This window comes from Rhinopithecus bieti, unplaced genomic scaffold, assembly GCF_001698545.2.
Source record: "Rhinopithecus bieti isolate Rb0 unplaced genomic scaffold, ASM169854v2 scaffold_30846, whole genome shotgun sequence".
Taxonomy (NCBI): Eukaryota; Metazoa; Chordata; class Mammalia; order Primates; family Cercopithecidae; genus Rhinopithecus; species Rhinopithecus bieti.
Window position 1 is genome coordinate 4,349,677 of NW_016814438.1, and position 72,089 is coordinate 4,421,765.

A 72,089-nucleotide genomic window follows, 5' to 3' on the forward strand; every position below is an offset into this window, starting at 1 on the left:
TTGCAGTGACTGGTACCAATTTTTTCTTTCCATATATAGTGCTTCCTTCAGGAGCTCTTGTAAGGTAGGCCTGGTGGTGACAAAATCTCAGCATTTGCTTGTCTGTAAAAGATTTTATTTCTCCTTCGCTTATGAAGCTTAGTTTGGCTGGATATCAAATTCTGGTTTGAAAATTCTTTTCTTTAAGAATGTTGAATATTGGCCCCCACTCTCTTCTGGCTTATAGGGTGTTTGCAGAGAGATCCACTGTTAGTCTGATGGGCTTCCCTTTGTGGGAAACTTGTTCTTTCTCTCTGGTTGCTCTGAACATGTTTTCCTTCATTTCAACCTTGGTGAATATGACGATTATGTGTCTTGGGGTTGCTCTTCTCAAGGATTATCTTCACGGGGTTCTCTGTGTTTCCTGAATTTGAATGTTGGCCTGTCTTGCTAGGTTGAGGAAGTTCTCCTGGATTATATCCTGAAGAGTGTCTTCCAACTTGGTTCCATTCTCCCCAATACTTTCACGTACACCAATCAAATGTAGGTTTGGTCTTTTCACATAGTGCTGTATTTCTTGGAGGCTTTGTTCATTCCTTTTCATTGTCTTTCTCTAATCTTGTCTTCATGCTTGATTTCATTAAGTTGATCTTCAATCTCTGATATCCTTTCTTCTGCTTGATGGATTTAGCTATTGACACTTGTGAATGCTTCATGAAGTTCTTGTGCTCTGCTTGTTAGCTCCATTAGGTAATTTGTGTTTTCTCCAAACTGGTTATTCTAGTTAGCAGTTCCTCTAACCTTTTTCAAGGCTCTTAGCTTCCTTGCTCCTTAAAACATGCTCCTTTAGCTTGGAGGAGTTTGTTATCACCCACCTTCTGAAGCCTACTTCTGTCAAATCATCAAATTCATTATCTGTCCAGTTTTGTTCCCTTGCAGGAGAGGAGTTGTGATCCTTCAGAGGAAAAGATGCATTCTGGTTGTTGGAATTTTCAGCCTCTTGGGGCTGGATTTTCCTCGTCTTCATGGATTTATCTACCTTTGGTCTTTGATGTTGATGACTTCAGATGGGATTTTTGTGTAGATGTCCTTTTTGTTGATGTTGATGCTATTCTTTTCTGTTTGTTAGTTTTCTTTCTAACAGTCAGTCCCTTCTGTTGCAGGTCTGCTGGAGTGAACCCCACCAAGCTCAAGCGTTACAGGTCAACTTCAGACTGCTGTTCTGGCAGTGAGAATTTCAAGCCAGTGGATCTTAGCTGGCTGGGTTCCATGCAAATGGGATCCACTGAGCTAGACCACTTGGCTCCCTGGCTTCAGACTGCTTTCCAGGGGAGTGAACGGTTCTGTCTTGCTGGCATTCCAGGTGCCACTGGGGTATGAAAAAAAAAGAATTCTGCAGCTAGCTCAGTGTCTGCCCAAACGGCCACCCAGTTTTGCCCTTGAAACCCAGGGCCCTGTTGGTGTAGGCACCCGAGGATATCTACTGGTCTGTAGGTTGTGAAGACCATGGAAAAAGTGTAGTATCTGGGCCAGAATGTACTGTTTCTTATAGCAGAGTCCCTCACAACTTCCCCTGGATAAGGGAGGGAGTTCCCCGACCCCTTGCACTTCCTGGGTGAGGTGATGCCCCACCCTCCTTCAGCTCACTCTCCATGTGCTGCACCCTCTAACCATTCCCAATGAGATGAGATGGGTACTTCAACTGGAAATGCAGAAATCACTCACCTTCGGCATTGATCTCGCTGGGAGCTGTAGACTGGACCTCTTCCTATTCAGCCATCTTGCCAGCCACTCTGGAGAAATTATTCTTAAACTGTGCATCTGACAAAGATCTAATATCCAGAATCTGTAAGGAACTTAAATCAACATGTGAAAAAAACAACCCCATTAAAAAATGGACATAAAACAAGAACAGACACTTCTCAAAAGAAGACATACATGCAGCCAACTAATATAGAAAAAATTTTCCAAATCACTAATCATGAGCAAAACATAAATCAAAACCACAATGAGATACTATCTCACACCAGTCAGAATGGCTACTATTAAAAAGTAAAAACTAATAGATGCTAATGGGGCTATGGAGAAAAGAAGATGTTTATACACTGTTGGTGGGAATGTAAAATTAATTTAGTCACTGTGGAAAATAGTTTTGAGGTTTCTTAAAGAACATAAAACAGAACTACCAGTTGATCCAGCACTCCCATTGCTGGGTATATGCTCAAAGGAAAAGAAATCTTTCTGGGAAAAAGTCACATGCACTCATGTGTTCATTACAGATGTATTCACAATAGCAAAGACATGGATTTAACCTAAATGCCCATCAACAGTGAACTGGAAAGAGAAAATGTGGTATAGATACACCATGGAATATTATGCAGCCACAAAAAAGAAAGAAATCCTGTTCTTTGCAACAACGTAGATGCAGCTGAAGGCCATTAAGTGAATCAACACAGAAACAGAAAACCAAATACTGCATCTTCTAATTTATTAGTGGGAACTAAACATTGAGTATACATGGTCATAAATATGGGAACAATAGATACTGGGGATTACTAGAAGGAAGAGAGAGGGATAGCAAAGTTTGAAAAACTATGTCCTGGGTGCTATGCTATCTGCGTGACAGCATGATTCATATACCAAAACTTAGCAACACCCAATTTACCCATGTAATAATCCTCCACATGTACTCCCTGAGCCAAAAACAGAAAACAACAACAATAAAAAATCCTGAAAATAGAAGAAAACATGAAAGATAAAATACATTAAATTTAAAAAATACTTAAAAATCGGTATTAACAAGACAACCTAATTTTAAAGAAATGAAGAAAATATTTCATCAAACACTTTGCCAATGAAGATATACAAATATAAAATAAGACATAAAAAGATGCTCAATATCATTAATAATCACATAGATGCAAATTAAAATCACAATGGAATATCAGTACATATCCATTTAAATGACTAAAATTAAAATGACTAAGAAGTGTTGGAAATGAAGAGGAAAAACTGAGACTCTTACACAAAGCTGGTATTGGTAATGTAAAAGTGTATCATCTCTTGGAAAAAACAGTAGAGTTTTTCTTAATTATACACATAAAATATAACAATAATTCTAGAATTAACTATATACCCCGGAATAGCAAAACTATGCTCATACAAAACCTGTATACATTTGGTAGTTGTATCAGTTTCCTAAGGCTGCATGGTAAATTAAAAACTTGGTGTTTTAAAACAACAGACATTTATTATATTACATTCTAACCTTGAAATCAAGGTGTCAGCAAAGCTGAAGGCTCTAGGGAAGAATCCTTCCCTGCTTCTTTCTAGCTTCTGGTGGTTGTCAGCAATCCCTGACTTTCCTTTGGTTTCAGCTGCATCTTTCCAATTTTTGCCTTTGCTTTCACACAACCATTTTCCCTCTGAGTATGTGTGTCAGTGTTTCTGCCTCTCCTCCTTTTATAACGACACCAGTCACATTGGATTTAGGGCCATCCTAACCCAGTATGACCCCCTATTAACTTATCACATCCATAAAGACTTTATTTTCAAATAAGTCACATTCTGAAGTTCTAGATGGGTGTGAGATTTTGTGGGACACTATTTGACACACTGCAGTTTACCATCTGTCCCTCAGATTCTCATTCATCCCACATGCAAGATATATTCAACCCAGTCCTATGTCCTCCAAAGTATGGATCCATTCTAGTATTAATGGTAAGTTCCAAATTTTCTTTAAATATCAACTCAAAAAGTTTTGATGTAATCACCTCAATTATCAGAATCAGAAATGAGTGAAACTCAGGATATGGTCCATTATTTGGCAAAATTGCTCTTCATTCACAGACCTTAAAACTAGAAAACAAGTATCTGCTTCCAAAATACAATGGTAGGGAAGGCATAGGATAGACACTGACATCGTGAAAAGGAGAGGATGGAAGGAATAAAGGGTCATTTGTCCCAAGCAAGTTCAAAACTCAGCAAAGCAAATTCTTTTAGGCCTCAAGGCCTGAGAACAACTTTCTGTGGCCCATGCTCTGCCCTTGAGAGCCACACTTTCTCTTTGATCTGATAGTTACTTTGCATACTGTGACTGAGTGAATGTGTGTACTTCCACATATGCATATGCCAGGTCTGAATTTTTCACTCTGATGCAACTTGGGTGACCAAAACTGTGATGTTATTGTTTTGTAACTGAACCAACTAGGTTTAACTCTTCCTTTTGGTAAATAGCAAATTTCTTGGTATATTTACATCCAGGTAAATTGAGTCATTTGCAGACATTTCTTTGTTTTCTTTAGGAAAATAGTCTAATTGAAGGATTTCCTCTTTGTTTTTACTTTCCTTACTTTCTGCCTGTCTCCAGTGAGTGATCTAAATGCTGGGCTGGGTAGCGGCAGTGGGTATATGCATTGTCGTAGCATTAACTAGATCAAGGTATCTGGCCCATCATTGTCCTTTGCTCTCTGTGGGTGTTTTCAGCATGAGTCTTAGGGCATTTGACTGCATACACCTACACCTGCTGAGGTATCTTGTTTTCACCGTGGTCATTGGTCAACAGGCCCATATTCTGCCTCTTCAGCTTTTGTGCTTCTCCCTGGGGCATAGGAAATAAACATTTTATACAACCCTGTGAGGACTTAAATTTTGCTGGTGCTCTTAGGCCCGTCTGCCTAGGTATTCCACTCAGATTTTTTTTTTTTTATTTTATTGTGCACAACCATACCAGACAGTTAACTTCTCTACAGGGCTTCTAATCTAGGAAGTAAGGCAAGAAATACCTTTCTTATGGTGCCCTCCAAAACTTATCTGGGAATTCCATCATCTCCTACTGCTAGGGTATCTGGTCTACACTTCAAAGTTGAAGGCCGTGAATTATTTCTCCATAATCTGTAAGTCATTTACTATATTGCTCCATTTTCTGTTTACATGATAAAAAATACTCCTCCAATGATGAAATGATTTTATTTCCTCATTCCATGTAAAGAAAACTATTATAATCCTCATGATTTTCTCAGTTATCATTTTAGTTTAAACTTTCTGCCTTTGAATTTGAATTCAAGAAAAGTCCTTTGTCTCTCAACATCTTAGCCTTGTGAAAACCTTTGCTTTCAAGGTTGTTGCATCTCGAATGAATTTTAAAGCCTGTTTTGGAACTTAATGCTAACATTTTGACTCTGTGTTCTAAGTAATATATGTCCTCCCTCAGAGGGCAGTGAAAAACCACTTTTCACTTTCTGCCTAAATGGTGTTAAAAGGGTGGTACAAAGAAACATTGGTGTATCTGGAATGTGAGAAAGCCTGCTTGGTAACATTTAAAAATCTTCATTCTTATTTAATAATATCCCTTTCTTTTGTTATTACTTCCATCCATATGTGCATCTGTCTATGGACATCTGTGTTTATACATACACACAAACACATATGCATATGCACATATTCACAGGTACACACATACATATCATGTAGAATATTATATTTTTGTTTATTCTCTTTATCATTTTCATGTTAGAAGATATTATCTATGTCATGTTTTTTCCTGATGGCTAAATGCTCAGGCATCTTCATAGCTATCCTTCATTAATTTGCTTGACATGCTATTGGGCTCTCTCTGGATGCCAGAATTGTAGCAGACACTGGAGAAGATATAATCTCTGCTCACAAAAGAACCATAGGATAGAGGGAGGGAGTGATTGGCAAGCATTTTAGTCAGGGTTCCACATAGAAAACACTATACACACACACGTATATGCATTTATGTATGTGTATATATACATTCATATGTTTATATACATATATACACATATAGACATGTATATATGTCCTTCATGTATACATCCTTCATTATACAGATAAATATATCTCTCATACATAGATGTGTGTATATATACCTACACACATGTGTATATATGTATGTGTATATACACATACATATTCCTCTGTATTTATGGGAATTGGCTTACACATTTGTAGGCGTAGGTTAGTCTGAAATCTGCAGGGTAGGCTAGCATGTTGGAGACCCAGGACGGAGACTCAGGAAAGAGTTGACGCTGTGACTCAGGTTAAAAGGCAGTCTAGAGGTAGAATTCGTAGAATTCCTTCTTCCTTAGGGACCTCAGTCTTTTTCTCTTAAAGCCTTCAACTGGTTTAATGGTGCCTACCCACATTATTAGAGATAATTTACTCAAAGTCTACTAATTTAAATGTTATTCAAATCTAAAAAAATGGCCCGGCGCGGTGGCTCAAGCCTGTAATCCCAGCACTTTGGGAGGCCGAGACGGGCGGATCACGAGGTCAGGAGATCAAGACCATCCTGGCTAACAGGGTGAAACCCCGTCTCTACTAAAAAATACAAAAAATTAGCCGGGCGAGGTGGCGGGCGCCTGTAGTCCCAGCTACTCGGGAGGCTGAGGCAGGAGAATGGCGTGAACCCGGGAGGCGGAGCTTGCAGTGAGCTGAGATCCGGCCACAGCACTCCAGCCTGGGCAGCAGAGCGAGACTCCGTCTCAAAAAAAAAAAAAAAAAAAAAAAAAAAAAAAAAAAAATCTAAAACGATAACCCTCGCAGCAACATCTAGACTGATGTTTGACCAAAAACTGGGTACTGGAGCCTAGCCAAGTTGACACATAAAATTAGCCATCAGAGAAAGTAAACAAAAAATTAAAGTGTGATAACTCATAAATTCTTAGAGAGTTGTGAATATATTTTTTTCACGGGAAGGATCTTCTGTTAAAAGGCGGAAACTTCATGATATGCAGCTTAGTCCATTCAGGCTGCTCTAAAAACTGCCATAAATTTCCTGGCTTGCAAATGGCTGAAACTTAATCTCTTATAGTTCTAGAGGCTAAGCAATCCAAGATCAAGGCACCAGCAGATTCAGTGTCTAGTGAGGGTCTGTTTTTGCTTCATAGATGTCACCTTCTTACCGCATCCTTACATGGTGAAATAGCTCTCTGAGATCTCTTTTATAAGGGCATTACTCTTATTAATGAGGGCAGAGCTCTTGTGACCTAATCATCTCTCAAAGACTCCGTTCTCTAATACTATTACATTGGGAATATCTGGTTCAACATATGAATTTTGAGGGCCTACAAACATTCAGAGCATAGAAGCATGCTCTTATATCAATGCCAGAAATTAGGAAAAGAAATCCTTAAGCATTTATATCCTGTTACATTTGTATTCTTCATTTTTTTGGTTTCCTTTTTGAAATATTTTTAAATACCACCAGATATAACTGAAAAAATATTTATGACAGTGGCAAAGTAAAATATCTAAATCAAGACAATATGCATTTTATTGTTTATTAATCAAAGTTGCACTGAGCTTATCAAAGATTTAAAGAGAAAACAAGTGAATGAAAAATGTACTGCTAACAATGAAATGTTTTTAGTCCTGAAATCTTAAAAGGCATTTAGTCAGGTATTCCATTTCCCCTAGTGGCTGGCTAGATATTTGAGACAAATAAAATTCTGGGTACCAGAATATCTGGTACATGGACTTGTACCAGACCACGGCCTGTTAAGAACCAGGCTGCACACCAGGAGGTGAGCGGCAAGTGAGTGAGCACCACTGCCTGAGCTCTACCTCCTGTCAGATCAGTGGGGTATTAGATTCTCATAGGAGCACGAACACTATTGTGAACTGCGCATGAGAGAGATCTAGATTGCATAGTCCATATGAGAATCTAATGCCTGATGATCTCAGGTGGGACAATTTCATCCCAAGACCATCCCGCACGAAAGTCCGTCGAAAAATTGTCTTCAACGAAACCAGTCCCTGGTGCCAAAAAGACTGGGGACTGCTGATGTATAGAAAACATTTTCTTCAAAACTCCAAAATGCTAATACAAGCAAAGTTTAAGGTTTAAAGTTTTCCACATGACACAGATTACCTAATGCAAGGAGTAAGTTACTTACAGGACATCCCTAAGTCACAGATTAAAGTGGATTATTTTACTGGAGTTTCAAACTTTGACGGCCTAGGGCTTTGTTCTATGGCTGGAAAAAGCACAGCACAGCTACATACACTGTCTTCACTGCATCTCAGATACCAAATATCTCAATGGTAAAAGCAGTTCTGTTTAAGTCAGGGACCATTCAAGACATAAATCATACTGTTTTAACACATAAATTTAATATAAAAATTGTTATTGTTAACTAGGTAGAGAGAACAGAAAAAGCAAAAGGGACATAAATATCACAATGGTAGGTGGTAGGACATAAATATCGACCAGTCCTATTCCTGAACGAAAAATGAATGAGAATGGAATCTTAGAGACTTGAAAAAGAGGAATCACAAAGGTGTGATGAAGACCACTGGGAAGGAGTAATGTATGGCTGGTGCTGTTATCTCTGAGGAGAGTAGTTCTGATAGTATAGAAAATCCGCAATGTGGACTAAACAGCTGCTGTCACCAGGGTCAAGAACAAAGCTGATGCTATGATTACACCAATAGGAACAGGAAGAAACAAGTCTGCTTTTTCTGTCTATCTCCCTCTGGCATGTCCTATTGGCAGAGCCAGTTGACAAAGAGGAAATGTGTGTTGCACAGTCTAAGCTACAGAGTGTAGACATACCTCCCCAGTCTCTCACCGTTTCGTGGACAAACCTTAGTTTGGTAGTTTCACACTTGCACATTTTTGGTAGGAATATAAAGTAGTACAGTCATTCCAGAAAAAGTATGAAGGTTCCTAAAAAAAAATATAGAGCTACTATATGTTCCAGCAATCTCACTATTGGGTATATATCCAAAGGAAATGAAGCCAGTATATTGAAGAGATATCTACACTTCTGTGTTTAGTGCATTGTTTTTCACAATAGCCATGATATGAAATCAACCTAAGTGTCCACTAACAGATGAATGGATAAAGAAAATGTGATGTATATATACAATGAAATACTATTCCACCATAAAAAACAAAATATCCCGTTATTTGTGACAATATGGATGAACCTCAATGATATTATGCTAGGCTCAGGAAGACAAATACCTCACGATCTCACTCAAGTGTGAAATCTAAAAGTGTTGATCTCATAGAAGGAGAAAGAAGAATGGTGGTCACCAGGAGTAGTGGTGATGGTGATGAAGGGGGTTGGGAAGATGTTACTCAAAGACTACAAAATTTCAATTTGCTAGGAGGAATAATTTCAAGAGATCTGAGGTAGAACATGGTGTCTAAGAGAATAGATTTTAAGTTTTAAGTGTTCTCATTGCATGAAATAATGCATATGTTAATTAGCTTACTTTAGCCATCACACAATGTAATATATATTTCAGAAAACTATATATTTCAAATATCATGTTTTACTTGATAAATACATATAATTTTATCTATAAAGTTAAAAAGATAAAATAAATTATATATATAGATATATCAGGAGGAATGATAAATACAGTTAAAGTATTCTAAGTCCTTTGTATTTTCGTGGGTAAAAATAAAGATATCAATTAATATTAGATTTTCATAAATTAAAATGCATTTTAAAAGTAACCATGGAAATATTAGAAGTAGAACACATAGCCTCTAAATTGGTAGAGGGGAAATAATTGGAATTGCCAAAAGTAATCAATTTAATAGAAGAAAATATGAGAGAGAAAAAGGGACATAGAGTTGGCATGACAAACAGAAAGCACATAATAAGATCCTGGGTTTAAATCCACATATATAAGTAATTTCATTTAATATAAATGAAGAAAGCAATCTAATTTAAAGGAAAACATTGCCAGGTTGGATAAAACAATGACAAAATTCAGCTACATGTTGTTCACAAGAGCCACATCTAAAATATAAGGATATAGAAGTTTTGAAAGAAAGGATAGAAAAGATTTGCCAAGAAATCCTGACAAAAGATGGCACAACTACTGATTTGTTCAGACTACAAAAGAATCTACGTGCCCAGTCCTAGATGTGAAAAAAGACTTTCAAATGTGATACATAGAAAACTTTTACTTGATCTTGCCTGGGCTGCAACCTGGGGTTCTGCCAACTTGCGCTTCCAGCAACACAAGGCCAAGTCACGGTCTCTGACTTCTGCTTATCACCACTTTGTATAGCCTGAGGAAGAATTGATATGAATCTGGACTTTTGATACTAAATCAAGACATACATTCGCATGGGTAAAGATAGAAAATCTTACTTCAACCTGGGCAACCTTTCCATTTCCTGAATCCCGAAGACAGTACTTCTATTTTTAAAACAATAATCAGAGGAAGCAGAAATTATCTACAGTTGAAAGCTCTGAAAATACAGTAAATTTTGGGAAGGTAAATGGTTTATTCACAAAGCTAGTTTTATTTTTCTGTGATTTTATCCTCAATTTCTTTGTTTTCTGCTTAACAATTTGGAGGCCACTAAATCCAGAAAATAAAATAACTTCAATTATAATGTTGACAGTTTCTCTTTTCAAGTTCTTTCCTATTCTTTATAACCTAGAAAAGATAGACATTAGATTTATCCAGTTTCAACATATTATATCTCTTTTGAATTTGAAAGTAATAAAAAGCATTCAGATATTAATTGAAATTGCTGTCTGAATAAGCTACTCCTAAGTTGTATGAATTTCATTATCTGTCAGTTCTCAAACATGTAAAATGAGCAAGGGAAACATTTTTCCAACAATACTTCAAAATTTCTGAAAAAATTAGATTGTCTATTATCATACAGACACAGAGGAGATATAAGGGGAAAGTAGACTTTACTCTTTCTTTTTTATTACTTCTATTTTTCTATTTTATGTTGAAAATATCCCCAGACACCTACTGTTACTCTTTCTGTCACTATAAACTTGCTTCAATTATCTCGATTTTTATTATTTTTCTTTTGAGATGGGGTCTTACTGTGTTGCTCAGGCTTGACTTGAACTTCAGGGCATAAGTGATCTTCTCACCTCAGCTTCCTGAGTAGCGGGGACTACAGGCATGCATCACAACATCTATCTCTAGACATTTTTAAAAATGGAATCTTATAGTGTGAACTTGTCTTTGGCTTCTTTCATAAAGGATATTTTGAGATTCATCTATGTTATATGTACCAATATTCCCTATTATTTTGTGTTATTCAAAATGTCGTATACATGATATCATGCAGTAAAAAAATAAAAAAGAAAGAATATGTACCATATATTTTAAGTTATACAGTAATTGAAAAGTGGAGGAAAACTGGTCCTAATGGTATGATTTTGTTGTTAATAATTCTATAAGCCAATGGTTATATTCTTTCCAGTGTGGTAGGGGCAAAGTTCTATTAGCATACATGTAGATAGCAAATAGAGTCTACTCATAAATATTTCTTTCTGAAATGTAAATAGGGTCATATATCTACCTGCTTGAAATTTTCAACAGCACAACAATGAATAGAGAGAGGAAAAAAAAAAAAACTTTTTACAGGTGGAAGGTATCCAAGTTACCCTGAGTTACCAGCAGTGTATCCATACAGGTCTGTAGCAACATCAATTCTTGAGTCCTCAGAATAAAGAATTCAACTGAGGGCCATAAGGCTGAAGAGACTGAGGCGAGTTTCAGAGCAAGAGTGGAAGTTTATTTTTAAAAGGCTTTAGAACAGGAAAGAAAGGAAAAGTTGCTTGAAGAGACACAAGTGGGCACCTGAATGTCAAAGACAGAGTTTAACTCTGATCCTAGGACTTTATAGACTCTCCTCTTTCCCATGATTCTCCCTTAGACTGGGTTTCATACATGTGCAGTGTCCTCCTTACCCTTGGAAACTGAGCACACGCAGCATGTCTACGAAATTGTACACATGCCCATCTGAAGCTTTTTCTAGTGGATGTCCCTGGAAGTCACACTTCACTACTTTTCCTCTTAGAGCACATGCCCAGGAAGTTTCTTCTCCCTGGTCTCTGCATTCAGTTAACACTTGAATGTCAATAGCTGTGGATCATCAAGAAAGTGTCTCTCCCGAGTGCCCTGGTGCCAGCTGCCAAGTTATCATTGTTAGAAACGCAGTGTCATAATTGCGGAACCACACTCATGCCTATCTTACTACCTGTAACAAATTCATGAACATAAAATACCTAAACAATTGGCCTTTTCTTACCCCTTCAGGCCTGGTTTCCATCCCTATTTTTAAGAACCACATTATGGTCTGTACCTCTTTTGCTTATAGGGCCCTCTATTTGGAATGTTTATTCCTTTATCCACTTTCTTTGCTGTAGAATCTTTTAGGGGCTGCTGGTCTCAGCTGTACTGTGAACATTTATTTTTCCTCTTCTCTCTTCATAATTGTTCCTTCATTGTGGTTGTCTTAATCAAGCCTTTTATTGTGTTGCTTTTTAAATTACAGGGGAAAGAAAATGTCGACAGGGATTATATTTATTATTTAAAAAATTCTAACAACTTCCCTTAAATAAATATTACTCATGTTTTATACATCAAGTACGTAAGAGTTATACAAATGTAAGAAATTTGCTGGTGGTCTTTTATGATTGAAAAGTGATTGAAATTGGGGAGAAATTGAAATGTGTACAATTTCAAACAGTAGCTTTTTCAGGTAGTAATTTTAATGAGCCATCTGAATTTCTGCTGTTTATTTCACTTACATAATGAATACATTTTGTATCCTTGTGGAAATTTGGATCAATCTGACTCCAGAAAGCTTTGCCAGAGGTCATACTATGAGCCTGGAGGCTTCTAGAGAATTTCAAATAAGTTAAGATGCCATTCACTATGAAGTAGAGAAAAATTCCACATTTAGGAACTAGTATCTCAGCTTTACCACCATTGACCTTGGACAAATAACTTCATTTCATCATTTGTAAAATGCATAGATTTGACCTGATTAGTGTCATTCTTTTTTTAAAGTCTCTTTTTGTTTTGCTAAATACAAAACATTCCTTGTCATTCTTGGGGATGCTCTGATTGCTCTTAGACCAACCTCATTCCTCTGTTACTGGTGAGTAAATCACCTCTGAAGCTGCATTGGACACTGGGCTGAGCCCACTTTCATTTTATTGGCTCTATAAATACATAAAAAATCAGGCTATGAGAAAAGTAAACACAATTTCGGTTTCTAAGGCTGAAAGAGACATGTAGTCATATGTTTTGGTTGGGGAAATAGGGTTTGTATACCTATTATTTATATTCAATCTGAATATTATGAAGAGTCTTTTGGGATTTCTTAGTAAATGGGGCCCTGTGTGATGGTTTCCCAACGGAGACAAGCACGGTCCTGAATGCAGGCACTGGCTGTGTGCTTGACTCTTAAGCAGCTTTGTTGGTCTTGCAGAGGTTCCACACTGCTCATCATGTATCCTCCATTCAACTGATCAGCAGAATAGACTTCTTGGCTTTTGTGCAAAACACTGAAAGATTGAATCCTCATGTCAGTAATTTCTGGTTGCTTGGAAACAATTCTTCTTTGGTCACTGTGAAGGAATTTAGGTCAGCAGTGAATTAATCCCTTACAAATTAGAGAAATATTGCCTATCATAAATTCTAAATTGGCCTGTTGAAGATGGGAACTATAACACTGATTCCACCTTTTTTAATGAATGTGAAACAAATTGAAAGGCAACGTTCCAAATAAATTCTCTGAAAATGAACAATGTTATTTTATATCAAGAAATCCCTATTTTTATCAAGAAAGATCCAGTGATTCTTATGACCCACAACCAAATAGGATTTTTTACCACTTCACAGTAGTAGCATATAGCAATGAGGAGACAGAGAGAATAAAATGAAATGCGTCCCTGGGAGGTACCCTAATTCTAAGAGAATGCAGATGGTATTTTATATCCTTCAGTCTGATAAGAACCGCAGAAATAACCATTTGAGAAACCTCACAGTAATTTATTTCAAGTGATGAATTTTGGAAGGAGATAAGGAGGAAGAAGATTCCCAAGCTCTTTTCATATTGTACCCAGGCATTAAGATAGTACAGTATGTTGATAAAGAACTGTGCCTGTTCCAGGGTGAAATCAATTGGGCATGTTCAAGGTTAAGATCACTTTCTCTCTCTTTTCAGGAGGTAGATAACCAAGACAGCGAAAGTAGAGAAAAATACGCAGATAAAATGCCCTAGTTCATCTTCCTTGACCCAAAAAATAAAGGCATGCCCACACACACATCACACACACACACACACACACACACAGACACACACACACACATCTCTGTCAGATGTTTTAAGCTGTTGCTTTAAAGTTTATGGCTAAGCATAGTGGGGTATCTAATCCCAGTTAGGGTCTTAGCTATTGTGTCTTCAGGGTAGTTTTTTTTTTTTTTTTTTGAGACGGAGTCTCGCTCTGTCACCCGGGCTGGAGTGCAGTGGCCGGATCTCAGCTCACTGCAAGCTCCGCCTCCCGGGTTCACGCCATTCTCCTGCCTCAGCCTCCGGAGTAGCTGGGACTACAGGCGCCTGCCACCTCGCCCGGCTAGCTTTTTTGTATTTTTTAGTAGAGACGGGGTTTCACCATGTTAGCCAGGATGGTCTCGAACTCCTGACCTCGTGATCCGCCCGCCTCGGCCTCCCAAAGTGCTGGGATTACAGGCTTGAGCCACCGCGCCCGGCCTTCTTCAGGGTATTAAAGCCACTTTCATACTATATTTTATTTCAGCTGGAGTTTTTAAAAATTTAGATAGAGTTTAGCTTTATTGAGAGTAGATCTTAAATACTCTTTATGCTGAGTTCTATTAGCTTGGGTTAATCATATGATCGCAGTGGCTGGCACAAAATTAACCAACCCTAAATATTAGTATAGCTTAGTTAAACTTTTGTTTATTGCTAAAGATTTATCACTGCTGTTTCCCATGGGAGTGTGGTTGAACAAAGTGTTTTGAGCTGCATTTGTGCTTGCTTGATGCTTGCTCCTTTTCATTCGGTTAATCTAGAGGGCATTTTTATGCGGACGGGGATGCTTGCATGTATAATCTCACTAAGAGTCAATAGAAAGGCCAGGACCAAACTTACTTGTTTATGGGGTTGTGCAGACCCATCTAGACATTTTCAGTGTCTTGCTTTGAATAATTGACTACACCCCCAACTGTTATGGGCCTGGAGCAAGGAGGGTAGTACTCCCAAGTAGGATGATGATTTCACAGAGGTTGGTAGATTAACGGACTAAAACTTGGTAGGGGATATCCATGTTGATGAGGATTATCTTGGCTATAATGTGCTACGTCCGATTAACAATTTTATATACTATGTGATACTAAGGACTTTTAGTACGAGTCAATATCCATGTTAGCTAGGTTTGTTATGTGGGTGATCATCATGAATGTATTATAGTTGATCAAGAGATTTTCAGTATATGCTTATATGAATGTGGATTAAGTTTTTAATGTACTTTTATATGTAAATGTACTATGTACAATCAAGCAATTACAATACAATATTCACAGGGACTAGCAGTAATGCACGAAGTACATAAAAGCACTAATGTATTAGTGCTAGTTGGTTAATACTGACATGGTAAAGTGTGTGCTGAAGAAAGTACAGGGAATAGTTTAATCAGAATTTCAGCTTTGGGTGTTGATGGTTTAATCAGGAATGCTTTTTCCCTTTGTCCTGGGAAGGGATTCTTCATTTCCGGTTTACAAGACCAGAGTATTGAATTATACTACAAGGGTAGTTTCATTAAGTAGGGCAGTAAGTGGTATAGGGTGAGGATGGTAGAGAAGTTCATAATGGATGTTGTCTGTCAAATGATAATAAAAGATTATTCGATGGGCTATCCTCCAATTCATGTGAGTGTAACAGGTCAGTCACTAAGATCTAGAATAGGCATTGAATTAATGGACGGAATATTGTGCTTTGTTGTTGAGACATGTCGAGTACAGAGATAACTGTTAAGATGAGAATGGAAGATATAAGGGCTAGTACACCTCCTAGTTTTTAGGGATGGATCGTAAGATTGCATATGCAAACAAAAAGTATCACTTTGGCTTAATGTGGGGTGGGGTATTGAGAGGGCTGGCTAAACTAATTATCTGGGTCACTCAGGAGATCAGGCGAAAATAGTACTAAAGTTATTAAGAGGAAGAGGAGAAAAATTAAGCCTAGAATATCTTTGCTTGTATAATAGGGGTGGAAAGTGATTTTGTCAGGGTCTGATGAGATGTGTGAAGGATTGTTAGATCCTGTTTCATGTAAGAATAAAAGCTGAATAGTTGCTGGAGCTGTGATGATGAAGGGTAAAATGAAATGGAAGGCGAAAAATCATGTAAGAGTGACTTTGTCAACTGAGAATCCAACTCAAATTCATTGTACTAGGTCAGTTCCAATATATGGGATGGCTGATAGTAGGTTTGTAATTACTGTAGCACTTCAGAATGATATTTGGCCTCATGGGAGTGTGTAGCCTATGAATGCGGTTCTATATTTGTGAGTAGGAGGATAATGCCTACGTTTCAGATTTCTAGGAATATAAATGACCTGTAGTATAAGCCTCGGCAAACATGTAGGAAGAAGTAGATGAAGAATATTGAAGCACTGTTAGCATGAAAATAGTGGACTATTCAGTCATAATTTACATCTCGGATAATATGAGCGACTGAAGAGAAGGCAGTTGAGGTGTTTGATGTATAGTGTATGGCCAGGAATAGTCCTGTAATGATTAGGAGAATTAAGCAAGCACCAAGAAGTGATCCAAAGCTTCATCATGTAGAGATGTTCGATGGTGTGGGAAGATCAATAAATGAGTAGCTGATCATTTGTATTAGCAGATGCGGTTTGCATATTTTGGTCATTAGTGTTCTTATAGTTGAAGTACAATGATGGTTTTTCATACCATTAGTTATAGTTATAGTCCATGTAGGAATAATGGCATAGCTTTATTTTTATGAAGTCTTCTTTTGATTATAAGGTTTGTGGGTTTTTCTTCAAAACTTTCTCCTATTTATGGGGATCTAGGGTTAATTATTAGTGGTGCTGAGGGTTGTGGTATTGTGTTACATTTTGGTGGGGCTTTTGTGGGGCTAATAGTTTTTTAAATTTATTTGGGTGGTATAATGGTTGTTTTTGGCTATACTGTGGCAATGGCTATTAAGGACTATGCTGAAATGTGAGGATTAAGTGTTGACATTTGAGGGGCTTTATTATTAGGATTATTAATAGAGCTGGTGTTAATTTGGTGAATAATTGAATATGGTAGGGTGGTAATACATATGATCTATAGGATCTCTCTCTCTCTTCATTGCTATATACTACTAATACAAGGTGGTAAAAAATTCTCTCTATATATATTATTCTCCTTTTGCCACTGTAAAAGAGTTTGGTCTAGATAGATTGTGTGTGTGTGTGTGTGTGTGTGTGTGTGTAGAGAGAGAGAGAGAGAGAGAGAGATCCTATATCCTATAGACTTTATTTTTCTGAAGAACCCTTAATTAAACATAAAATATTCTGTAGTTAAATATCCAGGGGGCTTATAACAATGCAGATATGGGGGACTCACTTTATTTCTGGGATGGAAGCTAAGAATCTATATTTTTACCAGGTACCCCTCCCAAATGATTCTAATACATACAAAGTTTGAAGACCACTGTGCTAGAACAATAACAGCATTGTGTAGAGCTCATTCTATATGAATCAAGTATTAGGTTTATTTTCCTTTATAAGCTTATGCCATCCTTAGATTAATTTTATGAGGTAGGCAATGTTAATAGACCTTTAAATCACCTGAAGATATTTAGGTAGATAAGCTAACACCTTCAACCTAATTAGGATTTTCCAACTGTTCAAATCAAGACCTTCTACATAACTACTAAATGTCAGAGCTTCCTGGAACTTCTATAAGGCATACAAATTGGTAGTCTTGTGGAAATCTCACAAGACCTTGCTCAAAACTTTTAAACTTTTACCTAGTCGGAGCTGGTTCCACTCCAGAAAGACTCCTGAAGGATTTAAACCTTTTATTGCTCAATGTAAATGATACTTTTCTTTCTTTTTTCTTTTTTTTGGAGGGGGGGGGGAACAGAGTCTCGCTCTGTCGCCCAGGCTGGAGTGCAGTGGCAGATCTCGCAGCTCACTGGAAGCTCGCGCGCTCCGGGTTTAGCGGCATTCTCGCTGGCCTCAAGCCTCCGGGTAGCTGGACTCACAGCGCACGCCCTCATCCGCGCCGGCTAGTTTTTGTATTTTTTTTTTTAAGTAGATGACGGGGTTATCACGTGTTAAAGCCAGGATCGTGCTCAGATCTCATAGACCTCGTGATCGGCTCGTCTTGGCCTCCAAGGTGCTGGGATTACAGGTTTGAGCACCGCGCCCGGCCGTAAATGATACTTTTCAATGTATTTATTGTACCATTTTTTTCTTGCAGTTAGAAGAATCCCAATGGATCAACTGAAACAATCCTATAGTTTTATAGATTAAGGAAAGACTTAGAAAGGTTTATACTCATTTAAATCATTTAAACAGTATCGTTTGTTTAAAATATTGATAAAATGATACTAACTTAATTTTTTCCTTGAAACAGTTTAACATACATTCTTATGAACTTGCTTCCTGCATTGAAGCTGCCTTATCTGAAAACTTGGTAGTGTGTCATTTTCTATTTATGAACCTTAATAAATGGTGTAAAACTTAGGATAAATAAAGACTTTACAAGTTAGTTCACATATTTCTCAATTGGAAAACTTCACTGATTATTATTATTTTTATGCAGAAATAGAGACTAGTCTGCTTAGGGACACTTTAAATGTTCTGTCTGCATCAACTCTGAAAAATTCCAGTAGTATCTTTTAATGGCTGTGATAATCACAGTGTTTCATCTCATTCCACACAAGAGGAAATTATTATGAAGTAATTGATCATCTCAAATGCAGTCAAGGCAAAAAGATTAACTATTAATCAAGAATCTTAGTGATTAGATGGGCTCAAAGGAACCGAGTGATTGCTACATCCATTTGAAGTGTGAGAATTGATTCTAGAAAAATCAGAGCACCCCAGGATTGGTTCTAAAAGCGTCCTTTGGGCACAGTTGGCCTTGTTTAAAACTAGGAAAGATACAAAATCTTTTATCCCAGACTATTTCTCAAACTTTGCATTTGTCAGAATCACCTGAAGGTCTTGTTAAAATACAGATAGCTGGGAGCTGCATTTCAGAGTTTTTTACTCAGTAGATCTGGGATAAGGCTTGATAATTCACTTTTCTAATAAATTCCTAGCTGGTGATGCTGCTACTAGCTTGGGAACCACAGTTTGGGAACTACTGCCCTAGTAAACACGCTGCCCTAAAAGAAAAGGAAAACAATTCATAATTTTTATATTCCTCAAACTGATATGCCATATTTTAAAACAAATGAATGAACACGATGACAATAATTAACACTATTGAGATTTACTTGGCATTTATTCTTGGTCCTGTGCAATAGGTCATTTGATTATCTCAAGAATTCTCCTAGGTAAGTATTTTTATTACCTCCATTTCAAAGGTGAGAAAACTGAACAGAAGAGTGGTTAAGTAAATACCCTGAAGTTACATGAATCATCAAAGACAGAGCTAAAATTTGGATCCAGGAACTCTGACTCCACAGCAAAGGCTTGACACATGATCTATACATACACTTCTCAAATAGAAATTTTTAATCATGTCAATAAAACAAGCGTTAGGGTCAGATATACTTGAATGAAACCTAAACTTCACAACACTTTTACAAACTGTAAGTGACAGACATACTTTTTTTTTTTAATTTGTATTTTCTTTATCAGTCAAATGGAGCTAATAACACTTATTTTTGTAGGAATGTTAAAAAATAAAATCAAATAATGTATATAAACAGTTAGATAAAGGTATAGCATGTATGAGTGGTCTACAAATTGGAACCATTATTTGCTCATATCAACCGTAACTCCAGACACATCAAGAATTAACTTCCCAATTTATGATTTACTATTCATACATCCATTCGATTTTCACATGTTAAATAATTATTATCAAACAAACACTGATATTTTTCAAGAGATAAAGGAAAACATTATAAATGTATAAACTAGTAGCATTCTATAACACTAGTGATGAACTGGATTCAAATGAAAACCAGACAACTGATAGGTAGACTGTGTTTGCCAGTTCAGGTTTGAGAATTTCTACTGGAGTTCTATTCATTTTGCCTACCCATTTCAAGTGACAGCTCAGGACCTGTGTATCCAGTCTCTTAGGACAAATGTCTTTTCGAATTTTGGTATTGCAGAGAAATAGGCAGTGTAACCTACTGAAGAGTTGCCTCAACCTTTGAAGTACTGAATCCATCTGCAGAGAGAGATTTTACTTGACTCCTTTGGCTGCAGTAAATTTTCCATATGGTTCACTGCAGCACTGCAGATGTAGTGCTACCAAGTGTGTGATTCATATCTGCAGATAGTATGGAGAGATTTCCATAGCAACATGCCACTAAAAAATGAGAAAATGAGGAGTCAATGTTACATAACAGGATTTTTTAAATTGTTTTGTTTTTGTTCTTTTGCTGAAAGGGCAACTGGTTTGTATTTCTCAAGAATTTTAATGAGATAATATACTGAATTTAATAATTACATTAAAAATTAATTTCCCCTGCAGATCATGCCACAAAAAAGGAACACAGACTCTCAAAAGTACCTGAACTTTTGTTTCTCAGTTAATTGAATTTCAGGTTGGGATCTCTATCTTGTCCACGTTATAAGTGTAGCAATTTGCTTTATAAGTAATTTATAAGGGACAAGAAAATGTGATTTGATATAGAATCTACTGAGATTCATTATATATATATCCATCCATATTAGAATCCAGGCACTTCAATGAAAAACAGCCTCTATCTTCGAGAAGCTCCAAGCCTATTAAGGAAGAAAGAAACACAAGCAAATATATTCAACATTGATAGATACTGTGTTATGGGCAGCAGCAGGACTCCTCCTATTGGTTGGTTATATATGAGGCCAATTTTATGGATCAACCCTCCTGCTGAAATATCCTAAAACATTCTGGATAAGATATTAAAAACAAGTGTCAAGTATTAATAAGCTCTCAGGGAAGTGAGCAGTTCTCAGATCATGCACTGATAAAGAATGGAAACTCAAAGAATTAACTGCTATTCTTAGTGCTCTGCAGCTGGCGTTCACTCTAAGGACAACTGCCAAACCATGTAAGCTTGCATTTCGGTTTTCATGGACTCATGGAGTGAAAGAGACAGGAAACTAAGCCTGATATCTGTTAAAGACAGGAAACCAAGTAGATTTCTATGGCAAAACTAGGTCCTCAGGAGTCTAAGGACCTCTTCAGTATAAGGATGAGCCAAAACAAAACCAATAAAATCTTTCTTAGTGTACTGAAGAAACAATTGTCTTTTAATAACAATGAAATGAGCTCCAAATGAAAAATGACAGTGTGAAAATTGAGAAACCTAACATAGTACTTGCCAAGATTTTCAATATATAATCTCGCCATCTGGTTCAAAAGAAACATAGCCACATATTTAAATCAGAGTGGTCCAGTATTGGCAAAACTTGGCAAATCAAAGACAAATCAAATTCGGCAGTATTCACCTTTTCCCAGGTCTCAAATAATTTTCATGCATAAAACTCTAAGAAAAATAAGCTTATGAAAATGAACTAAATTCACTAGGAAATGAGGTACTGTGAATAAGAATGAGCATTAAAGAAAAGCAAACAACGTTTTATAAAATCATCACATAATAAAATAATCAGATCCAAATTATAAAAGAACTCTCTAATATGCTTAAAGAAAAAAAAAGTTTAAAAACATGTATAGTGAATAAGGAATAGAATCAATGACCATATTGGGAATAGTTTAAATAGCACAGGTGACTTTGTAGCATATTATAGAGAGAAGAATAAAAAACTAGTAAAGTAGAATATGGTTCTAAAGAAATTATCTGAAACTAGTATGAAGCAATGAGATGGAATATTTAAAAGGGAAACAAAGAGTCATGGATGTTGGAGTAAGACAATCCAACATACGTATCATCAGGGTTCCAAGAGGAGAAAAGGGAGGAACAGAAGCAATATTGGAATGAGTTTAGGCTGAGAATTTTCCAGCAGAAATAAAAGACCAATCCACATTTTTTAAATCCAATAAATCACAAGTAGGACTTTTAAAAAGTCTGGCACATTATATTTAAACCAAAGTCAATAAAGAAAAAGAAAGCATTTTAAAAGCAGGCAAGCAGAAATGATAGACTACTTCCAAAGCAGTAATACAAGAGGAGTTGATTTTGCAGAAGCAACCACAGAAGCTAGAATAGTATGTTCAATGTATTGAGAGAAAGTAACTGTTGGCCTAGAATTCTACACTCATTAGAAGTATGTCTGAAAAACAAGAGTGGAACAAAGAAATTTTCAGACGAACAAAAGTTAAGGAGTTTACCAGCAATAACTCTCTATAAAAAAATTCTTAAGGATATATTTAAGGCAGAAGAAAATTCTTCTCAAATGTAACTGCAAGAAGCAAAAGCAAAGTAGTAAATTTGTGACTAAGTCTAAACAAGCAGTGGTTATAAAGTATAATAAAGGCTGGGCACGGTGGCTCACACCTGTGATCCTAGCACTTTGGGAGGCTGAGGTAGGTAGATCACCTGAGGTCGGGAATTTGAGACTAGTCTGGCCAACATGACAAAACCCCGTCTCTACTAAAAATACAAAAAATTATCTGGGTGTGGTGGTGGGCACCTGTAATCTCAGCTACTTAGGAGACTAAGGCAGGAGAGATTGCAGCGAACCGAGATTGCACCACTTCACTCCACCCTGGGTGAAAGAGCGAGACTCCATCTCAAAGAAAAAAAAAGAAAAAAAAGTATAATAAAATATTGGGGATTTGAAAATAAAGGTGAAGTACATGATAATAATATTGTATAATTTGGAGAAATTGTGAATGGAATTAAGGTGTTTCATGGTTTTTCTATTTCTTAGCAGGTGAAAAAAAAACTTGATTAATTTTAAACTTTGAGAAGTATGCCTCTTCTAATTACTACACTAACCATTTCAAACACAAAGTAGAAATAAAACACATTACTTTCAAATTAAAACAGGGACTAAAATAATAAAAAAATACAATTCAAGAGAAACAAAAAGTGAGAGAAAAAAGAAAGTCATTCAGGTCAGATAAGTAGAAAGCACAAAATAGAATAGTAGAAATAAATCCAAAATATATAAAAAATTGTTATTCTCTATAATTGAACAAAATATTACAGTTCAAAGCAAAAAATTGTCAGAGTGGATTAAAACAATCCAAGTACAAGCATGTATTAGATAATGATTGCTACGTAAAACTGCCCAAAACGTAGTGGCTAAAACAACATACATTTTTACTTTACAGTTTCTGTGGGCCAAGAATCTGAGAATGTCTTTGCAGGTGGTTCTTGGTCAGGGTCTCTCACAAGACTTCAATCCATGTGTTGACAGGGCCACAGTCATCTCAATGCTCGACTGTGAATGAATCCTTTTTGAAGCTCACTCTAGTGGTTTTTTTTGGAAGGCCTCAGAAGATCTTCTTCCAGCTTACTCAAGTGAAACTCTCACAGTGCTATCTTACCATAGACAGCTGGCTTTCCCTAGGGCAAGCAATCCAAAAGAGAGTAAGAGAGACCTAAAGCACAAGTCACAGTCTTTTTATAACCTAATCACTTCCTTCATATTTAGTTCATTAGAAATGAGTCAGTTTAAGTCCAGTCTATATTCAAGGAAAGGATATTACATGAGAGAGGTAATTCAGGAGGCAGAGATCATTGGAGGGTGCCTACCCACATGTTTTTTTTTTTTAACAGGACACATCTAAAACATAAGGAAATAGGAAGAATGAAAAAAGGCAAACCAGAAAGGAAACTCATGCAATTATAGCAAAATCAGGTAAAGTAGACATTTATACAAAAAACATTACCAAAGTTAGGGAATTAATTTATAATGATAAAAGTTAATTATAACAGGAAGATGAAAATATTAAAGTCTTGTTAAATGACATCACAGCCTCAAAGTATATAATGCAAAACTTGATGAACCTACAAAGAAAAACAGACAAATCCCCAATCATTATAGACAAAAGAGTTAATAGATATTTGAGTCATGTAATTAACAAACTTGATTAGCAGATATACATTAAAACTGTAAATAGCTGCCTTTTAAACTCATGGGAAAGGTTTACAAAATATGTGATACTTGTATACTGAAAACCAGAAAACATTGGTCAATCACATTTTTGAAAAATCTAATTAAATGGGGGGATATACCAGGTTTGTAGATTAAAAACAATATTGTTAAAATAATAATTTTCCCCAAATTCAGCTATAGATTAAATACAAGCCCAATTAAAATCCCAGCAGTTGTTTTTGGTAAAAGTTGAGTTGTTTCTAAAATATATATGAAAATTCAATGGATGTAGAACTGCTAAAACACAATTAAAAAAAAAAAAACTTCTTTTTACACTAATCTATTTCAAGGATTAGTAGAAAGCTTCAATAATTGAGACAGTGTGGTATTATCTAACATAAGAATAGAAATATGGATCAATGGAACCGAACAGAAAGTTCAGAAATATATCCACATGTCAATTGACATTTGACAAAGTTGCTGATGTTGTTTAATTTGGAAAGTAAAGTTTTTTTCAACAAATGGAATGCAAATGGTTATAGCAACTTTATTCATAGTAGCCAAATTAAACACTGAAAACCACCCAAATGCTCATCAATAGATGAATTGACAAATAAAATGTGATATGTCCATACAATGGAATACTATTAGGCAATAAAAAGAACACAGATGATTTTTAAGAAGAATATACAGAGTGGAAGAGGCTGGACTCAAATAAGTACATATTATATAAAATCAGAGAAAGCTAGTACACAATGCCTGTGAAGATATGCCAACAAGACACATTCAATTTCACATTGCTATATTTAAACAGCTCATGAAATTAAAGGCTTTAGTTTTGTTTTACTTTGAAAAAAAATGTTGAAGTTTTGTTGAAAGATGAGGATTAGTTAAAAGCATGTAAAAAGAGCGATTTGCCTCCAAAATCCTCCTCCCCATCTCTGTGCAGACAGATTGCCATCCCTTCCCCAGCATGGTGGGAGGGATGTTTATAACTGCATAGGTGAAGATGAATCACTGCACTAGGATTAAGAGAAAAGTCTACATGTTGAGCAGTGAGACTATCAACTGTCTTTCCTCTGAACAGTAAGAGAAATTGGCTCACTAAAAAATGTCTACAGATGCTAATATTTGGAGGATTTCCAGAAAACATTTGGGTCTCTGCCTTATTACCCCACATATCACATACACCAAGGTGCAAATCAATGATTTAAGGCCTCCCTTTTAAATCTAAATCAATGGTCAAGAAACCCTACACGTGTGTGTAATTACAGGCACTAAAATAAAAGTCAGAAAAATGAACATAAAATGCACTTGTAAGAGACATACAAAATTAGAAGAACAAGAAAACTTAAAATAAAAACTGCAATTGACACTTCATAGACACAAGGAAGTTATCGAATCCACTAAAAAATCGTATCAGTATCCAAAAAGACACTAAGAGATTAAGAGAAAGCTTTTGGAAATTTAAAATGAAACAAATAAAATAATTACATAGAAAGATTGAAAGAAAAAGCTGAATAAATGTCCAAGAAAGAACTAACAAATAGATGGAAAACAGGTGGAAAAAATAGAAGTCAACTGGAGGATCATTCTAAGAGGTCCAAAATGCAGGAGAGTTCTACATAGAAGCCTAGAGACACTAGAGGTGAGGACTGGGGGAAAAACAGTTAAAGAAAGTTAAAGTTTCCCAGTAAACAAGGACATGTATTTCCAGATTAAAAGAGCCCATCAAGTACCTAACACTGCAAAAGATGAAGGATCACCGGTAAGGCACATAGATCATTGTGAAATTTCAGAACATCTGGAATAAAGAACAAATTTGAGAGAGAGAGAGAGAGAGAGAGAGAGAGAGAGAGAGAGAGAGAGAGAATCAAGAATAGCATTGAACTTCCCAACGCCAAAAACTCTAGAAGCTAGAAGGCAATGGAGCCTTCCTGAAGACCAGTTATTTCCATCAAGAATCCTACATTTAGTCACTCAGTTAAATTATATAGTAAAATAAAGGCATTGTCAGACATGCATTATTTCCTGTGCACCTGTTATTATAAAACAATTAGAATATTAGTAAAAATGAAGGAATAAATTAAGAAAGGAAGGAGTTCAGAAAACGGAGTCCTCATTGACTATAAGGGATGCTGTGTTAGTTTGCTAGGGCTGCCATAACAAAATAACACACACTGGGTAACTTAACAGAAATATCTTTTCTCACAGTTTTGGAGGTGGGAAGTCCTCAAGATGCCAGCAGGGTTGGCATCCTCGAAGCCCCTCTTCTTGCCTCTTCACTTGGCTGTCCCTTTAAGCACACACGGCCCTGGTGTCTGCTTGTATGTGCTTATCTCCTCTTGGAAGGAAACCAGTGCGATTGGACTAGGGCCAGTCTTGTAGTCTCATTTTAATTTAATTACTTCTTGAAAGATGCTATCTTCAAATAACATCATATATTGAAGAATCTGTGGTTAGGGCTTCAATATATGAATTTTTGGTGAACACAATTCAGTCTATAACAAAGGCCTAAAGAGGGAAGCAGTCCTGAGTAAGGCTAGAGGACGAGGAGTTTGCAAGGATGTAGAGAAAAAGTAGAGAGATTATTGATTGCATTTGCTATCAAGAGGTGATTGACTCTTTTATGGGAGATTTTGAGAAAAAGTAGTAATAGGGACATCATTTTTAAACAAATCATTAAACAGTTAACTTCAGGGAACTAAATGTGTACAAAATAGTCAAACTACGTAGTTCAGCTATAAATTATATTTACATTGTTAGAATAAAAATAAATGATGGTTTAATTAAAAATTGTATAGTATAACTATTTTGGGACGATGAACAAAAATATTGGGAAATTGGGTAGTAGTGCAAAAATGAAGTCTTTATCCTCCATAGTAGAAAGATAATAGATGTTTAAAATGGTAAAATGAGTGATAACACAGTCATGTTGTTTAGAAATATGAAGGTATACAATAGGAGAATCAATGAAAAGTTTTGAAAATGAAATCTACTAGGGATGAGGATTCAGTGGCAGGAGTGACAGGAAATAGGACTATGTGCATATCTTTGTTTGATAAAATGAATTTAATGTGGATGGTTAGAACAATATTACATTGCTTTCTTTATTTTAGATAAGATTAATGCATACTTATTGTAAAAATTTTGAAAAATAAAGGTGCCAAAAGAAAGTATTTCATCGTTAATGTGGTTAATGCACACACATGCTGCACTTGCTGTTTTATAATCTTTATTACTTAAAAGCATATGGTGATTTTATCATGACATTGCTTTTATGTATTTTTTTAAAATAAAATGCAAAGAAATCCAAAGAAGAAAAATACTAACTCTCTTTGGAAAAGACAGGAAGTGACATTGAACTGGTTCTTAACATATAATAATAAAATGATTGCGCTCTTTCTGAGTCAGTCAATTCGCTAACTGCTTTACATACATCATATCATTTAGTTCTCATAATAAATCTGAAATTTCAATAATAAATCTCACTTGTACAGAGTAGGAAACTACGGCTTAGCAAGATTTTTGTTCAAGGTCATTTGGCTAATAAATGACAGTGCTAGAACTTTAAATACCACAACCACCTGGTAAAAAGTGCTGTGGGTGTTGGTCTGGAACACACCCAGATAACCAGCCTCCCTGACTCCAAGGCCTGGGTCATTAACCTCTTCACCATTCTCCGTAGCTGGGTAAGTGAAGGAAGAGGGGAGGATATTGCTGACAGAATAAACTATATATAGAAGAGAAGAATGAGGACTTCAGGCATGGTTGGAGCCTGACATTTCTTTTTCCCGTGTGGATATCATGGTATTTGTGGACAGGGATTTGGCTGAAAAGTTTAGTTGAGGTAACAATAAGGAGTACCTTGCTTAACGTGGACTTCCATTAACAGGCCTCTGGTTGTCAGACAGGGACATCCATACCAGTGAGGATCATCAATGTGAAAGGCGTCATCAGTCTTAACTGGTTGGTAAGTAATTTGAAACATTAATTCTATATGAAAACAAATATAAATATATCATGGAGTAGAATGGAAAACTTACGAATTTTTAAGTTGAAGCCGAAGACTTCAAAGTTTTATTTTATTATTTTTTATTTTTTTGCTTTTGGTTGGCTTTTATGACAATCTCCTGGATCTCAAGGGTCTAGGTTTGATTCTCTCTCATTAGGAGCTCTTTATTGGAAAGTTTTAAAGTAGTAATCTATGAACAATAAGAATCTGATTGAGAATAACATGATTGATCAGATTTATTTAAAATGTTATTCCCCTCTAAGGAGATGCCATGATGCATAACCATGATAACAACAAAAATGTAGTCATGGCTTTTCTTTTACAGACCCTAGAGTGAAAATATATTAAATTTCACTGATGGTGTTGATTTAGGAAGAATATTAATGAGTGACAGCCATAGAAATAAAAAAATCTCCAAATCCGTTTTACTATAATATAAACTGACCTGTCTCAGAATATTTCTTGACACTGTTAGCCTGTTTTCCCAATACTAAAATAATCAGTTCAACTGGAGACAAGAATTACATGGAGAACTTCAGACAAAATTCATCAGCACACTGAATTTATCTCTATTCACACACAAATTCTGGCAACCTATAGAAGCTGCTCCAAACTGTACCTTATGAAATAGCAAAGGAAGTTGTCTGTTGTAGTTAGATTCCTAGAGGGAAAAAGATAAGATTAAAACCTGACAGCTTCTAAATGCAGTGTAGTATTCTGGATTGGATCTTAGAATACAAAAAGAACATTAGTGGAGAACTGGTGAAATTCAAATCCAGCCAGGAGTTTAACTAATAGTAATTTACCAGTGTAGGTTTCTTAGTTTTGACAAATGTATATGGTAATATTAGTGTTAGCTAAAAGTGGGTGAAAGATATATGGAAACTCTGTGCTCTATCTTTGCAACATTTTGTGAATCAAATTATTCCAAAATAAAACATTTATTAAAATATTTAAAACCATTGACTTCAATGTTATGAAAACAGAAATGTTTGTTGATTTGATACCAGGTCCCCAAATAATTTTTAAAACTATTGCAAGTTATGTTTAAAATTTCAAAAATTTTCACCTTCTTGCTTAGAGTATCATGAATGCCTTGTTCCTTCAATATTAAGAACTTTGTCATATTTATTAGACAGCTGATCTATTTCCATCAAGATATTTTAAGTTCGATATTCATTTTTAAATCCCCATTCTACTACGTGTGGCAGTTAAAAATGTTTAAGAGGTATGAGTATCTCTAATCTGTACTCCAGATACTGGGTTTGCATCCTTTCCTCCTGCCATAAAACACGTGCAATTATGATAGGAAAGCAGTGGTGAGGTGTTTTCTGCCTGTTGTATATTGCCAGTGAGTAAGGATGACAGGGAAGCTAACTAGGTTTTTCTTGCTCAGAGGGCAAGTGCTGGACAATGACACTGCAGAGGCCCATCCAGTGCACAAAGGTATGGTCTCCATGCTGTACTTTCTAGTCTGCCTTTTTTTGGGTAATTTATTCTTCAGTAATTGCTTATTCATTGACTTTTTCTGTAATTACTTTTTTTCGATTTGTTCATCAGCTTTTCTGATTGCCAAACAATGTGCTTTAAATTTGGTGAACTGACTCTGTGATGAATGATTATAAATGCACATATTATTTTCTCTTAAACATTTTTAAAGCTAATTTATCCACAACTTCCTGTTTGAACATTGCAGTCATTTAAATAGATTTAGGAAAAGGCAAACTCTATAACAATCTTTAGTTAAAGATGCATTTGGGACTTAAAACTTCAAGGGAATTAATCGCTGATTCACCTTGAAAGTACTCTGACAAATAACCTCTCTTTTACTTCCATGACTACAAAATTCTGCTGTTTTCAGATTAACCTAGGATAAAATTACTGTGTGCTTTATAAATTTTAGAATACTCCTGCAAAGGAGTTGATATTTCTTAAGATGAGGAAATGGAGGATTAGAAAGGTAAGTAACTACACACAGAAAATTTAGGGAAGATCATTAACTATTGGGTACTATGATCACTACCTGGATGATGGGATTAATTGTACTCCAAACCTTAGCATCATGCAATATACCCATGAAACAAACCTGCACATGTACCCTGTTGTATCACTTCATTTTCTCACTGCTAGAAAGACATACCTGAGACGGGGTAATTTATAAAGAAAGGAGATTTAACTGATTCACAGTTCCCCATGGCTGGAGAGGGCTCAGGAACCTTACAATCATGGCAGAAGGGGAAGAGGCAAGTCTTACATGGTGGCAGGTGAGTGAGAGTGACCAAGAACAGGGACAACTGCTTTATAAAACCATCAGATCTTGTGAGAACTCACTCAATATCATGAGAACAGCATGGGGGAAAATGCTCCCAGGGTCCAATCACCTCAACACCTAGGGATTCCAATTCAATATGAGATTTGGGTGGGGACACAAGGCTGAACCATATTGCCTCTGAATCTAAAATAAAATAAAAGTTTAAATGATTTTAAAAAACAAATGAATTTAGGGAAGATCAGGCATGAAACTTTGTATAGGAGGTACCTCTCAGCAGTGTGGATAGTGAGGTATAAAGATAGAGGTGATATCTCTCCCGACTTCTGGAATTTCAACTTTACTAATAGCACATATTAATTTAACAACCAAATATTTTCATAAAGCAAAATAAAATTACCTGATGATTGTGATTTTCTTGTTTCTTATGATGTTTGATCTATATACAATGGAATAATTTGTGGGTGTCTTTGCTTCTCAAATTATTTCCTGATTTCTGTCAATTGAATATTCAGTTCAGTCAATACTCCTTTGAATCAATTTTCTGATTTTCCTCTACCAGATTAGCCATCTAATATATCATTATTTTTCAATAATATTCAGACAAGAATATTTATTATATACCTACTCTGTGCCCAGAATTGTGGAAGGTACAGAATGATGGTAGGAATAAAAACTGACAATCAGCCAGGTGAAGTGACTCATGCCTGTAATCCCAGAACTTGGGAGGCTGAGGCAAGAGGATCTCTTGAGCTCAGGAGTTTGAGACCAGTCTGGGCAACATAGTGTAACCCCCATCTCTACAAAAAATTAGAAATTAGCTGGATATGGTGCTGTGTACTTGTGGTCCCAGCTACTTGGGAGGCTGAGGTGACAGAATAGTTTGAGCTCCAGAGGTCGAGGCTGTAGTGAGCCATGATTGTGCCATTGCACTGCAACCTGGGTGACAGAGCAAGGCATTGTCTCAAAAAAAAAAAAAAAAAAAAAAAAAACCACTCGAAGCCTAATAATGGATAATGTTTATTGAGTACTTATATGCTAGAGAGTATTTTCAAAGACTTACATGAATTACCTTATTTTATTTCTCACAATAACTCAATGAAGAAAACTATTATAATCCACCATTATATACTATATATTGTACACTGTTTATTATATTGTTAAATGATATAGCATAACATTTAATATTATATGATTGATAGATTATAATGATATGTAATATCAAATAGATATTGTACATAATTTTGTAGATAAGGAAATTAAATTTTAATGAATTAATTAAATAAAATTTAATTTCCTTATCTATGAAATTTTGAGACAGAGTCTCTCTCTGTTGCCCAGTCTGGGGTGCAGTGGTGTGATCACGGCTCACTGTAATCTCCATCTCCATGGCTCAAGTGATATTCCCACCTCAGCCTCCCAAGTAGCTGGGACTATAGGCATGTGCCAGTCTGCCTGGCTAATTTTTGTATGCACATATTTTTGATAGAGATAGGGCTTTGTCATGTTGCCCAGGCTGGTCTCAAACTCCTGGGCTCAAGTGATCCACCAGCCTTGGCCTCCCAAAGTGCTGGGACTACAGGTGTGAGCTACAGTGCCTGACTGGAAATTAAGTTTTAGAGAAATTAAGGAAATTGCCCAAGGTCAGATTGCTGATAAGTGACGGACAGGATTTGAATCCAGCATGTTAGACTCCAGAGCTTAATTGCTTAATTTTTTAGATGGCTTTCTGAGGGATTTACTGCATAGCTGGAGAGAGACAAGACACATACACCACACCCCAAAACCCCACCAAAAGCTGTACAAAATAGTACTGGACAAAAGTCATAGTTTATGCTTAGCCCCATGTCTGTCACTTCAAAGGCATGCATTTTAGGGTGTGGAATAGACTAAATAAGTGTCAAAGAGCATGGATCAGGGCCTTAGTGCTGTAGGAATTCAGATGAGATCAATGAGATGTAGTGTTGCTAAGAAAGGCCTTGTGAAAAAGGTGGACTTTCAGGCTGGAGCATGGCAATATTTAAATAGGAAAGTCCAAAACAGCATGAGCAAAGACCAAAGGTAACAGTGAGTCGTGGATGTATCTCCAACAGATAGGAGATCATTTGGCTTACACAATGAGTACATGCTGAGAAAGGTGAGAAATGTCAGAGAGGACAGGAAAGCCCTGAGACTGGTACCTTGGAAGCTTGACTCAGCAGTCTAGATTTAATGTGAGTGATGGTAATACTGGTGACAATAACAATAAACAATAAACAAGCTTTACAGTTGGCCTTGTGCTTTCAAAGACATAATCTTAATATATGTGTTTGTAGAATATTAATGTGGCAGAAAATGGATTGCAGTAGAGGATGCTTAGATTCAGTGAGGCTCATTAGGACATTACTATTAGCCAGAAGTGCAAAAAGGAGAGTTTGAGCTAGGGTCCGGGTAATTAAGGGGACCTGGAGAATGTAATAGCTATTAAATGTCTACTATGTGCCAAAGACATTAAATAAGCTGTGTTAATGTTCAAAAGAATTATATGTTATATATGGTATTCTGACATGAGCTCAAGGCCTGATTCCAACACTTACCAATTGTGTGACATTAGATAAGCTATTTAAATGTTCACTGCCTCATGTTGAGCATCTATCAAATGCCAGCATTGGACTAAGTCTAGGAAAAGAATGGTGAAATAAACAGTCACTGTGCTTGTACTTATGAAACTTATAGTCTATGAGGAAGACTGATATTAATATGTAAATATATAGTTTTCCATTGGTGCATTAAAAGTTACCACCAATTTAGTGGCTTAAAACCATCAATCAATCACTTAAAAAAATCCCAGTAGTTTATTTCTCACAGCTCTGTAGTTCTGAAGTCCAGACTGGCTCAGCTTGTTTCTGTGCTCCTGGTTTCACAAGACAGAAATCAAGGTATCTGTTACCTGGGCTCTTATTGGATGGCTTTGGGAAGAATTGGCTTCTGAGCTCATTGAGATTGTTGGCAGAATCTAGTCGCTTGTGGTTGTGGGACTGAGGCCCCTGTTTTCTTACTGGCTGTCCACTGGGGGCCTCCCTTAACTCTGGCAGAACTCTCTCCAGTCCGAGCACCCAGGCCCCTGTATCTCAGAGGCAGCACGGCAGGCCAAATCCTTCTCACACTTGGAATCTCTGATTTCTCTTTATACCACAGCTCTCTGACATCCTCCTTTACTTCCATCTAGAGAGTGTTCTTTCCTTTTAAGATCTTCTGACTAGATTGGATCCACCTGGATAACTCAGGATACACGTTGTATTTTAAAGTCCATAACCTTAATTCCAACTGCCAAGTCCCTTTTACCATGTAACATAACATATCACAAATTCCAGACATTAGAACATCTCACAGTGGGGGAGGGAAGTGTGTGTGTGTGCGTGTGTATGTGTGTGTAAGGGATAGAGGACATTATTTGGCTTACCAAAACTTCCAAAATATATCACAAATATGCTTAGTTATCTTTATTTCCACAGCCCCAAACCGGTCTTTCATATGGACTGTTACAATAGACCAAATTAGTCTTCCATTTAGACTATTCCCGTGGACTTCTAAACAGTTTATCTGCTTTCGTTCTTGCCCTTTTCTAATCCTTTCTCAAGGAGCAACCATAGTGATCCTCTAAAATATGTTGCTCAGGTCCTGTCTCTCTACAGCTTCCATTGTTCTGACAGCCAAGTTCCTCATTCTGACCACACAGACTTGTGGGACTGACATCTTTTTTCTTCTTCAGCCTTTTTTTGTTTCACTCTACCTTCACTTCATCGGGCTGAAGTAACAATAACCTACTTGTAGTTTCTTGTATAGACCAGTATTTTCTCACTCCTGAGTCTTTGCCCATCTAGAATTCTATGTCCATGGTGCTTCCTCCACTATCCTACCTCTTCCCAACAACCTAGTTTTAGCTTTCTCCATTCTTTTTCCATCAGTTCTGAACTTAAAAATCTTTCTGTTGACATCTCATTAGAAATTGGTCCCCACATGTTTCATATATCATACTCTCCCCGTTCATAATGTCGATTTGTAATGATAACATAATTAAACACAGCACTTACTTTATACCAGGCATTGTTCTAAAAACTTTAAATATAGTAACTCATTTAATTTTCTCAAGAATCTTATGAGGTAAGTACTATTATTACCTTCATTTTACAGGCGAAGAAACTGAAGCACAGAGTTGTTAAATAACTTGTCCTAAATGACAGCTAATAGGTAGAAGAACCAAAAGAATCCAGCTCCATAGTCTACCCTCCTAACGAATACGTAACATTGCTATTATCTCTAATGAGGTATGCATGTGTTTTCTTAGTGTGGTTGGTAGAATAACGTCCTCCCAAAGCAGTCCATACTTCAATCCCAAAACCTGTGAATGTCACAAAGCATGACAAAAATGAGTTTTGTAGATGCAATTAAGGTTATCACTCAGCTGGCTTTAAGGAAAAGTATACTTAATTATCCAGGCAAGTCGAGCAAATTACATAGGCCCTTCAAAAGCAAAGAATTGTGTCCAGCTGGAAGCTAAGAGATGCAAGGGAAAAGGAAATCAGAGAGATTCAAGGGATGAGGGAGACTGAAGTCATGGTTATTGGAGGGTCCATTTGGAAAGCATATGAAGAAGGAATGCTGTGTTCAGGAGCAAAGACTGGCCACCAGAATTAACAAGGAAACTGTGACCTCAGTCCTAACCACAAGGAACTGAACTCAGCCAACACTTTAAATGAACTTAGAAAAGGATTCATCCGGCCAGGCGCGGTGGCTCAAGCCTGTAATCCCAGCACTTTGGGAGGCCGAGACGGGCGGATCACGAGGTCAGGAGATCGAGACCATCCTGGCTAACACGGTGAAACCCCGTCTCTACTAAAATACAAAAAACTAGCCGGGCGAGGTGGCGGCGCCTGTAGTCCCAGCTACTCCGGAGGCTGAGGCAGGAGAATGGCGTGAACCCGGGAGGCGGAGCTTGCAGTGAGCTGAGATCTGGCCACTGCACTCCAGCCTGGGTGACAGAGCGAGACTCCATCTCAAAAAAAAAAAAAAGAAAAGGATTCATCCACAAAGCCTCCAGAAGAAAACACATTCCTGCCAACACCTTCATGTTAGTCTTATGAGACTCTAAGCTGAGAACTAGCTGAGTCGTGTTGTACCCAGACTTCTGACCTTCAAAACTGTAAGATAATAAATAATTGGGTGTTGTTTTAAGCTGCAGCATTTGCTTTGATTTGCTATATTAGCCATAGAAAACTAATATAGAGGTTAAATAATCAGGGCTTAGTTATGACTGGAAGTAGGAGAAATGAAGAAATGGGGAGTGCTAATAATAAAGACTAGCATTGAGAAACTTGGATGTCATTATTTAGTCAACAGAATTTGGGGGGGATATTCAGTTGAGGGAAGGATTTAGAGCTCAGAAGTTCTTTGTTAAATATATTGTTTGAAATATGTAAACCTGGTAGTCAGATATATCAGTTTAGAGCCCATAGACAGGTCCTGGGTTTAGAACATGCATTTAGGAGTCATTGACATGCAGCATCATTGCTTAATCTATATACCTGACAGTAGTACTAGTCATGGTGAAGGGTTGCTATGAGACACAAATGGCATGATGTGTATACAGTACTAGAGCAGTGCCTAGAATTTGATAAGTGCCCAATAAATGTTTGGTATTATGATTTCAAATTTATTTATGAGGAAACTGATGCTCATAAAGTTTCAGAAACTTGCCAATGTGTCTGGAAAATGGTGGAGCCAAGACTTCAACCTAGATCTGCCCATTATGCAGTTTGTTCTCTTTCTCCTGTGCCATAGGAGATAGTAAGTCTTCATTCAAACATGTAGAAGCATCCCTAGGTATTTTCTTTAGTTGTCAGGGTTCTTGGTTAGAAACATGAGAAACCAAATCTGACTAATTGAATTGGAGAAACGAATGCATTGGGTGCCTTATAGAATCCCAGAAAAGCTGGGAAACTACGCTAAGAAAATGAGCAGAAACCAAGGGAAGCTGGGAGGCAGGAACCAGCCAGAACTATTGGATGAGGGCACCTCTGCTACCAACTGGAACTAGGCTGTGTGGTGGGTACTGTCACCACCAAAGGCTCTGGATGCTGGTTATACTTGTGGTCACTGCCAGTCTTGATCTTGAATGTTGTAGCTATTATTTCTGAAGTGTTTGGAATAAACTCCCTACTGTCTCTACTTTCTTTGATTCATTCCCTCCATATTAAGCCCTGGCTTAGGGCATTTTAGCAAGGATTCTGTTATGGGCCAAATCGTGTGTCCTCACTTCCCCCCATTGAAGTTCTAACCCCTAGTACATCATAATGTAACCTGTTTTAGACATAAGGTCTTTACAGAACTAATTAAGTTAAAATAAAGTTTTTAGGGTCAGCCCTAATTCAGTATGACTGCTATCCATATCAGAAATAAAATTTTGTCATAGTCATATACAAAGGGAAGATCATGTGAAGATAGAGGGAGATGTCCATCTGCAAGCTGAAGAAACAGACCTGGAGCTGGTCTTTCCCTCACAGCCTCAGAAGGAAGCAAAACCTCTGCTAACACCTTTATCTTAGACTTCCATTTTCTACAACTGTGGGAAAATAAAAGCTACCCAGTCTATGTATTTATTATGGCAGCTCCTAGCAAACTAATACAAATATGAAGGAAATTCACATAGTAATCTTCTTTGTCTGATTCTTCAATTTTACCAATTGACATCCAGGACATCTTTTCTTCTCAGCATTAGAATCGGGTCCAGGACACCAAATATAGCTTTTAACCTATACTTTTTCTTCAACAAGTCTCAAAATATCTACATAATACACAGTCATAATAATGTGGGAGAAGCTTTCTAGAATAATGCAATTTCCCCTATGTAAGGAATGCTAATGAGCAGATTCTTCATATTAGAAAACTGGCTATAAGACTAATAATTGTGCTAGTTATGGTAAAGAATTGTTATGGTAAAGTCTTTAAGAAAGACTTGAACCCTTCAGACAATTTCACCTCTGAAACACTACATTGAACACTAACTTTGGGTTTTTGTACAAACAATTGTGTAGTTAGATGACTAAATACATTTCTCTTTAATCTGTCCTTTCTCTGACATTCCTTTTTCTGGCAAATAAAAGTTCTGTCTACCTGATTTCTCAGTCCAGAAACCTGACTATGTTTTTTTTTTTTTTTTTTTTTTTTTTTACTTTCTGATTCACCTTCCCCATTCAATTAATCATTGTGTGCTGTTGACTCCAGTACCTAAAGCAGTAATCTACCCCATCCATTTTTCTCATGCCCTTTGCTACTATCTGAGCTCAGCATACCATCATCTGTCCCCAAAATTACCACCACAAAATCCCAATTGTTTTCCTTGATTCCAGGGATCATTCCTCCAATCTTTCCTGCATACTCTAGCTAGAGTCTTCTATGCGGCAGGGTGGTTCTGGAGAGCATTTAAATCCTTCACTGGTTTTCCACGGCCCTCAGGATAAAGCATAGGAATTTTACAGCATAGTTTACTCAGTTCTTGACTATCTCTCTAGTCTTTGCCTCCTTCTGTGATCTTACCTTTTCTTTTTCCCCCAGTCCTATGCTCTGCTCTGACCATAACACCAACATTAAATTTCTTTTTGTACTCATTGTCTCCAGGATTTTGTACTTTAAATTCCCATGGTCTGGAAATTGTCACTCACTCTTTCTTCCTAGAACTCCCATTTTAATGAAAAGTTTTTATTTAGATGTCAGATCTCAGTGCCTCACTTACTAGGTGAATCACACTATGCAAATTACTTAGTCTTATGCTTCGGCTTTCTCATCTGTAAAATGGGGATATCAAAGAATTCTCTACAATGGGCCATTGTGCAGAATAACAGAATTAAGTTTTATAAAATGTTTATGATAGCCAAGTGACCATTGCGAGCACTCAAGAAATGGTAGTTATTGCTATTTTTTAATGCCATTCTCTTTGAGCATGATTTCCTTATCATACCACTCCTGAACTCAAAACTGAGTTTGGAATGCTTCCTGCATACTTACATAGCTCCCTGCATTTTCTCCATGTTAGCTCATATACATTGTTTAAAGTGTTGGTTGCTTGTCTGTGAGCTCCATGAGGGTACATTTGTATTCCTTATGTAAAGAACAATGTGGATACCTAATGCATTTTTCTTAAATGAATGAGATTCTTCTATTTTCAGTTCTTCCAGAAGAGGCATCAAGTGTGATCTATAATCTACTCTGGTAGGCAACATCTAGAGCTCTAGAAAGTTTTTCTAACCTTCTAGATCTGCATGAGCCATAAGTATTAAGCAAAAGATTAGAGAGATACAGCAGTGGTATGGTATAAGTGTCATAAGCAGTGATTTAACTACTGGACCAAATTAAACTAATGTTTACTGAGAATCAGTTTGGTGCTAGTCAATTATTATCACTCAGTCTTCACAAATATCAAATGAGTCAAGCATCATTTTACTTATTTTATACATAGGCTATCTATGTACTTGATCTATATAAATAAGAATCAAGCATACTATGGGTTTTTTGCTCGAAGTCACACAGACAGTGTTCCTTTGAAGCTAATTCTTGACTAAAGTCTTTTCATTTTCCATCTTACCGAGATGGATAGCCATTCACCTAAGGGAAAGGCAGTGATGACAACATGAAATATTACACATATATATAATAATATTTGGAGATTTTGTTGACATACAGGATTCCAAATTATTAGTTTCTTGTCTTCTTGTGAATTGATCTTTCTGAAAATTACCTGCTCTTAAGCAATCAGAGTTTAACTCTTAGTAAGTTTTTAATAAATACTTGGTTACTGTTTCATGTGTGAATGTTGCTTAATACCTTGTGATACATGTGCAGCACTTCCCAATAAAACAATATAGGAAGAAATGCTTACTTTTTTTTTTTTTTTTTTTTTTTTTTTTGATGGAGTCTCACTCTTTTGCCCAGGCTGGAGTGCAGTGGTGCAATCTCAGCTCATTGCAAGCTTTGCCTCCCGGGTTCATGCCATTCTCCTGCCTCAGCCTCCCAAGTAGCTGGGACTGCAGGCACCCGCCACCATATTTGGCTAATTTTTTTGTATTTTTAGTAGAGACAGAGTTTCCCCATATTAGCCAGGATGGTCTTGATTTCCTGACCTCGTGATCCGCCCGCCTCAACCTCCCAAAGTGCTGGGATTGCAGGCGTGAGCCACCGCGCCTGGCCTACTTACATTCATTTTTATGCAACAACCAGCCTCAGGAATTAGCAGCTACTTTTTAACAGAAATCGTTCTTAACTAATGAGTTCAATCTTTCTCGAGTTGGTATTAAGGTGGCTTTGTGAAATCTGCCTCTTTTGGAGGGGCAATTATACCTAACAGTAATTGAGCTCTCTCGAGAAAGCTGAATGGTCTTGTTGCCTTTATCAAGGAGAAGCATTCATCTTGCACAAACCTTTTCTGGGTTAAATAAAACGCCAGTGATGTGGGTGTATCTGAACCCCATGGTGGGCATTCGTCACTTCATATTTCTATGTTTTAATTCAAATCCTACACTGTGGAAACAACATATGACATCCTGAAATAGTTCTGCCAACTCATCCTCTGTTAACTTTAAAAATATCTAACATTTACTGACTGCTTACTATGTGCTGACACTGTGTAAAACTCATTACTGTCATCATCTTACTTAATGCTCATAACAACCTTGGTGAATTTGAATGTATTCTCCATTTCACAGGTAACTTGTTCAGACTGCCTCAGCCAGTAAGAGGCATAGCTGAGAATCTAATCTAGGCTGTATCACTGCAAAGTCCATGTTCCTAATCACTATGCTATGTTACTTTAGTAAAGTGTGCTACTATCCATCGGACACAAGAGAGATGTTAAACCGGAGTAATTTTATTCTAGTCAGAGGCCTAGTGAAAGATCCTTTATTTAATGCTTTTTGTACATTTTGCTGCTAGAAAGTAAATTCCTAGTGCTTTTATTGTCTCTACCTGTTACTTATAAATGTGTTAATAGATTTTAGTCTTGTGTTCTTTGATCAGGGACCATCTTTTATACTTCATGGGTATCTCCAAGTATGTAATGCATTGCTTTGCAGTTGAAAACATAGAATAATGCTTTGCTAATTAAAGTAAATGACCAGAGATGTTGCAGAAAGTCAGGATTCAGACAGATAGTGGTCTACATGGGTCTAGAATTTGACCTGTGTTCATCAAATGCACAGGAGTATACATAGGCTATATTTGGCTGCTTTCTAATTATAGGTTGCCTGACTTTTCAGTTGTTCTTTTTCAGTGACATAGGATGAACAAATCAATCAAGCTATGCTTCTTTAATTACAGTGTACCAAAACCAACTTAAGTAGAGGGAGCAAAATTACACGATTTAAGTTACTTTGTAACACATCAAAGAAAAAACCATCTGTATTACATTTTTAACTGTCAAACTTATCAGCAGAAGCAGAATAATTTTTATGTGCTTGAGAAATAGCTGAACAAACTCCTTTAATATGATGTATTGGAAAAGCAATGAAGTAGAAGATAGAGATTTATCTGAATTGGATGCTAAGAAATTTAGGGAAAATTTCTCCAGCAACCTCCATTCATGTTAACTTACTGATAATTGGGATACCATAAACTGGATGAAACTCTGGAGTATAATAAGAGTGAACCTTCATTTGGCCAGTAAAGAGAAATCTTTTTATCTGTCCTGCATATCAGCAGGTTTCCGTCAGATTAGTTGTGGCAATGCATGTGCTACTGGTTTCAAAAGTACAGAGGATGAAAACAAAAGAACAAGACTAGATCTCATTATATAGACCAGTGAGCCCATGTAATATTATTAGGGAAACTGGGCCCTCAGCAACAGGAAAATATTGCAAATTATTTTACATGAAGAAGGCTCTATTTGTGGCTACTATTTGGTGGAAAGGAGAGAGAAAGGAGACATAGAAAAAGAAGCAGCAGAAGACAAGTGATAACAAATAAAAGGAAGAGTTGAGAAGGTGTTGAAGTTACAAGTGAAAATTAATGGTCACTGCCAGATGGCTTACTGAAGTTTTTTGGCATTCAAGCTAAAGAAGAGAAATAAATCCCCTATTTGCTTGGTGAAATTATGAAACATGGGGAGTCATGATGGGTCTTGGATTTTGGAGTAAGCAAATAGCATAAAACTAAGGTGCCTAAGTGGTAACTAATTTGGACTCTGGTTCTCTGAAAGTTGGTAATTGGGATTTTGCTAAGTGTTCACCAAAATGATCTCTCTACAAAGTCCAGTGGAATGATGGACTACTTGTTCAACCAGGGTAACACAGGTCCTACACACATGGAATCAATAGCTCAGCATCCTGGTAGGAAAGCTTATTTTGCAACATTTTATACTAATACTAAATTAACGTAGTATGTGTTATAGTTTAACCCAGTGATATAAATCTATTTTAAGAGTTTTTGTCTCATAATACTGAACTTTGTAGGAGTTCCCAAAGACAGAAGTGTGTTCAAATGAGATTACCATAAAAAGTAATGTAAAATTACTGGTGAATATGGATGTTTCTAATTTGTAAGACATATAGAAATCTTTTAGCTTTATAGACACACCTCTACACAGGGTGGTTCAAATTAAAGCACTACTATTAGTATACATTTTCATTTTATTACACTTTGTTATTTTTAACCCATATTAATAACATCTTTCCCCTGGTCACTAAGGAACAGCTGTAGAGCATAGTGATTAAGGTTCGTATTACAGGTATTAAGCGTGACAACTCTGAAACCAGACTGTCTAAGTCAAATCCAAATTCCATCATTCCTGGCTCCTTAGTCACTCTGAGCCTCGTGTGCATTGTCTGTGAAATAGTAACAAAACAGTTGATCATCTTTTTGGTGTTCCTGTGAGGACTAAATGAGTGAATAGTGAGTATTTAGAATAGTGAGTATTTAGAATAGTGAGTATTTAGAATAGTGCCTGGTACATATATTTTTAAAATATCAGTGATATGGTTTGGCTGTGTCCACACCCAAATCTCGTCTTGAATTGTAGTTCCCACAATTCCCATGTGTCATGAGAGGGACCAAGTGGGAAGTAATTTAATCATGAGGGCTGTTACCCTCATACTGTTTCCATGATAGTGAGTGAGTTCTCACAAGATCTGATGGTTTTACAAGGGACTTTTCCCCCTTTGCTTGACACTTCTTCTTCCTGCTGCCATGTGAAGAAGGACATGTTTGCTTCCCCTTCCACCATGACTCAGCATGAGAACGGACTAACACAATCAGCTGTCATTACTATTGTGCTCAAGAGATTATACTTCATACTTAATCATTATAATTTCTGAAGGGTTCAAATTTTTGTCTCAATTTTATTTGCCTACCACTCATCTGCTAGTATCCCTTCCAACAGAAGAGTGTGTATTCTCTGTTTATTACAGATTTCCTTGAAGAATTTTTCTGAGTTTGGATGTTTGTCTGAAGACCAGTCCACCCACAGACCAGAAACAGTCTTGAGTTTCAGATATCTGTGCCTGTTTCTCAGAATGTACAACCTGATCTGACATGAAAAAAACTCATTGTTTACAGGTGAACACATCCAGATACCTTGGAGGATAAAGAGTGCTAACTGATTGGATATAAAGACAAAAAGTATGAACCAGAATGTCCTGGGCAACATGGGATGCATAGTCACTCCACCTGTAATTTACTCCTGCTTTCTGTTAAGGGACATTTGGAGAATATGAACATTTGGAGTAGTTTTATATTCTCTGAGATTCACTTGGCTGAGTGTTATCTTTTCCTCCCTTTATTTTATCTTATTTTCTTCTTCTTGCTATTTTTTTGTTCTATTTTTCTTTGAAACACTTTGTCACAGAAAGGGAAGGGAGTAAGATTCAGAGACTGAAAGATGCAATTATCTTTGTATAACCTGACGTTTTTGCCATTAAAGTAGAATTTGAGAAGTGTCATGGATGAGTAAAGAAAAACATATCAGAGAGGCTACTTACAAAAGAAAAGAAATTTCAGCAGGTTACTAGACCAGAATAAGTAATGTGAAGGGAGATGACATGGAAACCCACAGCACTAGTGAAGGACAAGAATTTCCCTAGAGAAGAGACAATGGAGCATCATTAATCTGTGTCACTGAGAGACAAAGGGATAAAAAGGAAAAAATAAGATATAAAAATGTATGTGCTGAGTTTGGGAGGAGGGTTTCAGGAGACAAGTTGAAATTCTGGAGTCCAAGTAAAGTTCTGCAGATGGCTCCAAGGCCTACCTCATTTGATATCATCTAAAGCCCGAAGGTGCCTCTTGCGCAGTTGGAGAGGGGCCTTCATTGTACTTGAAATCTCAACAACTACTAATTAGTATCTGGGAAATTAATTTATGCCATAAATGCTTTTAAAATTGTGCGTATCCAAAATCTCTAATGATCTGTGAACTGCACAAATAAATGTGTTCTTTAATCACCCCTTAACAAAAATTAGCTTGTTCGTTATTTTCTACTTGATGTTTGCATATTATCTGTATTTTAACCTGACTTTCCTGGAAAGATTACCTCAGTAGTCCTTTCACTAGCACTCAAGTGCTCCTCACTAGACAAAATAAATCCCCCCCATGCACACGCACATGCACACACACACACATGCACACACACACGCATCCTCTTTTATAAAAAATGTTTGAAAAACACATTTTTTATAAAAGGTGTGAAATTTGTCTTAATGAGAAGTGCAGAACTGGTCAGGTTGGGCTTTGCAGCCGTGGAAACAAGCTGTAGGGGAAAATGTTGACTGAAATAAGCAGAATGGGGGCTCTAGTGAGGGGCTATATTCAATCCCTCCCACAGGATCTAGACATATTTTATTTTCTCAGCTCCCAGATTCATTCTTTACACAGCTCTTTGGGCCCTGTTGAGAAGTGCTGAGAGGCAGGCAGCACAGACCATGTGTTGATGCACACGTTTTGTTTGCATCCGCTTATGTCTACCTCTCTGAGTAGCATGCTGGTCAGAGGTGAGGTGAGCATCTTTCATTGGAAGCCTAGTCTACATATGTTCCAAACAGTCACAACCTGACACTTTTCTCCTTATGTAGACTTTTACTGGCTAATCTTCTGATAGAATTACTTTGGTTCCTTTTTCCTTCAGTTTTTCTTGTTGGAGGTTATGATGGGCAGGTAAAGTACTAAGAGGTTTTACAGATCTGCCCAGATAAGAAGGGACCATGTGTTAGTGTTGCTGCATAGTTACCTAGAAATTACTCAGAAGTTGAACATTTACTGTCTCTGCTACCTCACCAAGGCAAGGGGGTTGGGCCTTAAGTGCTTCTAATTGACTAATACATACATCAATAGTTCATGCTAAGAAAAAGGAAGCACTACTCTTGGAATCAAAAGACCCAGATTGAAATCTCAGCTCCATAGCTTACTTATGAGATAATTTTATATGTGTTATTTAAACACTTCAAACCTAAATTTGCTTGTACAAGTAACCTCTGTACTACTTTGCAAGGCTGTTGTGAGGATTAAATGAGAAAATGAATGAGAAAATATTTTAGTAACTGCAAAACATGATACGAAAATCAAGTATAGTTCTAAGCAAGGGTTCTAAGTCAAAGATTTATATGACTGAAAAAGGAAATCTATTATAGGGTTCTGGGTAATGTATATTCTCTGTCCTTTCGTGAAATGTTCAGTTTGTTATAAGTGACTCCTTCATTCCACTCACTACCTTTTAACTTAAAAAACTAGACAATCCTGGAGATACGATCATGTTTTCAATTCATGTAGACTTTTGATAACATCTTTCCTCATCTCTTAGTTTTAATCTACCTTGGATGCTTTAATTAACTATATTTTCTATTTTCTGCTCATGACCTTCATATAACGTCTCATCAGATTCAAAGCTACAACTACTCCTTTGCATTTTGCATTATGCTCTATAGTTTAAAAAAAAAAACAAAAACCCTTTTTCCATGGGTTATTGTATTGGATCCCCAAAATAATCCTATGAAATAAATAGAGATTACTCTTTTTAAAATTTGCTTGCATGAAAACTGAAACATACAAGGATAGTAATTCATTTTAACTCAAGGTTTTGTTTAACCCATGAGAATGCCATTATTTCAAGTTGTTTCAGGTATGCCTTAAGTATCTTCTTATATATTGAAATCTCAGTATATTCTAGGCCTTATGCTAAGCAGTTTGCACAATTATATTGAATTGTAAGAATTTTATGAGAGAGGAATCATTTTTCCTGCTGCAGTTGAGTAAACTGAGGCACAGATAAGTAATTTACCTAAAGGTAAGGAGCTAGAGAGTAGGAGATCTAAAACTTGCTTCTGGTTTAGTCTGATTCCAAAGTCAATACTATTAACCACTCTGTTCTATTCCCTCTCTAATTTATCTCAGGTTTCTTACTTTTCTCAAAGTAGGCCTTATTAACTTCCTTTGACCACTCTTGCCACTTTCATCACTGAGTCTGCTACAACTCTGCATTTATAATGACTAATTTATAAGTCTGAAGCAAAAGTTCACTTTCAACCTAATCAGTCTGACTTGTACATATGGGAAAACAAAGTTAACAGGCAAACCTTAACATAAACCCTGAACAAATATGCATGGGACAGACCCAAACCAACATAGTACAGGCCTACAAGACTAAACTGAGATTTGAACCACTAGCACAAGACTGAGCCTAACCTCTGAAACACACATGTGAGGGCACATTCAAACTAGCATAGCAAAGAAAACTAAAATCAGTTCTGAATTACCTGTATATATCTCAACATAATCTCCAAATCATGCATATTTATAGTAGTCATTATCAAGAACAGCAATAATTTAGAGAACTGAACTGAAATTTGAACCATCATCCACAAAAAGTAATATAGAATTTGATTTCTTGCTAATACAAAAATAACAACATCCTGCAGATTGTAATAGATAACAAAGTTTAAGACACAACCCAAAATTACTTGACATACAAAGAACCAGGCAAATGTAGCCCAACTCAAAGAAAATAAAAGCAAAAGATATCAACACTAGGATGACATAGATGGACTAGGTCTTTCAAAAACTTTAAGGAATCTATACTTAGCTCCTTCATAAATTGTAAAAAATAAAACAGAAAAACATCAAAATACAAAAGCCTCACACATATGAGATGAATTAGAAGATAAGTAAAACTCAACAAGAAATAAACTAAATTGCCATTTTAGAACTGGAAATACAATATCCAAAACAAAAAATGCACTGGATAAACACAAAAGCAAAATGGATATGATAGTGAAAAGAACAGAGATTTAAGAAATGACCAGCCTCTGGAACATATGGGATGGTATCAAAGATTGAATATATGTATATTTGAAGTTCCACAAAAGGGGTGGGGTGGGAGAGATTGCTGTAGGAAAAAAAATCAAAATATATGGCTGAATGCTTTCAAGTTTTCATAAAAGTCTTGTATTTATAATTTCAAAATGCTTGGTGAATCCTAAACATAATAAACTCAAAAGACACCAATACTAGACACAAACTGCTCAATTCAAATATAAAAAAGGTATTGCAAGCATTTAGAGAAAATTGTGTCCGGAATTGGTGGGTTCTTCGTCTCGCTGACTTCAAGAATGAAGGTGCGGACCCTCGGGGTCAGTGTTACAGTTCTTAAAGATAGTGTGTCTGGAGTTTGTTCCTTCAGATGATCAGATGTGTCCACAGTTTCTTCCTGCTGGTGGGTTTGTGGTCTCGCTGACTTCACGAGTGAAGCTGCAGACCTTCACAGTGGGTGTTACAGCTCTTAAAGGCCGCGTGTCTGCAGTTGTTCATTCTTCCCGGTGGGTTCATGGTCTTGCCAGCTGGCTTCAGGAATGAAATTCCAGACCTTCCCGGTGTCACAACTCACAAAGGCAGTGTGGATGCAAAGAGTGAGCAACAACAACATTCATTGGAAAGATAGAAAGAACCCAGCTTTCACAGCATGGAAGAAAATTAGAGCCTGTTGCCTCTGGGTGGCCCGTGCAGCCTGCTTTTATTCCCCTATCTGGTCCCACCCACATCCTGCTGATTGGTTCATTTTACAGAGAGCTGATTGGGCTGCTTTACAGAGCTGATTCGTCCATTTTGACAGGGTGCTGATTGATGCATGTACAATCCCTGAGCCAGACACAGTGCTGATTGGAGTATTTACAATCCTCTAGCTAGACATAAAAGTTCTCCAAGTCCCCACTAGATTAGCTAGACACAGAGTGCTGATTGGAGCATTTACAAACCTTGAGCTAGACATAGGGCACTGATAGGTGTGTTTACAAACCTTGAGCTGGACACAGAGTGCTGATTGGTGTATTTACAATCCTCTAGCTAGACATAAAAGTTCTGCAAGTTCCCACCAGATTAGCTAGATACAGAGTGCTGATTGGTGCACGTACAATCCTCAGGCTAGATAAAATAGTTCTCCAAGTCCCCGTCTGACTCAGGAGCCCAGCTGGTTTGGCCTAGTGGATCCCGCGCCAGGCGCTGCACCTGCACTCCTCAGCCCTTGGGCGGTTGATGGGACTGGGCACCACAGAGCAGGGGGCGATGCCCATCTGGGAGCCCACCAGGGGCGGGGTGGGGGTGGGCTCTGACATGGTGGACTGCAGGTCCCAAGCCCTGCCCCACAGGGAGGAGGCTGATGCCTGGCGAGAATTCGATTGCGGTGCATGCAGGCAGGCACTGCTGCGGCGCTGGGGGACCCCGGGCAACCTCCGCAGCTGCTGGCGCTAGTGCTAAGCCCCTCACTGCCCTTGGCTGGGCGCGGCCCCCGCAGGCCGGCGCGCTCTCTGGGCTCCGAGTGCGCAGCCGCGAACAGCCCCAGTTCCCGCCGGCGCCTCTCCCTAACCTCCTGGCAAGCAGAGGGAGCCGGCTCCAGCCTCGGCCAGCCTAGAGAGGGTCTCCAATAGTGCAGTGGGGGGCTGAAGGCCTCCTCAAGCCCCGCCAGAGTGGACGCCGAGACCTAGGAGGCGCGCCAAGAGCGAGGGCTGCAAGCACGTTGTCACCTCTTAAGATGGCATATTACTTATAGGAAAACAAAGGTTAGACTTTGTTTGTTTGTTTGTTTGTTTGTTTTTCTTTTTGAGAGGGAGTCTCGCTCTGTCACCCAGGCTGGAGTGCAGTGGCATGATCTTGGCTCACTGCAAGCTCTGCTTCCCTGGTTCAGGCCATCCTCCTGCCTCAGCCTCCCGAGTAGCTGGGACTGCAGGCGCCCGCCACAACCCCGGCTAAGTTTTTGTATTTTTAGTAGAGACGGGGTTTCACCGTGTTAGCCAGGATGGTCTCGATCTCCTGACCTCGTGATCCGCCCACCTTGGCCTCGCAAAGTGCTGGGATTACAGGCATGGGCCACTGCTCCGGGCCTAGACTGTTGATTTCTCATCAGAAACTGCCAAAGCCAAAGACTACATCTTTAAAGTACTGAAAGAAAGACAAAAAATTCTTGCAAACCGTAATTCTATATCCAATGCAAATATCCTTCAGTATTGAGGTAAGATAAAGAAATTTTGACATGATATAAAACTGAGAGCATGTGTCACTAACAGATATTTACTAAAGGAATGATAAATTCTAAGTAGACTGAAGTTAGATGTGTATATTTTAATCCCTAAAGAACCACTTAAATCACGTCAAATCAAAACAAAACACAAATATAGCACTAAAAAGCCAGATAATAAATCAAAATGGAATACTGAAATTATTCAAAGGAAAAATAGGAAGGGGAGGATATGCAAGCAAAAACCAAAGAAGACAAACAGAAAATAAATAAAAGAATGGTAGGTCTAAATCCAACTATATCAATAATTACATAAAACGTTATTGGCTTCGTTACTCCAATTTACAGACAGAAATGAACAAAGTGGATAAAAACAAGACTGAACTATATGCTGCTACAAGAGCTACACTTAATATATAAAGACACAAATAAGTTTAAAGTAAATGAATGGGAAGAATCGATATGAAATGCAAATAGCATAAGAAGGCTATAGTGGCAATGCTAATATCGATAAAATAGGCTTTAAGATAAATAAGATTACAAATAATGCATTTTAGACTAATAATAAGAGAATTCATTAGGAAAATCCTTGATATGCAGTACATAAATAAAAAATATACAGAATTAAATACAATTATTTTTTCTCATGGGAGATTTCAACAACTCTCAGTAATTGATAGACCAATTTGACAAAAAGTCGATAAAGACAAAGAAGATCTCAATAATTATAATGAACCACTTTAATTAAATTTTAATTATATACAGCAGTGTATCCAACGACTGAAGAATGCATATTGTTCTCCAGTAAATGAAATGCATACACTGAGACTACAATCTGGAGTACAAAACAATGCAGTGAATTTTTTAAAAGCTGAGTAATACAAAGTGCATTCTCTCACATCAGGGGAATTGCATTAGAACCAAATAGCAGTAACTGTAGAGTTAAACTTCATTTAAATAAAAATTATACATATAAATAATTCATGGGTCAATGCCCAATTACAAGAAAATCTATAGAATATTTTGAACTAATAATTAAAATACAATATATCAAAATTTTTAGGAGTGGCTAAAGCACAGGTAAGTAGAAAACATAACTTCAAATGCATTTATCACGAGAAAAGAAAGATCTAAAGTTCATAATTTAAGGCCCATCTTAAGAAACTAGAAAAGGAATAACAAAGTCGAAGAAAGATTTTATAAAGAAAACCCAGAAATCACTGATATTAAAAAGAACAGATGGTAGAAAAGAATTAGTAAAAATCTGTTTTTTTAAAAAATGAAAATTGGCAAACCTATGACTAGAATATCACGAGTAAGAGAGAACATAAATCAACAATATCAGTAATTAATGCTTAATGTGCAGGATTTGTTACAATAGACTCTATACATTAAAAGAACAAGAGAATATTATAAACGACTTTGGACTTACAAATTTGACGCTTTACATGAAACAGACAGATTTCTTAAGACATAACTTACAAAAATTTACACAAAATGAAACAAAAAAGCTGAATAGTCTTACGTCAATTAAATAAACTGAATTTGTTACTAAAATCCTCCCTCTCTTTCTAAACAAAACAACATACTTCCTCTGGGCCTTCAGTTTCACTGTGGGGTCGGCATTGACTTCTGTGAATATGCTTCCCTTGGCGACATCACTGCATGCTCCCTGTGTGGAATGAGTAGGGGTGAGATGGTGGGAAGGTACAGCAGGTACGTGGAAGGCTGCAGCAGAACAAGACTCATACATAGGATACTTGGTTTCATGACCAAAGACATTCTTCTTTCTTGTTGTGACGATCAATTTAACCTCAGCAGCCACAAATCAAGCGGGAGAAAAGAAGAATCAAAGTACAGAAAGACAAGACAAGTTCTTTCGCTGACCCTCAATAAACAATGTCAGTGTCCTGGGCCAAACATGTCAATATACCTCCCTCTGAGGAATATAATATGGGGCAGAATAAAAGAGCTAAGAGAATACAAACCTTGAAATTCTTAACTAGAGGCCAACAATTACCAATTAAATCACTTTCCAAACATCGAGGTATACAATGAAAGTCTACTACTAGAGTTTTATTCTATTAAACCATTCTCTAGTTGTGCCATATTATTTCTACAGTTTTTAAAAGGATAACCAATTAATTCTCATTTATATCTACCTGTAGTTCTAATCTAACTTTGCTCCATCACCTTCCTACCTCATTCCTGATTTGCAGCTTTCAGAAAATTATCTTACCATACAGGGAAATAAATCATCATCTACTTAGCAAGCTCTTCAGATAAACAGGGGTACAGGATGTTCCAAAGGACAGCCAGCCTCCAGTTTCCTCTGTCAGAAGTTTCTTAGTAACTCACAGCTTTGGACATTAAGCATATCCTTTCATGCTGGCTTGCAGTCTGTCTTTGACCCTTGCCACCATCTTCCAGGTCTAATGATTTATAGTAAGAATGAAAGCATATTGTTCCTCCTTCTAAAATATTGGAAGTTGACATTCTGTCTTACTTTGAGCAAATTAAGCTTAAGTAAGTCTAATTAAGTGATGTCTCAAAATCTGATAATTTATGATTTTATTTTTATTTATAACTTATTCTATTTTGCTCTCGTTGGAAATAACAAAATATGTTCACATGCCTGTATTTTCCACGACAAAATCCAGCCAATAAAAAGACCCAGTAAACACCAAATTTAAAGATGTCTTTCTTCTGTATTCTAGTAATGCCCAATACATAATAACATTTTGTGTTCATACAGCTTTGAAGTTCCTTCTCTCTCTGAGCTGTCAGATAAACAGTAAAGCTTTCCAAAAGCACCAACCCATCAGGTCCACACCTGAAAATTTTAAAAAGCTGAGACTTAATTAATAAACAAATTAACTACCAGAAAATCAGTACATACCTGAGGGAGAAAATTATTTATTGCATTATAACATGTAATTATTAATTTAATTCCATATTCACATAGTCACATATTAATGCCAACCCCAATGTGGCCATATTTTTAGTGTTTAGGTCCCATTTTATGCTAATAAAAATGGCCTTCTGTCCCTAGCCTGCTTATTACAAGACATATTTTTCCCTCCCCAGTCTTAGCAATAAGTTCCAGATTCTTACAGTTGAAACAGTACTATGGATTCCTCCCAGCAAACCAAAGGGCCCTGATAAACACGACTTTCGCCACCATAGAACATTGCTTCTGAAATCAGAAGTTGGTACATTGGTACAAAACTGCACCACAGGAAGTTGCAGCAGTAAGGGGATAATACCCCATTCATCTGACCCAAGTTTCTTGGAGTTTGTACCCCGGTTTGCCCAGAACAATGCTAGTTTATGCCTCTTTTTCTGGTTTCATGATTAATAGTCACCTTCCCTCATCCTTCTACTTTTAAACTGCTCTTCATCTGGGCTATGAGTTATGTGGTCGCCATATATAGAATTGGCAGCTGAGATCTGCTTACTCAACGCTGACTGCTCCATTCAGAAATGCTTCATATAAAAAGAGACTAGAGCTTTTGGTGGGTATCTTGTCACACAGACAGAACCATTCCCCCCAGGTCATGCCGATAGTGTCAGTGTGGCAGCATCAGAGACAGACTTTCAGCATCAGTCACATACTCTGTACCTCCCTAAAATAATACAGATTTTGATGTTAAGCCTAGATATCTCACCCCTCCTTCCTGTGAATATCTTTGGGTGTTGTCCTTTTCTGCCAGCTGGACATAGTGTTTAATAACTTTAATCTTCAAAGGGAAATAATCATTGTTTTGCCATCTTTTCATCCAGAAACTTCCCTGAATAAAATTAATGAGTTGAGTAATAGGTAAGTATCATAGAATTTGACTTGCAAACAAAATTTAACCTTGGAATCCCACAGAGCAAAACAATGATCTTGTTCCTTGCCTCCTTGAACACTATATAGGTATTTGCTTTGACTTTTATAATTGAGGGATCATTATCATGACCTCAAACTAGTTGTATTCTGGTTCAAGGTGGCTTGATCGTAGCTTCATCAGCAACAAAAATAGCAAGCAGCTTTTAAATGGCTGTTCTTTTGGACTAATAATAATAATAATAATAATAATAATAAAAGTTATGCCTCATGGGGTACTTCATTGTAAGTACATATATTCTCTCACACATGTCCACATACCTACACACACTCTACATTAAAATCTTTAAAAGTTAGCACAAATACTCACTCAACCTGTCAATTTAGTTATTTTGTCTGTAAAGGTAACAAGTCTTCATAAAATAACGATAACTAAAGTACCAAAACATTGATTCAACAAAATAATATCAGTTCTTCTGCAGCCTCTTTCCCCAGGGACATCATTCCACAATAGTTGATTTTTTTTCTAGAAATGAAAAAGGTCATCCTTCGCTCTTCTCCTTTTAACATACACACATATGTACACTTCATAACCTTAGAGGTTACAATTTGAAAACTAATCTTTCCCTCCCTCATTCCCCTATGACTCTGACAGTGTTGCTGTTTGCAAAACTTCCCCACCTCTACAAATAATCAAAATCATATTCCTTTTAAAGCTGTGTGTGTGTTTGTGTGTGTGTGTGCACACTCTTATGTTTTGGGGGCTGGTGATGGGTACAAAAACCCCCCTTGGGAACTCCTCTCTTGTTCTGGCTCATGGTTTTATCCAGTTTTTTAGTCTTTATATTGCTACCCAATATATTTTAGGCAAAATATCTATACCTTCTTCGTCTTTTCTTCCCAAGTATAGCCACCTAAGATTGATTGAAGAATTAGCTTTGGGGATCCAATCCCACAACACTGCCACACACATACACACACACACACAAGTAAACACACAAACAATACCTGCACTCTACCCATCAAAGTGTTAGAAGTTCTTTATATTTAATCTGAGGAATTTTAGCTTAGTGCTACACCATTCTTTAACTCACTTATGTAGCAGATCTCATTGAATGGAACATCAAAGTGCATGTCCTTTTCATTGACCAGTGTGGCAATTTATCGGTATTACAAAATTCCAACATACACACTAAGAATGATCCAGCTATGACAGCCTGCATTTCATGGTTATGCCAATTCGCTTCAAGCCTGGGGACAGTCCCCCGTTCCCCTCAGGGAGAGAGGCATTCACACAGAATGCTGTCCCTCAGCCTTCCCTCTGAAAAAAGTATAGACAGTCTTTTACTGGAGTTACCTACACCTCCTTTAAATGAGTATAATAATTAGATACCTCTTACTGAGCCAGACTTTAGCATCTGTTACCCAAAGGACATTTATTTGATAGCCTTTCTTCCCTGACCCCTTCCCCAACTAAATTGTAGCCCACTTGAAAACAGGCTGTGTCTGGTTCACTTCAGTATCTTCAGCATGTGACATGGCAGATAATAAAAATGAATTGAACTGATTTCCACATCATATAAGTCATACCACTTAAAATAAAAATGAGTCACAAGTTATTTTTTCCCACCATTTTCAGAGCCTTTAGACTACTTAAAGGCAGTATTTAGAATGGCATTTCATGCCTAAATGAGTGGGAATGTTGAAAGATAAACTGTTTTCATTGTTGTTTGTTTGGTCTGAATCGTCTGGGAAACATGCTAATTTTACCTTTTCCCCGGCTATTAACCCTGTATGCACACAAGTTGAACCTAATGGCATTAAAAGAAAAGGTAAGAAAAACAGATAGTATATAGCTGGGGAGGGAAGGTAGTTTCCACTTGCTATATTTTAAAAACTCATATGAGGTTGAAGTTATTGTATCTCTTTGATCCTAAGATTAAACCCTGCCATGTGTAGCTTTGCAGAGAGCCTGGGTCTTTCTGGGAACTCTACTACCTGAAAGTGGTTGGCTGAGCTCTGAAATTCACAGGAGTACCATTGTTAGGGAGAAGAGGTTTTCATAGACACTTTTAGGGTCTCAAGCTGGGTCTGAAATCAAACTGACAAAAACAGGTTAACAGGAGAAAAACATACAAATTTATTTAATAAGTCTTAGATGACACAGGAGATTTCATAAATGAAGACCTAAGGAAACAGTTAAATTATATTTTTTATGCTAAGTTTGATGAAAAGTGAATAGTCATGGGAAGTATAATTGGACAAAAATATACAATTGAATGGTAATAAACTGGAGAGAACTTAGCAGGGTCTTTTTGTTCAGCTTCTTCTCTGTGTCCTTGTGTCTTCAGAGACAAGGATATTCTTTTCCTGTGGGTATAGAGAGAGCACCTTTCACATGAAGGTTTTATGACCTACTTCAGGGAAAGGTCAGAAAATTATTCTGAGGTTGTATGACCTACGTTAGGGGAGAAGGGCAGAGGAAAGGTGAAAAGGATCTTTCTGCTTTGGCTGCTTCTCCAAATGCCAAGGTGTCGAGATTTTGGAGTAGTATGTCCTGAATCCCATCACCCTTCTAGTCATTTCACTGTTCTTCCTGCTTCACAACTTACTGTTGAAAACAATATCAAAGGCACACTTCTTGCTGCAAATACATTCTGTTTAAAAATATTCTGAGCAAAATATTCTTAAGAAAATGGTGTTTGTTTCTGGTCGTAATATATCTTTCTTAATATTGATCTAGTAAAACGCCCCAAATTGAGAAATTAGTGGTGTACCATGGTTCAAACACTAGGCAACAGATTCAAATTTTAATAGAAAGTTTCAACATAACAGTAAAATGTTCTTTTCTCATCTCTGCATTAAATATCATTTATATCTTCATCACAGGATTAAAATTGAATGATCCTAGAAATAGAATGGTTTACATATCCAGACAGTAACCGCTGAGAGCTAAGAGAACTAGAATACAACACAGTTGTATACTGTGTATACAATGCAAGGTCTTGCTTTGCTTCCCTCTCCTTCTCCTGCCTTCATCTTTTCTCGCCTCTTTTCAAATTCTTATGGGTCTCTCAGAAATGTTTCCTACATTATGAAAACAAGCTTTTTCTTTTCTCTAAAATCTTGACAGTAGCTGAAACCCAGATCCTGGTGACTTAACATCTATCTTATCTAAAGTTGACTAAGCAAGACATATTTCACTGCAAAATGGGATGCCTCCTAACAAAAATGTATTTTGTTTTATATATTTTATATATTTTGTGTGCATACAGGGAAAATTTTAAGGTCTGAATCCTATTATTAATTATGTGTTGTGGTTATGATATCACAGATGGAGTAGAATATCTATTTGGGTTAAAAGAGAGGATATGGTCAGCTACATCTGGAAAGGTTTATAAAGTCCCTACAAAGCACATGGCATTTCATTCAAGGCAGAAAGAACATGGGCCAATGAGTGAGTTATAGACAGAATGTTTGTATCCTCCAAAATTCAGACCTAACTCCTAATATTATGGTATGTAGAGTTGGAGCATTTGGAAGGCAATTAGGTTTAGATGAGTTCGTGAAGGTGAGGCCTCCATGTTAAGATTAGTGATTTTATAAGAATAGGAAGAGATAAGAGCTCTCTCTTTCTCCACCATTGGAGAACAGTGAGAGGGTGGCTTTCTGAAAGCCAGGAAAAGGTCTTCAAAAGGAACTGAATGTGCTGGCACCTTGGTTTTGAACTTCCTAGCCCCTAGACCTGTGAGAAATGTCTACTGTTTAGGCTACACAGTCTATGGTACCTTGTTATGGAACAGCCCCAGCTGACAAATACAGGGTAGAAGCAGTGAAAAAAAATACTATGTTCTGGGAATTGAAAGCTTAACTGGAGCAGATATTTGTGATATGGCAGTAGTGGAAGATTGGGCTAAAGAGAAAACCAAAATTGTAATCTTCAGTTCAGAAAAGTCTTGAATTTGACAGAAATTCTGATGAATTCATTTTCTGTTGCCACTATAACAAATCACCATAAACTTAATGGTTTTAAATTACAGAACTTTCTCTTACAATTTTGTAGGCCAGAAATCTGACATGTTTCACCAGCCTATAATCAAGGTCTTGGCAAGGCTATATGTTTTCCTGGAGGGTCTAAGGGAAGATTTAATTCGGATTATTCGGCTACTGACCATCAGCTGAGGGTCTTTCCAGTTTCTAGAGGCCATCTGGGATTCATGTCCCGCTCCTGTATCTTCATAGCCAGCAATAACAGGTCTAGTTCTACTATTGCATCTGTCTAAAGATTTGTTGTTAGATTGGGCCCACCTGGATGATCTAGGATAAATGACCTATCTCCAAGTCCTCGACTTTAATCACACCAGCAAAGTTTGTTTGTTTGTTTGTTTTTTGCCATATAAGGTGATATATTCATAGGTTCCATGAATAGGGCATGGACATCTTTAGATCACCATTCTGCCTGCCAAAGCTGGTAAATGAAGAATTTCTAGTGATGTGATATCAGATAAATTAGCTAATATTCTATACAATTTAACAGAAATGTGGTATTCTATTAATATTTGAGCCTATTTTGTTCATTGTGCACATAACGAGTGAAGGCTATGAGACTCTCCAAAAGTGTATGGATCTTTTTATTTCTCTTCTCATGTTCTTCTCTTACATTCTCTTTTCCTTAGAACAAACTTAACATTTGGTAGTGAATAGGAAAATGATCCACTCTTAGCACATAGATTTAGAATATGGATTTTGAGAGAACTAAATATCCAGTAGGAAGTCATTTATGTTTCCTTTTAACCACAAGTAAAGACATGGTAAGTGAAATGTTTTCCTCCTAGAAACCAAAATTTAGAATTGGAGCTCTGTTCATAAAATACATTTTCTACCATGAAAATACCAGAATTGATAAAATGTTTAAAATAAAACATCTTTAAGAAAACGATTTCTTAATTATCGTAAAAAACCAGACAGTACAGAAAAAGCCTATGGGGTAAATTTGTATTTCTGAAGCACATTTTGTAGCATTTGGGGACGCGTGAGTTTATTATCCGTTGAAATGTATGAGCCTGTTGAAAGTTCTTGATGAAAGTTTTCCCTCCTTTTTTTTTCTTAGAAAACTTCCCTGCTTAGGTACCTAAGGAAATTTGATATGTAGGAGATCGCAAACGAGATCGAGGGGTACGAGAGGAGGGAGGAGGAGGAGGAGACGTGAGGAAGGGAGGCGAGAGTGGCGCGGCGCGAGGAGAGAGCGTAGCGGAGAAGAGATAGAGTGTTACAGAGGATGGTAAGGATATGTGTGAGGATAGGCGGCGGAAGCGTAGCCGAGAGTAAGACGGAGGGATGGAGGGAGAGCGCGCGCGCGCAAGGAGAGAAAGAGGACGATAGGGTAGTGCACGTATGTGTGTCGGTGCATACGGCCTTTTGTGAGGTTCAATAATCTCGTTGCGTTCTTCCATGTTTGAACAAGACCCTGTGGACCTCTGTTGCGCTTACGGAGAGTTGTCTAAGGCAATACAAGAACAGCGGGCGGGATGTTAGGGGAAATGTATATAAGGGTTATACACGAGAATTAGGCGTAGGAGAGAGTAGAAGAAGAGATATATGTTGTATGTGGAAGAATGCGGAAGGAGGAAGAAATGGGAGGGATGAGTGTGTCTAGAGGGGGTCGTGATCTGGATTGAAAGACATGTGAAAGATACATTGTGTAGATAGGTGACAGTTCGCAATTCATTCATCGCTTACTTACATGAGTAGAGTGAGAATAGGAAAAAATATAGGAAAGTAGAAAATTCTCAAAATATGCTTGTTGCACAACGCGCAATACAATTGCTTTAGAATTATGTATTTTTATAGATATGCGAGAGAAGAAGAGAATGTACCGCTAACAGCTGTCTTATCAGGAATTGTTGTCGGAAACAGGCGCGCGTCGCGCGGTATGAATAGCGAAATCAGAATGAAAGGGTTAGAAATTTAGTCTCTTTCCTACGATAACAAATACTCCTAGCCTCTCCCAATGTGTAAAAGATTTTGCCTGATCAGTTTTTTATATTATCCTGTTAAATTAAACATAGGGAATAATTCTGACGAGTTGCTCTCATTTGATTGGAGGTAGCCTGCGTATTTTTTTAAAGCTCGAGTCTTTTACTATAATGTCTGTCTATGTAGTGTTGAGAATCTTTTTTTTCTTTGATGCCGCATATATAGCGTGGCTTGTTATGTAAGGAGACTATATCTATGATGAGATACTGAAGAGAAAGGTACTATACATACTGACACAAGAAAAGGTACACTTTTGATATATAATCCAACAAATTGTAGTATATATGTTTCACAGTGAGTCTGTGACCAGTTATAATAAAACCTGGTATTATAGAATAACTTCTGAGAGTGTTTGCTTGTCTCTATAAGAGAAAGATACACAACAATATATTATGTTGTGGATGCTAATAGCATGCACAATTATTTGTAACTATAAACATTTATCCCAAACTTGAACAACCATTAAAGTACATACTCTGTGGTTCTGAAGGGGTGGTATACATCCCAAGGATGCGAGTTCTAGCTGATTTACATGGCGATCGGCAGAGCTGCATTAACAGAGATTTCTGCGCATACAATCGTTATAATCGATATTGCTGCCCGCTCCTCCTGGCACAACTGTGATATGTGGCGCGAGTCTATGAGAGCGTAGTGTCCTGTAGATTCGCCATCAGTGATATATACACGAAGTATAAAGTTTTATATGTGGAGAGCAATAGAACTATGAGAGATAGAACGTGATAGGCGAGAAACCACTCAGAGTGGTGTTCATGTGGCCAGTAACTTCAGGGGACCACACTGTTTCCACGCTCAGAGGTTGACCATGGTCACCAGAACTCAGTGTCATTGGCTCGAAATTATGTGTGTACAAGACTGCAGACCACTTTATAAGCGCCGGGCTCCGCATAGGGTCCAGGAGGAAAATGACTGAGATACCTCTTAAGTGGTAATTGAGAGTTGGAAGCACCAGGCCGGTAACAAAACAGAAGCTCGACCACAAGAGACCGGAAGGAAGGTGTGCTTGGGTAGCCACTTTCTTACAAAGAACTTGGGCACATGCGAAACCTACTTGAGTTGGTTCTCGATATACTCGCGCTTGTCGTTGAGGCTCCCAGAATATTATTGACTACTCAAAGAAAGCCTATATTACCTCAGTGAGTAAAGTTCGCATGTCGAATGGAAATGCTTTGAAGTTAAAACGATGGAAGCAACACAAACAAGATGGAAAGAATTAACTGAGTCATCTACTACTGGCTAACTATTGTGCGGAGCACAAATCCCAGCGATAACTCACAATTATTGGATTATGGTAATAACATGGAGAGAAAGGTAAATATTATAAATTAATGTACAGCCCACAAAACTTATGTTGTTTATTGCACAACTAACCACTACTTATTTAATACAATGTTTTTATAATCAGACTTTCAGTATGTGAACATAACAAGATACCCAAAGTATCTTTAGCATGTAAACTGATATTCTATTAAAATTTTTTTGTCTCACTCATTTGTGCCCATCAAACCTGAGAATAGCAGAAATAATTCAAAATGATATCTACAAATCAAAAAATAGCCATATTCTTCTGGGTCACAACTATATATATATCTCTAGAGCAAGTGCATTCTGAGAACTCTCTTCTCTACAGTTGTGCCTTACAATAATGCACATATACTTGCGATTGCCCACAATTAGGTGATTGCCTCACCTCTCGGTACCCTCCTGTCTTCCTCCACTTCCTCTTGCGCTCCCTGTTCCTCCCTTCCTCCCTTCCTCCCATTCCAGTCTCCCGAAGTATCCCTCCTCTCCCACGCCCGTCCTTCTCCCGTGACAGTGGAATCTTCTCTCCTCGCTTTATCGGCAGTTTACATACTTTAATTTGCTACGTATTGATCTCGTCCCTGCTAGACTGTAAGATCTTGGGAGCGCGCAGCCGGTGGCTCAAGCCTGTCATCCCAGCCACTCTTGGCCTCCCCGTTTCCTCTCCTCTGAGCCTCACTCCTCCTTCCTGCCGGATCACCCTGACCTGCGCGATCCTGCACTTCCCGCCTCCCCTATCCTCCTGCGCCTCCTCCCTACGCCTTGACGCGAAACCTCCCCTGCCGTCTGCTACTGAAAAAATACAAAAAAAGTAACGGCACCTTCCCGTCCCCTCCTTCTTCTTCTTCCTTCTTCTTCTTCTTCTTCTTCTTCTTCTTCTTCTTCTTCTTCTTTCTTCGTTCTGGGATACATGTGCAGAATATGAACCAGTGCTTATAAATGAAATAAACTATGTCATGAAACCTAGATCATCAAGGCTTCTCTGTACTTGATTGAGGCAGGTGACTTCTTTAAAATTTTCTTAATTCCTCTCCAATGCCTGGAATCAACATTGGCCTACCTACAATGTCATCCAGGTGGAGTTCTCTGATCCCAGACCAGAACTTTTGGACTCAGGTTGCTGTTTCTTTTCTGTGGGGTCCTCTTTGATCCTCTACTCTGTTGTAGAGTTGACCAAATGCTCCAAGGAACTCTAGACTCATGCCTATGTGTTCTTGCAAGAACTCAGTGGTTCCAGGAGGGTAGCCTGTCAAGCAAATTGTTCCTGAAGACCAGAAAGGTATTTCATTCATGGGATCACATTACATTGGAAAGCCATTATGGTTCTAGCATGCTTATTTGGGATAACTCAAATTATTTACAGATGGGGACTCCACACAAAAAATTTATTCAACACCCTAAAAACCTTAAGGAAATCTCAAATGCCATTGCATTAAAGTTAAGAAATGAAATATAAAATATTTAATTTTGGGAATGTGCATACAATTTACAAGGGACATATAGTATTTATAAAGAAAACAGGAAATGATGGATTGGTAGAAATGGGATAGGAAGAAGGGATGTAGTTATATGTAGGTCATTGTCAAGGTCCTAACTTTAGTTTTCAGTGATGGATTTGCAGGTGTTTATTAAATTGTCAAACAAACAAAATAAATGGCAATTCATTCATAAGCCAATGGTGACAGTATATCATAAACAAGAAATATGATTAATAAAATTGTGTCCACCTGAGTCCACAAAATAAAAATAATTCAGCAAAACAGAATAAAGCCAAGGAACAGACTTAGAATAAATGAAAATGTAAAGAAGAACATAACAAAGAATAAAAATAGCCTTTTGAATTACTGGAAAAGAATAGACTTTTTAATAAATAGTTTTAGCACAATTAACTATTCATCGTAATACCTCACAATATACAATTGAAGAAATTCTAAATGTTTTAAAAGAAAATAGTAAAATAAAATTTTAAAATAGGAAAAAAATAAAAGTTTAAGAATGTTTATATGCTATTGAGAAGACAAAAAATTAATCTGTCAGCTACAAAGAAATAATTAGCAGATGTCCCTAGATTTTAATAATTTAAAATTTTATTTAAAACCTTGATATGACTACTTATACATAATGTTTCAAGAAAAAGGGTGGTTTGAAAGAAAATATTGTACTCTGTGTAATAAAGGGAACATTTATAGGCTATACGAAGATAATCAGAAAAATAATAAATGACCAAATAGAAAAATAGGAGAAATGTATGCACAATTAAGACACCTTGATGGTTGGAGGTTTGTGATTGTTTAAATTGGTAGCATTGATGGTAGTGCAATTTGCGAACATATATAATAATTTTAATTGCAGATACCTTTAAATGGCTTGACAATTATATTTGTATGTCTCTATCAGCATTAGTAAGATATCTTTTGGTTGTGATTGAGAGAAAAGTTAACAAAGTGGCTTAGGCAGCAAAAGGAAATTTATTGGTTCACATCATTGTAAAGTCCAGAGCTAGTTCTTGCTGGCATCAGAAACATCTTGTTTCAGAGATTAGCAATAGGTCAACAGGACTTACTTCTTTTTCTACTTCTTGGCTCTGCTTCCACTATTTTGGCTCCATTCCCAGACAGGTTCATTCATGGTAGTGGCAGAAAGATTTTAGTGCTTTCAACATTGTATTGTAACAAGCTTATAGTAGCAGAAAATATTGTTTCTCTTTCTTTCAAATTAAGAGAAAGCCATGGTGCTTATGGGCCAGTTGGGTCATGTACCCATCTATAAACCAAACTATGTGTCTGTGGTACGGAATACTTCAACTGGCATCAGCCTAACGCTCAGGCTCCACCCTAATTGGGTAGGTAGGGTCTTCCCTGAATTACTTAGAAGGGCGATGGAGGAGATTCTAACAAAGGTGATTTAGATTTCATTACTAAAAAATAGATGTTTGATGGGCCAATGTCTAAAAGTGCTCACTATACTAGAGAAAGGAATCATAAGGATGTTCATCATATAATTATAGTAACAATAAATAAGAACAATGTAAATATGCATCAATAAAGCAACATGACTTTAGTTTAACCCAATGAAATCTAATTGTATTGCTTTAGGAAAAAACTCTTAAGTTACAGAATTAAGTGAAATGATAATATTGCCAAATAACATAAACAGCATGGCCCTATTTCTGTAAAAATTAAATTATAACTTGTAAAGTTACATTTATATGCAATGTATATAAAGTTTACAGAATAATAGATATCAAACTTTAACACTAATTACTTTTAGAGAAGAGAGTGGACAATTGAGAGGATAAGATAAAGTGAGACATTTGCTTTCGTTGTGAATACTTTTTAATTGTATGTAATTTTATAAGGAAGTGTATAAATAAAATTCTTACATAAACATTAAAGTGAATGCAAACCTTTGTAAATAGAAAGAATATGGAGTTATCTGCTGAGTGACTGATTAATTGTTTCACTAAGCTGATTTAAAATAATGCTAAGGAAATAATACAAATGAAAAAGACTTCAGATTGTTTTGGTAGAGATAATAAAATAAGTAACATCTGGACTTTTATTTTCTGAGTCAAATGTGAAAGCTATTTTGTTATTTTATTTTACAAGTCAGAGCTATTTCCATAATGATTTGGAGTTTTTTGGAGAAAAGAGCAGTATGTTATAATTTAAAGTAAGGATTCCACTTTATATGTCATATATGTTTTATAAGGCCAAGACATTAGTTCAAAAGGAGTCCCCATCTGAGTAACATCAATTCTGCTAAAATTAAAGCAAGAACAAAAATCAAATTTATGGTGAAATTTTGCTGGAACAAAGGTGAAATTATTCATGCTTTATTAAATGTTTAGGAGAACAATGCCCCAAAGAAATCAGCAGTTTACAAATGGATGATCTGTTTTAAGAAGGGACAAGACAATATGGAAAATAAAGCCCACAGCTGCAGACTATCCACATTAATTTGTATGGAAAAAGGCCATCTTGTTCATGCCCTAATTGAAGAAGATGGATGCTTAACAGCACAAACAATAGCCAATACCATAGACATCTCAGTTGGTTCAGGTTACACAATTCTGACTGAAAAATTGAAGTTGAACAATGGATGCCAAAATGATTTCACTCAGATCAGCTGCAGACAAAAACAGAGCTTTCAATGGACGTTTTAAACATGTGAAAAATCAAGATACTGAAGCATTTTTTTCAAAGACTTATAATCCGGGATCAAACATAGCTTTACCAGTACAATACTGAAGACAAAGCACAATCAAAGCAATGGATACCAACAGGTGAAAGTGGTCTAGTTAAAGCAAACAAAAACCGGTCAAGAGCAAATGTCAAGGCAACAGTTTTTTGAGATGCTCAGGGCATTTTGCTTGTTGACTTTCTAGAGGGCCAAAGAGTGATACTATCTGATTATTATAAGAATGTTTTGAGAAAGCCAAAATTTTAGCAGAAAAGGACCCAGGACACCCTCATAGAGAGTCCTCCACCACAACAATGCTGCTGCTTATTCCTCTCATCAAACATGGGAAATTTTGCAAAAATTTCAATGGGAAATCATTAGGCACCCAACTTGCATTCCTGATTTGGCTCCTTTTGACTTACTTTTGTTTCCTAGTCTTAAAAGAGCATCAATTTTTCCTCAGTTAATAATGTACAACAGAGTGCATTTATATGGTTAAATTTCCAGGACCCTCATCATATGAAAACAAGCTGGACATCACTAATCATTAGAGAAATGAAAATCAAAACCACAATGAGATACCATCTCACACCAGTCAGAATGACTATTATTAAAAAGTCAAAAAATAACAGTGACTGGCAAGGTTGTGGAGAAAAAGGAACGCTTATACACTGTTGATGGGAGTGTAAATCAGTTAAACAATTGTGGAAGACAGTGTGGCAGTTCCTCAAAGACCTAAAGACAAATACCATTTGACCCAGCAATACCATTACTGGGTATATACACAAAGAATATAAATTGTCTATATATAGGCACACGCATGGATATATTCATTGCAGCACTATTCACAATGGCAAAGACATAGAGTCAACCTAAATGCCTATGAACAACAGACTGGATAAAGAAAATGTGGTGCATATAGTACATATACACATGGAATACCATGCAGCCATAAAAAGGAAGGAGATCATGTCCTTTGCTGGGACATGAATGGGGGTGGAGGCCATTATCCTTAGCAAATTAACACAGGCACAGCAAACCAGATATGGAATGTTTTCACTTACAAGTGGGAGCTAAATTATGAGAACACATGGACACATAGAAAGGAACAACACACACTGGGGCCTGTCAGAGGGTGGAGGGTGGGAGGAGGGAGAGGATCAGGAAGAACAACTAATAGGTACTGGGCTTAATATCTGGGTGATGAAATCTGTACAACAAACCCCCACAACACAAGTTTACCTATGTAACAAACCTGCACATGTACCCCTGAACTTAAAACAAAAGTTAAATAAAAACTAAAAAATGAGATTAATAATGCTGATCTTTAAATAAATGTACAAGGATTCAGTATATCTTATATAAACCTTGACACAATATACTAAGTAAATGTTTACAATCTTTTTTAAAAAGATAGACTAAATGGCTGGTATCATCACTTACGAAAGTGTCTTGAACTTGAAGGAACTAATGTTGATAAATAAAGTTTACATTAAAATAAATAAAGCCTTTGTCTTGATTAATGAATAAACCATTACCTGTAAGGCACATATTTTAAAATAGCACTCACTCTAATATAGTAATTCATTTATAGCAGTCCCTCTGCACTAATCACTGAGCTTCTCTAGGACACAGGCTGAATGTTATTTAATATACTTCTTTAGTGTCTTGAACACAGTCTGGTATATAGAAAATGCTTAATGTTGATGGGTGGATGAATGAGTAGGAAGAAGTGAGAAAACAATGAATAGTAGAGGAATGGCACTAGAATGGTCTTCCATTGTTAAAAAGATCTGAATTCAAATATCAGTTCTGCAAAAGTAAAAGTTGTGTGACTTTAGGTAAATTATTTCTCTGATTCTTATTTCCTCATCTTTAAAATAGAAAATAATCTTGCTTTTATAAGGGGGAGAGAAAGATTAAAGAGAATAACATATTGAAAGTGTCAAGTACCCCAAAAGTACCCAACTTATGGCAAATGACAATACCTGTTAGTTTCCTTTCTTCCTTCTGTACTCTTTTCATAAGACAACAACAGAGTAGTGTTTCTCACACTTCACCAGCAAGCATGAAGTAGGTAGTGGGCTGGAGAGGGGGGTTATAACCACTGGGTGGTGAAAAGTCCCAATTTCAGACCTATGACAGAATTTGCAGAAATACATGAAAACAGAAACAGAAGGCAGGACTCTGTTTAATGCATGATAGTGTAAATAAGACAGTGTTCTAAACAAAAACCTGGAGACCTAAAGCTAGATTTTAGGCCTCCTCAAAGTTTATAATTCATTGCTTGATAGAATCACTTTCTGCTTGATCCCGTATTTTTAAACCATCTTTCTATCTATATTAAAGATACTCATAATAAAGTGTATAGCTCTTAAATCTTTAGATAAGCATAGTTTACTATGCAACCTAGCCTCACTGACTTTACTCACCTAAAATCCTTATAGAATTTAAAAATGTCTAAGCATAATATTAAAACCCTTTAAATTAAATAATATAGTGCTTTTTCCTATAAATGGATGCTGCCCCATGGGCTAACACATATCTTCCTATTCAGGGCAAAGCGGTTACCAACCCCTCTACTACCAAGGCTGAGCAGCTGAACCTAGTAGAGCTTTTGGGGGAGTGGTGGTCACGATCATGGTAAAAATCTACCCTTTATCTTTCCCACATGTAGCAATACATGTGGGCTTTGAGAGAGTAACTGTTGCTCCAAAGATGAAGCTAATTATTCTTTTTTTTAAATTTATTTTTTATTATACTTAAAGTTCTAGGGTACATGTGCACAACGTGCAGGTTTGTTACATGTGTATGCTTGTGCCACATTGGTGTGCTGCACCCATCAACTCGTCAGCACCCATCAATTCGTCATTTATATAAGGTATAACTCCCAATGCAATCCCTCTCCCCTCCCCCCTCCCCATGATAGGCCCCGATGTGTGATGTTCCCCTTCCAGAGTCCAAGTGATGTCATTGTTCAGTTCCCACCTATGAGTGAGAACATGCGTTAATTATTCTTAACCAGGGCTTCAGCAAAAGTCCCTCATAGGTAGATATGTGGATATTTTGGAAATGACACCCTACTGAGAAAACATTACCAAAACTTCTTTCTTAGTTGTGCCAGTCCCCTCATCATTCCACTCTCAAGGCTGGTGGAATCACAATGCTCGTATAATTACTATACTATACTATACTATACTATACTATACTATACTATACTATACTATATATTATTTATATTAATATGTTATATATTATGTCATGTAATAGGTTGATACAGTTCACCCTCTACTGGGCCTACTTAATATAAGCACATTGTTACTACTACTATTAGCAGTAGTAGTAGTAGCAGTATTTTACCTCATAATTTACATACATCATTTAATTTAGTCCTTGCAACAATCTTGTCAGAAAGCCTCAAACATAATATTCTTATTTTACATTTTTTTGGAATTTCATGGTTTTCAGGTATAATATGAATTATCTTACATTTTTTGACAGAAAAATGTAACATTTTATCCTTTAATTAGGTGAGAGGACTGAGGCTCAAAGAAATAAAATAATTCTCCCATAGCCACATAGCTAGTGAGTTTCAGACTAGAATATGATACCAGTTATTTGGAATTCTAATTTATATTCTTTCCTCAACACTAGATGGGTGAAAGAATAGTGGAAGACTTTCAAATATTGAAAGAAACAAGTTAGACAAAGTATAAAATATTGTTAGATGGTGGTAAGAGAAAAATAGAATTTAACTTGAGTAATATCACAGAGAAGCAGTGCTCAGTGTGGTTGCTCATCACCTAAACAAACTTCCAGAGATAACTCAGCAGAACGTCTACCCAGCTTGTGTATCTGAAAGGTTAGATTTTCTACCTTATAATTTAATTGAGTAAATGTGACCATTCTCTTGTCATCTACATTTTGTGATTTGACAAAATGAGAGTCACTTATTTTTACTGCACATGATATGAGGAAAGACTGATGTGTTCCTGTAAGAGGGTCACCAGAAAGGAAGACCAGGGACAGGGAAGGATGGAGGAAATGTGGGAAAAGGGAAGATGAACTTGAAGAAATGGGGTGCGATGGAGTGAATAACATCCCCCAAAGATGTCCATTTACTCATGCCTGGAACCTGTGAATGTGTTACTTAATGAAAGGATTTTGTAAATATAATTAAGGATCTTGAAGTGTGGAAATTTGCTAGATTATCCAGGTGGTCTCAACGTAATCACAAGGGTCTTTACAAAAGGGAAGCAGAAGAATTAGAAGGAAAAATATAAGGAACTAAGCAAGGGTCATAGAGGAGAGAAGATGCTATACTCCTGGCTTTGAAGATGGAGGAAGAGGTCATAGTCAAAGAATTCTGGCACATGCATTCCTAGAAGTTTGAAAAGGCAAAGTAAGGGTGTCTCCCTCCCTAGAGTCTCCCACAGGGACACAGACACTTAATTTTAGCCCAGTGAAACTGATTTTGGACTTCTGACTTCAAAACTGTAAGATGAAATATGTTGCCTTAAGTCACTTAGTTTTGTAGTGATTTGTTAGATGAGCAATAGGAAGCTAATACATGATCAAGAAAGGAGGACATGAAGGGAAGGGAAGGTAGAGGAAAAAAGAAGGAAAAGAGAAAGAAGGAAGAAAAGCAGAGAGAGATTAAGAAATTGTGAGAGGCAGCAGACTTGGAAAACCAATCAGGGTAAATATACAACAGAATTTCTCTCAGGAGAATATTGTACGTGTCAGGTTATATCTCAGGGACTATGTTGGTGCAACAGCAGATGGCCCCTAATCTTTATCTTTTTAGTCTTGGAAAGAAGGAAACAGAGAGGCATTTACATATACACTGAATAAATATTCACAATAAATTAGTTGTTAGCCTTTGCAATAGAAAATATTCTTAATTTTATAGAAGAGAAATCTGAGTCTCAGAAAGTATGAATGAACAGTGGAGTCAGTATTCCAAGCCAGATTGATCTTCCTCTGGAATGAGGAATTAAAGTAACTGAAAGGGAGAAAAGTAGGAAGGACAAGGATATCCAGAGCAGGAAGAGTGTGGGGCATAGGGGATCAGAGTGGGAAGAGGGAGAGAAAATGGCTTAGAGTTACTGATGTGCTTGCCAGAATTTTGAGGAAAGAGTTAAGCAGCAAGCAAATATCAAGATTTTGGGGCCTCTATATGTACATTAATTTGTGGCAAGTTCTCTGGCAAGCACTAATACTACTCCATGGTTAGTATCTTTCCAGTACAGACTCTTCCAGTACCACTGCTTTCCATGGCATTGCTTTATTCTTCATTCACTTCTCTTTATAAACATGTTTATCAGGCACAAATAAGTCAATTCTACTTCATAACTGAAATAAGCTGAGTTCTATTATTGATTTTAGCTGCTTTCTGGAGTCTTGGCTCTGTCTCTGTGATAGGTACTTATTGAGATAATTACCTTCTACCAAACCTCCTTTTCATTTTTTTCTTGTCTCTGTTCATTCCATTTCAATAAATGTATATTGAACTGCTACCATGTGCCATGTAGTGGGCAAGGTGGTAGAACTTAAACTAATCGGAATAATAGGTAGTTATGCAAGCTCCTCTGACCCGCGTACCAAAATGTGAAGAGCTGATCTGTGTTCACAGAATAACTTTGACATGCCCAAGATGGAAGAGCATTCAACTGAATGTGGAGAGTCAGGAAAGCTTCTGGCATGGGCTGGATTTTGCTATGGAGACTTGGTTAAGTTGGAGCTATGTTTTACCAAACACCTTTCCCTATAGAGTCCTAGGGTAGAGTTGGATAAATGAGAAACATGCAAAATATTTGGGAGGCAGAAGTAAATTTGTGGCCATTGCCTTGGAAGGTATTTGAAATCAGTTATGATGATGGTTGAATGCAGACATGACTGGGTGGAGCCAACCTGTTCTTGCTCGTCCCTGGTTTGCATCCAGCTCAGCTTTCTGAATGCTGGTTGTCCAGATGAACAGAAATCCAGGCCCACTACCACATGCTTGGCAGCAGACCAGAAGATATGGTAGCTATAGAGCTAATTGGGATAATACCTCTCAGGGTAAATTTTGGAGTTCATTGGACACCATAGTAGCCAAACAATGATCCAAATAGTTATTTCAGTTTTAAAGACTAACATTTTGTCTCCATGAAGCAGTTTTAGTCTCAACGTTTAGATCTTGGGGCACATTAGATACAAGACAAAAAAATTAAAATGCCATAGTAAAAGAAAGAATCCACTGTAATGGGAGAGTCTTCTATGCAAAACTTAATCTAAAAGTCATATATCCTTTAGCTAAAAGCCAAATCTATTTTAGTATAGTCACAACAACTATTCATAGGCTTTTCTGGAAATTGTAGGTAGAAGACATTGGTGGAGCTTCCTGACATTCAAGAATTGGACTTTATGATTATCCAAAAATTGCACAAATATGGGTAATAAATAGCAATTGGGAGATATGGTAATAACCAGAAAACTAGAAACACAATTGGAAGTCTGAAATTGAAAAAGGCAGCCTCTGCATTTTATGACTATGAACACTTAATATTTAGTGCTTACCCTGTATGCACAATAGAACAACAGATACTATTCTATGTGTTGTAAATGTATCAATTAGTTGAATTACTATGGACTCTTAATAGGTAAGTGAAATTTTTATGTTTATGCTACAGATGAAGAAACTAAGATCCAGAGAGTTAAATCATCTGCCTCAACTCAGTGAGCTAGTAAACAGCAGAGATAAGATCCAAACCCAAGTCACCTGGCCCTAATCTGAGTGACACTATGCATTATCTCACACTTTATGAAACAGAATACTCAACGGTTATGAACAAAGATGCTGAAACCCTTCACAGTTGATATGCCAAGATTGATACATGGAAATGGTCAGTCTCATATAGAATATCTTGAAATGTGGAGCATTATGTGCTATAGTTTGGATATGAGTGCCCCTGAAAATCTCATGTTGGAGTTTGATCCCCAGTGCTGGAGGTGAAGCTTAATGGGAGGTGTTTGGGTCATGGGGGCAAATCCTTCATGAATGACTTGATTCCATCTTTGAGGTAGTGAGCGAGTTCTCATTCTATTGGTTCCCACAAGAGCTGTTATTAAAATGAGGCTGGTACCTCCTTCCTCTTTCCCTTGCTTCCTCTCTCACCATGTGATCTGTGCACATCAGCTCCTGTTCACCTTCCAGCATGAGTGGAAGCAGCCTGAAGCCCTCAACAGAAGCAGATGTTAGTCCTATGCTTCTTGCAAAGCCTGAAGAACCATGAGCCAATAAACTTCTTTTCTTTATGAATTACCCAGCCTCAAGTATTCTTTTATAGCAACACAAATGGACTAAGACATTATGTGACAAAGAACGTGGCAACAGAAATTAAAGAGTGATCCAGATTAGGGCTAAAATGATAAGGGGTGAGGCCAGACAAAGAGACAGAGAAAGAAGGAGAGAGAGAGAGAGAGAGAGAGAGAGAGAGAGAGAGAGAGGCAGAGATAATGAGAATAAACAAAGAAGGGATAATTAATTTGGAGGATAGACACACAACTAGGCCATATACTCCTAGCACAGGATTTCTCTGCTACTGAATAGATCCAACTGAGGAAGGATGCTAGTTGCTGAGGATACAACTTTTGGTACCCTGCCCACATCCTCTCTTCTGGCTGGTATACCATCCCAGCTGCTTTGAGTGTTGCCTCCTTCTCAGGAGAATTGCCTCCCACAAGACAGAGAGGCCTGTTTCTTTCCTACCTTCTTCAGGTTCATACGCTATCACCAGTGTCTGAATGCCTAGATGGTAACAAAGGCCACTCCCTGGCCCAAAGGTGAAACCAAGACTGGAACTGTTTGTGCTCCCAGATATTCCCACAAAAAACAGACTGCTATGACTTTCTAGCTGAGAACTTGCTTTT

The 72,089-nt window shown here is 37.1% G+C and overlaps 1 long non-coding RNA gene across 1 annotated transcript; it reads left to right on the forward strand.

Annotated features, from left to right (window-relative positions):
- Positions 1–27,899: 27,899 nt before the first annotated feature.
- Positions 27,900–43,269, forward strand: LOC108514565 (uncharacterized). Its single transcript, XR_001881244.1, has 3 exons — positions 27,900–27,980; positions 29,419–29,468; positions 42,723–43,269. It is a non-coding gene; the product is annotated as an uncharacterized LOC108514565 (long non-coding RNA).
- The last annotated feature ends 28,820 nt before the right edge of the window (positions 43,270–72,089 follow it).